We start from the raw sequence: 72089 nt of genomic DNA on the forward strand, positions 1-72089 counted from the left end.
GCGACTGACATCCCTGTTAGTTAAAGATGACCTTTTCTGGAGACAAAGAGCTAAAGCCCATTGGTACAAGGACGGAGATCTGAATACTCATTTTTTCATGTCTCGGCTACTGTTAGAAAAAAGATCAACACTATTAAATCTCTTGCCAATGAAAATGGGGAAATATCAAATTCTGCTGAAGGTATGTGTCAATTGGCTAATAATTACTTCACCGAGCTGTTCCAAAAGAAGACGAGCTCTCGGGATCGAGTCTTACACGCCATTGATAACATAATCTCGGAGGAAGACAATGGTATGCTTACTGTTGAGTTTTCCTTGATTGAATTTAAAGATGCTGTGTTCTCTATGCAAGCCGATAAAAGTCCTGGCCCCGACGGTTTCAACCCCGGTTTCTACCATCAATTCTGGGATACTTGTGGCATTGATATCTACAAAGCAGGCTGTGAGTGGCTCGAGACTGGTTTATTTCCGCAAAATCTTAACAAAACAAATATCACTCTCATTCCGAAAGGAACCTCTCAAACTTCTATGAAGGATTGGCGTCCGATTGCTCTTTGTAATGTGCTCTATAAAGTAATTGCGAAAGTTCTTGCTAATCGTCTAAAGAAGATTTTGGGCAAATGCATCTCAGATAATCAGTCAGCTTTTGTTCCTGGAAGATCTATTTTGGATAATGCTATGACGGCTATTGAAGTGGTTTATCATATGAAGACCAAAACTAGAGGGAAAGTAGGGGAGATAGCTCTTAAGCTAGATATCAGTAAAGCCTATGATAGAATAGATTGGGAGTACTTGGAGGACATTCTTACCACTATGGGGTTTTGTGAGAAATGGGTTAAGTGGATTATGCTTTGTGTTGGAACGGTGGAGTACTCTGTGAATGTTAACGGTAATATGGTAGGCCCGATTGCTCCCGGTCGTGGTTTGAGACAGGGGGACCCTTTATCCCCGTATCTTTTTATTCTTTGTGCAGAAGGGCTTACTGCGCTTATCCGAAAAGCTGAAATTAGAGGTGATATTCATGGTGTTAAAGTTTGCAGGAATGCTCCTATTATCTCCCATCTCCTATTCGCAGATGATTGCTTCCTGTTTTTCAGAGCTAATATTGCTGAGACTACTGTTATGAAGGATATTCTTGCCACTTATGAGGAAGCCTCTGGTCAAGCCATTAATTTCCTTAAATCTGAATTCTACTGTAGTAGGAATGTCGATTCTGATACGAGGATTGAATTGGCTACGCTTCTAGGAGTCCAACAGGTTCTAGGCACGGGTAATTATCTTGGTGTTCCTTCTATGATTGGTAGAAGCAGGAAATCAGCTCTTAACTTTATTAAAGACAAAGTTTGGAGGAAAATTAATTCTTGGAGTAGCAGAAGTCTATCTCAAGCAGGGAGAGAGACTATGATTAAGTCTGTTTTGCAATCCATTCCATCCTATATTATGAGTCTCTTCCTCCTTCCATCCTCATTAACTGATGAGATTGAGAAAATGATGAATCGATTCTGGTGGGGTCATAAAAGGGATAGAGCAAAAGGTATTCACTGGCTTTCTTGGGATAGACTATCTATGCCTAAAAGTGAAGGGGGTATGGGGTTCAAGAATATTGGTGCTTTCAACCTCGCGATGTTAAGCAAGCAAGCTTGGAAGCTCATATCTATGCCAGATTCTCTTGTGTCCCGCCTTTACAAAGCCAGGTATTTTCCGAAGTGTGACTTTCTCAATTCTAATATTGGCCATAATCCTAGCTATGTGTGGCGTAGTATCTGGAGTTCAAAATTTGTGATTAAAGGAGGATTAAAATGGAGTATAGGGTCAGGAGAGAATATTTCGGTTTGGGATCCGTTCTGGTTGGCCGACGGCTCCTCTCTGACTAATCCTTGGCCTAACAATCTGGTAGCGGTTAATCTCAAGGTATCTGATTTGATGTCTCCGATTGGTAAGTATTGGAATTAGGGTGTTATCCTTCCTCTAGTAGGGGCCGAAGCAGCTGAGAAGATTCAGAATACACCCCTCTTTACCGCGGTTCATACTGATAATTTATTTTGGAAACATGAGTCTAACGGTAAATTCTCAGTTCGGAGTGCTTATAGGTACTGTATCACTGATGCTATTGATACCTCTCACCTTAGAACCAGTGAGAGATGGAATCTGTTGTGGAACATTAGGACCCCCCCAAGAGTAAAGAATTTCCTATGGCGTTTGTGCAGAGATTGTGTGCCTACTAGAAGAAGACTCCTGGACAAAGGAATTGATTGCCCTTCAAACCGTGTCGCTTGTAGGGTCGGTGAAGAGAACAATTATCATCTCTTCCTTCAGTGTCCTAAAAGTATTGAGTGTTGGATACAAGTGGGTCTTTGGTCTATGTTGCAGCAGGTTCTTAGCAATGGGGAGACATTTGCATCTGTGATTTTTTCCTTTCTGCAGGTATCTAGTAAAGACCAACAAGCGATTTTCTCAGTTACTTTATGGAGTATCTGGAAAGGAAGGAACAACCTTGTGTGGAATCAGGTGGAAGATCCTCCGAACGTGATTTGTCAACGTGCCCTTCAGTTGTTGACAGGATGGAGGGAGGCTCAGCAGCTTAACCCAAATAATAGAAGTACCGAACCCCCGATCACTATCATCAGATGGGAAAAACCTTCGAGGGGCAGACTCAAGTGTAATATTGACGCATCCTTTTCACATAACAAAGTGGGTATCGGTGCTTGCGTTAGAGATGATGCAGGTCAGTTTATTGTAGCCCGAACTGATTGGTTTTCGCCTTGTACGGATGTTGCTATTGGGGAAGCTCTTGGTCTTTTTAAAACCTTAAAGTGGGTTCATGAGCTGGGTTTTGACAATATGGACTTCGAGTTGGACGCAAAGCGCGTTGTGGATAATGTGACTAATCCGAAACCAAATGATTCGGACTTTGGTGCTATTACTGGCGAGTGTAATCGGTTGATGGCTCTTTTATTTAGGAACTCTCATGTTAAGTTCGTTAGAAGACAAGCTAATGAAGTGGCTCATGCTCTGGCGCGGGTGGCTCCATCTTTTGCTAGTTTTCATAATTTCCTTGAAATTCCAACATGTATTCAGAATATTGTTATTAATGAAATGAATTAATTTTTCTGTCAAAAAAAAATTAAATGAATAAAAAAATACTCTTGTAATAAATTGGAAAAGTTAGAGCCAAAACAAGACATTAAGATTGGACCAATAGTTAGTTCAAATATGTAAATTGAGAAATCAATTTTAGTTTGAATTTTCACAATTGAGCCGCCGCAATCAATTGGTTGGTAGGTTGGGTTCCAATTCCATATGAAAAGTACAACTAGTAAGTGAAATGTAAAGAAGCATAAACCAACCATAGTATTAGTGGGGCGGAGGCTGCCATTATTATTATTAGTTTCTTATCAACCACGAGCAGCCACCTCTCATTGGCCCCACACACCTATTTTCCTCCACCACTTTAAAACGTGATTAATCAATCAAAATATTAGAAGTAATTAATCACTAATTAGTTACCACCTAGGTTAAAAAAGCCATGTATCATATGAGTCATTTGAAAGAGTAACGTGTAAACCGTAAACAATTACTACTTAGTAGTTGAGATATTTTTAGTTATGTGTAAGAGTGAAATTCCTCAAAAAAATCTAGAATAAAATAAATAGAGCATGCAATATCTATAACATGTGTCAATTCTTTGTTGGAACAATAATCTTAACCAAATCTTTTGGTTCATATAGAATCATAGAATCTTACTCGATGAATCATGAAATCTGGCATCTTCTTAACAAAAAGGCAAAATTTAATTTCAAAACAAATACTACAATAATAATAATATAATATAGTCATTTTTAATAATTTCCACCCATAATTTTCCTTGTACTAATATTAATGTAGCTATATATGTCCCCCTATTTTAGACAAAACGACAAAAATAATTACAAAATAGCTTATCACAAAAATATCCTCTTAAAGATAACGTTTACTCTAGTGCTCTACACTCTTACAAGCTGCATAAAAAAAATTAGTCACAAGGGTAGTTTAGGAATTTCATCAGGTAACAACGGATAGCGACAAAAATATTAGTATTAACGATTCTGGATTTTTCTTCGGAAATGACTAATAAGTCCTTGCGGTTTAACTGGGCCACGTCAGGAACTCGTCCAAGTCAAACTCACCGAACTCTTCTTTTTCTTTCCCAAACCCGATAAAGTTAACGTCCGTTAAACTTAACGGCGTATCAATATCGAATCCAAACGCATCCACAGTTCCGTAACGAAAACTGTCAAACGGCGTCGAGTCGCCGTCGTAGTAAGGCAGAACAGACGTCGGAGAAGCGAAACCGTCAACGGCGAAAATCTTTGACGGCTCGTTGACGTCTTTCTTAACGGCGTTGCTGTCTGGAAAGTTACCGGAAAAGTTGGTAACTGCCTTTGGACCCTTAAGCTTCATGGCGGCTTCGTCGTACACAGCTGCAGCTTCCTCCGCCGTGTCAAAAGTTCCTAACCAGACACGTTTCCGTTGGTTCGGGTCACGGATCTCAGCCGTCCACCTTCCCCACGGTCTCTGACGAACGCCGCGGAACATGTTTTGCTGCCGGGGATTTCTAACCACTTTTCCACGTCTTTTGAAACGGGTCGGGTCAGTGGAGCAAGCTGAAGAAGAAGGTGAGGTTTTCGGAGAATCAGAAACAAGAGGAAAGTGCATGTGCATGGTGATTTCGGTTATTTCTCTCTTCCCTTTTTGAAGCTTTTGTGGTGGTGACGGTTCATCTTCGCCGGAAGAGTCGGAATCGGTTGCGTCATGGTCAGTGAGAATGACCCGGAGTAGTTTCATTTTGTTTTCGGTTTTGGTGGATGTTTTGAATGATGGGTTGGTTTCAAAATTTGATCTTGAAGCTTTTAGCTTCGGATTCTGAAGCTTGAAGGTTGAGTGTACGGTCATGGAAAAAAAATGAGAGTGAACAAACCAGAGAGAAATTGGCGGGAAAATAAAGGAGAGAGAAGAATGGTGAATAGAAAGAAAGAGAGAGAGAGTGTGGGAAATAAAAAGGGAGAGAATTAAAGAGAATTTAAGGGTGTGTTGGAATTGGAGGAAAGAGATAAATATTTATCTCGTGATAGGGTGAGAAATTTGGTAAAGGAATTGAAGAAAGGGTGTGAGTGAGTGAGTAGAGAGAAAATGGAGTGTGAGTGAGTGAGTGAGTGGGAGGAGGGTCATGACTAATGACTCAATATTGTGGATGTGTCATGTGAGTGTGAATGTCGTTGTCGGTAGCGGGATTGTAATTAAAAAAAAATCTACGTTTTGCAAATGTTGTAACTGCCTTATTTGACACGTTGCTTCTGTTGTTTAAATTTTTGAAAGATATTTATTTCTCTTATGTTCTTCCCCAAGTTAGATATGTGTATTCAAAACTTGGGTTTTTATATGCGGTTGCTTCAATCCTAGCCTCTTGCTGGTACTAATTGCTGTGAAATTGAAAATTTTGATAAAGCTAATGAGGGATCGAGAAGAGATTAGAAGGGAGATTAGTAAGTAGTAACATTGAAATTGCGCGATTGACGTGAGTTTTTATGGTTTAGTTTATTTTTTGGTTGTGTTGTTTTATTTTCTAACTTTTTTATTTGGTACTGTAAAATATTACTAAAGCGGTCAAATAAGTAAGTGACTAGTGGCTATACCGTTGGGCATGTCCAGCCCATGATGAACTGTAATTTTATATCCCATACAATATTTTTGTGCAGAGTTTGTCTATTCGGGGTGTGCTAGATTAGTATTTACTGTTTAGTACCTATATTAACTAAATTAAATTTTAAATTTCAATTATATAGAGCGACTTTTGATGTAATATATATTATAATTTTGTTTGTTTTATGTAATATATATTAAAATCAATATAAAAAAATATATAAAAATGATTTATAACACAATTAATTTAACAAAATTAACTTTTATTTATAACTTTTATTCAAAACATCCTACTATTGCAAATTTGGTAACTTTAGTGTGATTAAAAGATGTATGAATGATTAAAATATTTCATCTATTTTAAAATAATTACCGTTTAAAGATTCTATATATAGATTAAAAATCAATAATATTGTCATAAAATTTTGTATTTTTACTAAATTAATTTTAGTAATTTGTCAAATTAATGTTAAATTCATAATTAAATGATACAATTAGAAAAATAATCCGTTTTAAAATGACTATCATTTTAACAAATAAAATTTGTTTCAAAATAATTGTTTATTCTCACTTTTAATGTGGAAATAATTGTTATTCTCACTTTTAATGTAAAAATAATTGTTACTTTTCCAATCATGCACTTTACCTATCACTTTTTACAATATTTCAATCGCATTAATATGGCTAATTTAGTAAAGGTGTATTTCTTATGACAATATAATTGTATTTTTTAATCTGTGTGCAAAAACCTTAAACGAAAGTCATTTTGAAACTGATGTAGTAATTTCTACATTGAAAGTGAGAATGACATTCATTTTGCAACAAATATTTTTTTCTTAAAAGGAGAGTCATTTTGAAACGGATGTAGTAATTTTTACATTAAAAAGTGAGAATGACATTCATTTTGAAATAAATATTTTTTTTCTAGAGCCAAAGTCACCAAATGCCAAAGTCACTCAAACCTTGTCCCTTTTGATGTTGGGTATAAATTAATCAAATATATCACGGTTGATATAAGAATTAAGAGAGAATATAATTTAGAAAATACATTGTACTTAAACTAAGAATCATACAAACAACATTTTGTGAAAACTTTTTTTTATAAAAATTTCATAAATCGGCTGCGATCTAAATAGATCACAAATAAAAATTACCGTGAGATATCAAAGAATTTTTGCAAATTAGCTAAAAGGGCAGAAAACGATCACAGACCTAAAATATCATTAGAAACTTTGAACATTTATATCAAGGATGGCGTCTCAAACATATAGGTCGAATTGTCATAGGTTAAATATATGACATTGTTGGTTTAAATTGATTTTATCTAACATTATTTTATTTTATTCTTTCTTTATATACTTTTATTTTTTGTTAGTACCATTTGATTTGAGGGTTGAATCAACTTTTTTGTTTCTCTCCCTCTTTGCACGCACCGAAAGAAACGAAAGAGAAAAACAAAAACAAAAATTGAAGCAAAAGAGAAACACACACCATTGTTTCTACTTCTGATTTGAAGTTATATTTTGATGTTATTGATTAAAACATGACTTTTTATGTTATTTATGATGGCATTGCATTATGACACGAAGTGATTACTGGCCCAAAGGTCATTATTGTAAACTAATACACATTCGTATATGACATTTAAAAGCAGTGATGTGATATCACAGTTCTGAAATATTTGGAGTATAGCCAAATTAGATATGTTCCACCACCTATTTCATAGTTTGTTATGCTAATAAGCTCATACTTATCCGTTAACAATCCTCGAGATCACCTCAATGAAAATACCAATTTCATATAATGTATTAGAGTCTACCTACTTTATAAATATAACCTTCACTCATGTATGATCATACAATCGATTTACTTATTTTCTACATGCTAGCATATTGTCTAACTTAGGACTTATAACATCTTTTGCATGTACAACCTTCACATCCAGGGGTGTAGTGGAACGAGAAGTGAGAGAGAACATTACAATATTACAACTCAATGACACAAAGATTACATCATTTGCTTAGATGATCCATCATGTAAGTTCATACACAACTTCATAATTCATACTCCCATAATGACGAGGCTAGACGAAGGGGTTCACTACTACATAGACATGTAATGGATAACATATTCATAACCCTTAATGTTCTTGATCAACAAGAAGAAACATGGCATAAGGATGCAGAATATTTGTTGCCCCACAACCCAAGCTCAACAATAATACACTGGACAACATCATCAATGTGATGGAAGTAAAACTTAAGTAACTTAAAAATAAAGTAGAACTAATTAATAATAACAAAAGGCCTCAGAGTCATACACCTCGAGAGGACGAACCTCGAGACAACAATGTTTGCTTGGTGTCAGGGAGTCAAACTTTGTACATGGGTGTATGAAGTAAAAAAATAGTAAATGACAACACCACCTAACTCCGTTTCACATACGAGAATAATTAAGAGCAAATATCAAAATAATTATGACATATATGAATGAAGGAATATGATCGAAAGATAGAATCAAAAGGGCACTTAACCTATTTCATAACCATAATAAAACCCTAAAAGGCGTCTAACACATTAAAGTACAATATCTTCATATTCATTCTAAATATACTCACACACTAGTGATCCATCAATTTGTTGAACCAACTACTTGAGATTTTGGTTTTAAGGTTCTCCATAAGTCAAGTAATACCAAAAATTTCAATGTACCTTGTAACACCCGTAATGCGATTTAATAGTTAATTTAGTTAATTTTAGTATTTATCGTGTTTTAGCGCGTTTCGAGTGGTCGAGTCGGGTATTTTAACGGAATGAAGCTGAGACGGGCAGAGGCGCAACCAACTGAAGACACTCCGTTGCAAATGCGTGAAGGGGAGACGGAGACCAGCCTCCTTAAAGACGAACTCATACATCGCGAAACGGGAGCCGGGAAACTGCGAGCAGATCCTCTGGTGAGATTTGGGCACAAAGGCGCCCCAAGAAGGCTCCTCGTCCTGATCAAGGTCCTCGATGACGTTAAAGGCTTCCTTGGGACGACTCGTGAAGCGCGAGGCAATCATCCTCGGAGCAACAGCCACCCACTCTTCAAGTGCCTTAGGGGTGGTCTCGACGACGGGAGCGTCTTCTTGCGAGCCAACAGCCTCGTCCCCATCTGAAATGTCGAAGACGACATCATCCTTGTTCTCGTCGGCCATTTATCTGAAAAGCAGAGGAAACCGTGAATTCGATTGGTCAAATCCACCCTTCCACCGCAAGTCAAGTGAAAGGGCGAGGAAAAGGGACGAGGAAAAACTCCCCCAATCGTCAAATGGCCGACGAGCTAAAGTGTCCTCAGAGCATATACGTCGCACGCAGCGGAGGTCGGCAAACTAATACCCTCACCAAGACGTGCAACCTCCGCTACTCGTGGCCTTCATACTACTCTCTAGTAATCCTAAAAGCTGGACGTCTCATTCAAACGTTCTAGCTCCGTTCACTCAAAACTCACTCGGCAAACGCATGGGAGAAACGATCATCTTCTAAGTTTCCTCGGCTAATTCATAAACCTTTCTCGTCACGCTCATCAATCATGCTCGCCTCACTCAAAACTAATACATAAAACTTAAATAAAAACATGAAGGAGACGAAGAACTTACTTGGAGAAAGCGAAGAAGATATGAACGAGACGAGGAGGAGAGCAGTGAGCGAATCTTGAAGGCTTGGGAAATGTTAAGTGCTAAATGAGTGACCTCCTCACTCCTTATATAGGGAAAGAAGGCCAAAGGGTGTCATGATGGCCTAGGCAGCCTAGGAGACGCCATCATTGCCTACACCCCAAAGACGGCTCCCTCCATGAAAAGCTGCCACGCGTCCCAAAGATCTTGAGAACTCCAAAAGACGCCGTCTACTTTCATCCCTAGAAACGGCGCAATAATGATTACAGTCTGTACAGCTGACACCTGTCAATCACGCTAACGAGTGACAACCAATAAGGTTAAAAACCAAAGACAACTGGCAACCGACCTAAGCCCTCGAGGAGCCCATGATTTGGAACCGTTGCCCGTGCTCGGCTAAACCTCCTCGTTAAAGTCATCACCCTTATTAGGCTAATGACTTGGGGGGCTCCTGTTCTGGTCTGGGCCGAGCAGGCCCAACCCTTGATTACCAGCCGAGTAGGCCCACTTCCCTTGGGCCCAATTACTGGACAACAGATAGGGGCTGCCCGTCGCGAAGACCCTGGCCGAGCAGGCCCAAACCTTTGGGCCTACTTACTAGATAACCGTCAAGGATTTATCCACGCACGAAGACCACGCGTCACGTCTCAGCGAAGGATTCGGTCAACCATCTCCGAACCCTACGCCATGTGCATCCAGAACGTGAGTCTCCTGCTGACTCAGCCCTAGCATGGGACGTTCTGGCAGTTCCCTAGCACGTGGGCCTCCAGTTGGATTTGGCCCAATTAGGGAACCTTGGCCCAGCGCTGGGGGCTATAAATACCCTCTTTCACTAGAGGGTCAGGTATTCTATTCTCAACTCTAAACCTCATTCTCTGATAGCTACTGACTCAAGCATCGGAGAACCTTGCAGGTACCCCCCCATCTTGCTCTTCAAGCCAGACATTGCACCTTGACGATTCTTCTGATCAGGTACGATCAGTGGCGCCGTCTGTGGGAACCTTGCTCCCCCTTCTTTAACAAAGATCAAAGCATAACCTTTCACCATCGTCATGGCCAACAACAACACACCTAGTCCTGATCCCTTTGTCCTGGAACAACTGATTGAAGATTCCAGCCGCGAACTGACGAACCGCCGTCGGCAGGAACGTGCTTTTGCCGGACAGAGGCAACAGATTCAGCACATTCAACACGTGCACGGCCTTCAACAAGTCCAGAACGTCGAACAAGCCCATCCTGAAGGACAAGTTCAGAACGGGGAAGACGTGCAGACCCGACCCCAGACTGAACCAGAGCAGCTCCAAGTGGTGAACGAAACTGATACCCGAGACGGGCAACCCGCTTCCTCGTTCACCCACACCTCTGGCAGACGAAGAAGCCGTAGCCCGGACGAGGAGGAACAGATCAACATTCCCGAGGGCGCTGATCCGACCGCCATTCTCATACTCAAAGAGCTGCAGAAGACCAACCGCCTCATCCGCCAACAGGGCGACCGCATCCACGACCTGGAAAGGAAGCGACGATATCGCTCCCCCCAACGGAGACGCCATCGGTCACGTTCCTATTCCTCTTCGCGGTCTCCCCCGAGGAGAAGTCGCAAGCGCAGTCCATCTAGGTCTCGCTCCCCCTCGAGAAGAAACCGGCGCCAGCGGTCTTATTCCCGCTCTCCACCTCGGAAGACTCGGAAGAATCAGAAACCTGAAACCACTGAAGCCAAGAGTCCCTCACCCGAGCAGGAGCACCGAGGCCCCTCCAAAGCCGTGCAGAAAGTCCGCGAGCATTCTCCAAAAGACAACCGCAAAGTCTCGGGCAAAGCACGCACTAAGTCCCAGCGGGGCAGACATTCAAACTCCCCTGAACCTAGCGACGAAGAGGATTTCCGCAGTCCCTTGTCCGAGCAAATCCGGCGTGTTCGTCTTCCCCGGGGGATGGAAAAACCACCAGCCTTGGACCACTATGATGGGACCACCGACCCCGATGACCACATAAGGAGCTTCGAAGCTGTCATGGACTACCATGTGGTACGAGGATCCATCAAATGCAGCATCTTTCCGACCACACTAAGGAAAGGCGCGATGAATTGGTACAGGAATCTGCCCCCTAACTCCATCCACTCCTGGACTGAACTGAAGGATCTTTTCCTAAGCCACTTCACCGCGTCTCGTCGGCAACCGAAATCAGAAGCAAATCTTGAGGCAGTAATCCAAGGCACCAACGAATCTTTGAGAGACTACCTCGACAGGTTCAACAAAGAAGCTGTCCAAGTGTAGACCGCAGACTACATGAAGAGGTACTTACTCGAACGAGGGCTCCTCCCCGGAAGCGACTTCAAAAAGGCCATCAAGATTGAGGAGGTCCACTCCATGAACGCCCTCCTTCGCAAGGCTCAGGCCTTCATCAGATATGAGGAAGCAGAGGCTACTACCACGAGAGCGTCACGGGACAACGACGCCGCTCGCAGTTCAAACCATGAGCCCTCAACTTCGAGGCGCGGGCACGAGAGAAGGAAAGACGACAGGTCTCTCGACATCAAAGAACGTCGAGGACCTTCTGGTCGTTTCAACGAATATACCCCGCTGAACGCCTCACGGGAAAGGATCCTAGCCGAATGCCAAAACACTGACTTCAAAAAGTCGAACATCAGACCCCCGAAGTCAAACCCCGCGAGGCCAGGAACCGACAAGTCCAAGTACTGCAAATACCACAGGAGCCATGGACATACGACCGAGGATTGCATTCATCTCAAGGACGCTATTGAAACACTGATCAAGGAAGGTCGCCTTTCAAAATACACACAGAAAGGGGAACCTTCCCGAAGGGACGACCACAGAAACTCCGACGAAGGGAATTCGCCGGACAACAGGCCCCTACAAGTAGCCCTATCAGTAACCCGACCTGAAGATTTCATACCATCGGTCGGGGCACCTGCCGCACTCAGCAAATGGGAAGGATTCCCATTCGCCATGGTCGTCTCCAACGGCGGAGATCCGGGCTCCCTCACCATCAGTTCAGTGAAGAGAAAGTTCGATGAGCTGCTCAGCGCCAACGCAGACCTCGACCCTACACTGAGAAAGTTCCGAGGGAAATCTGAACCAATCACCTTCTACCTGGAAGAACTACCCGGCGGAGCTCCAAACGCCACAATTCCTCTGCTCGTCCAAGCAAGAATGGCGAACTTCGATGTTCGACAGGTCCTAGTCGATGAAGGCAGCTCGGTCGACATCATGTACTCCCATCTCTTCCGGACACTCCAGCTGGACGACTCACACCTCACTCCCTACGTGGGTTCAGACCTTCAAGGCTTCAACGGAGCCACCACAAAACCATGGGGTTACGTCGAGCTGATTGTCACCTTCGGAGAAGGGGAGGCTTCCAGGCAAGTCAAAACTAGGTTCTTGGTGATCGACTGCAAAACCCTGTACAACTGCATCATCGGACGCCCCACTCTGGCCGAACTGACCGCCGTACCCTCCACTGTCCACCTGAAGATGAAGTTCTACACGAGAACCAGACGAGTGGCCACCATCAACGCCGATATTGAAGCAGCCAGAAGAATCTTCGACGCCTCCGTCAAAGGATTAGAACTGATCGCTCCGCCGACCAGCTCCAACAAAAAGCCAAGGGCCGAAGACAAGCATCCTCGAGGAGACCAGCATCAGACAACCAACGTCAGCTCAGTCGACCTGGACGCCCGGTTTGCAGAAGAAGAACAAAAGATTGGGGAAGAGTCGAGGTCGAAGTCGCCTCACCCCTTCCGACCAGTTCCGGACGGAGATTTCGAGCTGGTCCCCTTGGGCGAAAACCCTGACAAAGCAGTGAAAATCGGTAAAGGGATCTCAGACCTTCCGAGGAAGCAGCTCATAGCATGCCTTCGAGCCAATGCTGATTTGTTCGCCTGGAGCGCCGCGGAAATGCCCGGACTCGACCCTGAGGTCGCCTGCTACCACCTCTCCATCAATCCAGCCGCAAAGGTCGTAGTTCAACGTAGGCGTCGGCAGTCTCCCGAGAAAGCGGAGGCTGCCGAGAAAGCTGTAAAAGACCTCTTAGAGGCAAATTTTATTTCCGAGGCCAAGTATTCAATTGGCTCTCAAACGTTGTACTTGTTAAGAAATCTAATGGAAAATGGAGAATGTGTGTTGATTATACTGATGTTAACCGGGCATGTCCAAAAGACGCCTATCCGTTACCAAACATTGATAGACTGGTCGACAACTCGGACGACTATAAATTATTATCTTTTATGGATGCTTATTCAGGTTACAACCAGATCCTGATGGCGAGGAGCGACAAGCAATACACGGCGTTCATGACCGAGTCGGGCAATTACTACAACAACGTAATGCCCTTCGGCCTCAAAAACGCGGGCTCCACGTATCAACGGATGATGAACAAAGTGTTCCGAGGGGAGATCGGCGACACCCTCGAGGTATACATGGACGATATGATCGTCAAGTCTCGAGGGGACACCGACCACACCTCCCATCTCGAACGCGTATTCGAGCGGGCCAGATCCTGCAAGATGCGCTTCAATCCGGAGAAATGCACCTTCGGCGTCCGAGCAGGAAAATTCCTCGGTTTCTATCTGACCGAACGGGGAATAGAAGCCAACCCGGATAAATGCCGAGCGTTCTCCGAGTTCCCTACTCCCAACAATAAAAAATCCATCCAAGTATTAAACGGGATGCTCACTGCACTATCACGTTTTGTCGCGAAATCCGCCCAGCACGCCCTCCCTTTCTTTAAACTACTACGCAAAGAAGCAGCCTTTGAGTGGTCCGAGGAGTGCGAGCAAGCACTAGCACACCTCAAACAAGTACTTTCCTCGCCGCCCGTCCTTTCTCGACCCAACGACAACGAGCCTCTGTACCTTTACCTGGCCGTCTCAAACGAGGCGGTCAGCGCGGCTTTGATCCGAGAAACCGTAGACGGGTAAAAACCTGTGTATTTTACCAGCAAAGCCCTACAGGGACCCGAGGTACGATACCAGCAGATCGAGAAAGTCGCCATGGCCCTAGTGATAGCGGCCAGGAGGCTACAATACTACTTCCTCGCTCACACAATCTTCGTTCGGACGGATCAGCCCATCAAACAACTCCTCAGCCGACCAGACATGGCCGGCAGAATGTTGAGATGGTCCCTCGAGCTTTCGGAATTCGACGTACAGTATGAGAGCAGGAAGGCATTAAAAGCTCAGGCACTGGCGGACTTCGTAGCCGAAATGACCTCTATCGCCGACTCACCCAACGCAACTAAAGACAAGTGGACCATCTACGTAGATGGCGCCTCGAGCAGCTCGGGCAGCGGGGCAGGCATTATCTTGGAAAACGGCGAAGGTCTCATCATAGAAGTATCTTTAGTCCTCTCCTTCAACACGTCGAACAACCAGGCCGAGTATGAAGCCCTCCTCGCGGGACTAAGACTCGCCGAGGATATAGGGGCACGAGAGGTCAAGATTTACACTGATTCCCAACTCGTCGCATCTCATATCAGCGGCGAATACCAAGCCAAAAACGACGTACTCGCCGAATATCTCGCACTCGTCAGAGATAAGATGAAAAAATTCGCCAAAGCGGAAGTCGAGCATATCCCCCGAGAACACAACTCACGCGCCGACATACTGTCCAAACTTGCGAGCACGAGAAAGAAAGGGGGAAACAAATCGGTTATCCAAGAAATTCTGCCCAGGCCAAGTGTAGGCGAAAACGCGCGAGCTCTACAGATATTCGCCATCGGGGACGACCAATGCTGGATGACCCCAGTGTACAACTTCCTCACAAAAGACGAGCTCCCCGCCGACGCGAAAGAAGCCTCAACAATTAAGAGACGAGCGTGCTCATACACCATCCTTGAAAACAAGCTGTACGGACGAGGTTTCTCCATCCCCCTCCTTAAATGCATCGATGCCTCGCAAGCGCTAGAGGTACTCCAGGAACTCCATGGTGGAATCAACGGCCAGCACCTCGGTGGACGGTCACTAGCTAGGAAGGCCCTCAGAGCCGGCTATTATTGGCCGACCATGCAGCAGGACGCCAAAGAGTACGTCAAGAAATGCGACAAATGCCAGCGTCACGCTGACATGCACCTGGCACCACCAAACGAGCTCAAATCTCTCTCCTCACCTTGGCCTTTCTCCACGTGGAGAATGGACCTCCTCGGACCTTTCTCGGCCGGCTCCTACCAAAACAAATACCTGGTGGTCGCTGTAGATTACTTCACAAAATGGATAGAAGCTGAAGCGCTCGCCAAAATCACATCCCAAAACGTACTCCAATTTTACAAGAGGAACATACTCGCTCGATTCGGGGTACCACAGGCGATAATAACCGACAACGGCACCCAGTTCACGGACAGAAAATTCCAGGAATTCGTGGCCAAACTCGGGACAAAGCAGCACTTCACTTCGGTCGAGAACCCCCAAACCAACGGACAGGCTGAAGCCGCCAACCGGGTCATTCTCCGTGGATTGAAGAGAAGGCTAGGCGAAGCGAAAAAAGCTTGGGTCGAAGAGCTACACAGCGTCCTCTGGGCATACAGGACGACCCCACACTCGACCACGGGCGAAACTCCATTCAGGCTAACCTATGGCACCGAAGCCGTGATCCCCGTGGAGGTCCGAGAACCATCTCGTCAGACGGAGTCACCTCTCGAGGAGGAACTCAACGACGAAGCCATGAGAGAAGAGCTCGACATGGTCGAGGAGGTCCGAACAGGATCCTCCCTGCGAGAAGCGAAATTGAAACAACAAATAGCGTTAAGACATGACACCAAAGTTATCAAGCGCTCCTTCGAAGTCGGAGACTTAGTGCTCCGTAGGAACATGAAAGATTCACGCGAAGGCAAACTAGCCACAAACTGGGAAGGTCCGTACCGAGTGTACGATAAAACCGAAAACGGTGCGTATTACCTCGAGAACCTTCTCGGCGAAAAACTAGCTCGACCTTGGAATGCTGAAAAACTCAGACACTACTACAGTTAGAAACAACCTAACGCTACCCGGCCGCTCGTGACGAACACGGGGAAAGCTGGGTGAGGACTCACGCCATGGTACAAGCGCGTATACTCCATGACAGCTTCAGTCGGATAACCCTACCAGGAGGCAAAGCCGACCACGCGGCGGGCCTTACACACAGACCCTCCGCGGAAGTACCTGCACGGCAGAACCCCAGCTCGCGATGGGATCGTTCACGCCGCGAGCACCTGGCCCCGACCGCGGCCTCGAGCTCGCTTATAGCGCACACCTGCTCTGCGCACCCGGACCGTTCCCCACACGCCCGGGCCATAAAACCCCGGTCGAGCACAAACATAATTTGAGCATAAACATAAAGTATACATCAGATAAGCACAAATAAACATTGGAGCATAAAACGGAATATTAAAAACCGACCAAATTGGCCGGAGATATCCAAATATTACAAAAATTATCCGGGCATCGCCCAACTAGCTACCTTGGCACGCAGGCCACAAAATATTGGCACACAGGCCACAAAACATCGGCACGCAGGCCACAATAATAAAAGACTGGTCAAACATCGCCATCTTCGTCCTCAGCACCGTCGTCCTCGCCCTGGGGCTCCTGCTCGTCTTCCCAGTCCTCGAACTCCGGGTTTGGTTCAATTCGCCCGTCCACGACCTTATGATAGGGACCAATGCCCTTCGTCACCAGGCGCGGATTGAGGACCTTCAGCTGATCCACTGCAGCTTTGAAGCTGACCCCCAAAGTAGCGACACAGTCAACCTCCAACTCCCTCACCTTTCCGAGAAGCTGAGAACGCGTCACCAAGGCTTTCTCGTCCTCATCCTCCTCGGCAGCAGGGAGATGAGCCCTCTCCAACTCAGCAATTCTCTCGCGGAGCCTTTTTTCCTCGGCCACCAAGTCCGCAACCTTGTTACGCTCTTTAACGAGATCCTCCACTATGCCGCTCTGGACCTCATACTTGTCCTTGTATTGTTCGAACTCGTGCTCCAGCTCATCGTATTTGATCTGGAGAGCATCGTAATCCTTCTGAGGACAGACTTTCTGAGCATTAAGAGCCAAGGCCAAGGCGGCCGCCCTCATCATCCCTTCGAGGTCCTCGGACAAATCCTTATCTCGAGCCACCCGGTCCCGCTTGACAATGTGCCTCACTTCCTCGCGCTCGAGGAGAACATTTTTCTTCGAGAAGATTCCCCTATGCAGAGTACAAGAAGGCAGCACTATGTCCTCCTCGGAGGGGTTGTCAATGATTAGAGGACGAAGCTCCCCGGTCCCGTCACTCTTTTGTTTCTTTCCGGCTGGAGAACCACGCGAGGTCGTCCCGACTGACGAAGGAGAGCCACTGTCAGGGACACCCGCGGCAGCCGCCTTGACCTCCTCGACCCGGGATCGTTTCCCAGGCACCTTGGCGGCCCCCTTGTTCTTGGCCCGCATCTTCGTAACTTTGTCGTGCAAATCGGCCATTTTTCCTACAAAGTAAAGAGTTAGAACCAAAAAAGTGTTGTGTTAACAAATAATAGTTATCTCACCTAACAAAATCATAGCGTCCCCGTAACTTCCGCACTCGAGGACAGCTTTGGTGTTGATGTGCCGAGGCTCCAGCATAGGGCCACCATCTTCCTCGAATAGAGGATCCCCGTTGGGATATGTACATATCGCCGGTCTAAACCCGTCCACAAAAGAAGCGAGCCGCTGATACCCCCTGTATCGCGCTCGTTGAGATCCTCGTCCCGGAAGATGTAATAGTCGGTCCCACGCTCGAAATGGTCAGGTTGCCACTCTAACGGGAACCGGGCAGCTGGGCCCACTCTCCTCACCCCCTCCTCAATATACTCACGCTCCTCGAACAAATGATTCTCGGCATCAGGAGTGAGCGGCTTAATTACAAAATACCGACTCTTAAAATGCTTGACAGAGTCCTGGTAAATGGCGAACAGCTTCTTCGGATGCTTAAACGACACCCAACTCCACTTGCCGTCCGGATCACGCAACCTCTGCAAATGAAAAACTCTGAAGAAAAGGGGCAGAGTCGCTTCGACCTCCAAGTACCCGCATACGATCTCAAAGGCCCTTAAGAACGCTAAAGCGTTGGGATGAAGCTGAGACGGGCAGAGGCGCAACCAACTGAAGACACTCCGTTGCAAATGCGTGAAGGGGAGACGGAGACCAGCCTCCTTAAAGACGAACTCATACATCGCGAAACGGGAGCCGGGAAACTGCGAGCAGATCCTCTGGTGAGATTTGGGCACAAAGGCGCCCCAAGAAGGCTCCTCGTCCTGATCAAGGTCCTCGATGACGTTAAAGGCTTCCTTGGGACGACTCGTGAAGCGCGAGGCAATCATCCTCGGAGCAACAGCCACCCACTCTTCAAGTGCCTTAGGGGTGGTCTCGATGACGGGAGCGTCTTCTTGCGAGCCAACAGCCTCGTCCCCATCTGAAATGTCGAAGACGACATCATCCTTGTTCTCGTCGGCCATTTACCTGAAAAGCAGAGGAAACCGTGAATTCGACTGGTCAAATCCACCCTTCCACCGCAAGTCAAGTGAAAGGGCGAGGAAAAGGGACGAGGAAAAACTCCCCCAATCGTCAAATGGCCGACGAGCTAAAGTGTCCTCAGAGCATATACGTCGCACGCAGCGGAGGTCGGCAAACTCATACCCTCACCAAGACGTGCAACCTCCGCTACTCGTGGCCTTCATACTACTCTCTAGTAATCCTAAAAGCTGGACGTCTCATTCAAACGTTCTAGATCCGTTCACTCAAAACTCACTCGGCAAACGCATGGGAGAAACGATCATCTTCTAAGTTTCTCGGCTAATTCATAAACCTTTCTCGTCACGCTCATCAATCATGCTCGCCTCACTCAAAACTAATACATAAAACTTAAATAAAAACATGAAGGAGACGAAGAACTTACTTGGAGAAAGCGAAGAAGATATGAACGAGACGAGGAGGAGAGCAGTGAGCGGATCTTGAAGGCTTGGGAAATGTTAAGTGCTAAATGAGTGACCTCCTCACTCCTTATATAGGGAAAGAAGGCCAAAGGGTGTCATGATGGCCTAGGCAGCCTAGGAGACGCCATCATTGCCTACACCCCAAAGACGGCTCCCTCCATGAAAAGCTGCCACGCGTCCCAAAGATCTTGAGAACTCCAAAAGACGCCGTCTACTTTCATCCCTAGAAACGGCGCAATAATGATTACAGCCTGTACAGCTGACACCTGTCAATCACGCTAACGAGTGACAACCAATAAGGTTAAAAACCAAAGACAACTGGCAACCGACCTAAGCCCTCGAGGAGCCCATGATTTGGAATTGTTGCCCGTGCTCGGCTAAACCTCCTCGTTAAAGTCATCACCCTTATTAGGCTAATGACTTGGGGGGCTCCTGTTCTGGTCTGGGCCGAGCAGGCCCAACCCTTGATTACCAGCCGAGCAGGCCCACTTCCCTTGGGCCCAATTACTGGACAACAGATAGGGGCTGCCCGTCGCGAAGACCCTGGCCGAGCAGACCCAAACCTTTGGGCCTACTTACTAGATAACCGTCAAGGAGTTATCCACGCACGAAGACCACGCGTCACGTCTCAGCGAAGGATTCGGTCAACCATCTCCGAACCCTACGCCATGTGCATCCAGAACGTGAGTCTCGTGCTGACTCAGCCCTAGCATGGGACGTTCTGGCAGTTCCCTAGCACGTGGGCCTCCAGTTGGATTTGGCCCAATTAGGGAACCTTGGCCCAGCGCTGGGGGCTATAAATACCCTCTTTCACTAGAGAGTCATGTATTCTATTCTCAACTCTAAACCTCATTCTCTGATAGCTACTGACTCAAGCATCGGAGAACCTTGCAGGTACCCCCCCCCATCTTGCTCTTCAAGCCAGACATTGCGCCTTGACGATTCTTCTGATCAGGTACGATCATATATATATATATATATATATATATATATATATATATATATCGTAGAAAACACAAAAAGATAATATAGGAAGATGAACAATGGGGACGAGGGCCACCAATGGAAGGTGGGCACCCCTTGGATAGGGGACAGGCGCCTCCTTGGGCCCATAGAATAAGGGGCGGGCGCCTCTTCTTTAGGGAAGGGATGGGGCGGACGTTCCCTTAGGTACAGTGGGCACCACACTTTTCTTTGTGACCTGATATATTCCTTTGATACATTTCCTTGCTTTTGGGTTAATTATTTTGTATCACGCAACAATTAGATAGTAAACAAATATTGAAACATATATTGGTAGTTCCATTAATATGTATACGAATAAGAATAATAGGTGAATCAGTAATACCAGAAATATAGTGATCAAGGAGTTGTAATAGTAGCGGCGAAAATTGAAGTAGCAGTAGTATATATAAAAAACTTTGGCAAGGACTAGGAATAATAATAGTTGGTTGTAGTAGCAGAAAACTAAATCAATAACAGGGAATTAGCTAATAGTAACAGAGTAATTTAATAGTAGCAGAATTAGGCAGGGACAGCACCGAGTAGCCGAATTAAGCGGTAAAATTAGTTGTCCGGAATTAGCCGAAAATTGTTGGGGCCGGTCGTGTATGTTGGTTGGTATTTCTGGTTGTTTTGTTTTGTCGAAATTATGTTGAATATGTTGACTTGCATGCACAGTTGAATGAGTTGTTTTGTCCCGAATCATGGACATATCTACGTTGTAAGTCTGATGACCAGTGTTGATTAAGTTGTTGCAATGGATGCATGATTACATTGTTGTTCTTGTATGACATTCATAATGGTCTCATACATCGCATTTATTAAGTTGGAGCTATATTCACCACGTTGGCCTGGATTGGCAAAAGTTGAAAGTTGAAGGCTTATGCCTCGATGCCTTGATAAACTGGCAATTTTTAAGTTGGGAGTTCTGCTCCAATGGTACCAGATGCATATGCATAGTTGAGTCGCATTTTATTTGCATTTTGAAGTTGTCGCTATTATTATGTTGTTTGTTGATTGTCGTTTTGTTGTTGTGATAAAGTAGCAAAATTGTATGATTCTTATCTAATATATTAATTATCATGCACTTGTTTATATTATTCGATATCTCACTCTTCTGTTTAAATGTTGTCATCTTTTAGTAACGTGCAGGTAATCAGGAAGAATAGTTGATGCTTAGTAACTTAGTTGGTGTCGTCGCTCTGATACGCAGCACTCGGGGGGATGAATGTATGTTTTGATTTTGTTGCATTTAAAGTTGAATATTGTTGTGTTCTTTTGAGAAGTTTATTTATTTTTTTGAAGTTGTTTTATAATTGAGCAACGATGCTATGGTACCTTGAAGTTTATTTTTGAATCCGCTGTGTTGGTTTTTATAATAAAGTTGAATTGTTTTAAAGACTAAACTATTGGTTATAAGTTCATCTTGATTTGAATGAGTGTTATGTACCTATTATAATGAGTTTTACGTTGTTTCACGTTGAAAATGTAATAACTCATGTTGGTTGGATTTTTAGCACTCTGATTTGATTATAAACGGGTAGATATGGGGTGTTACATACCTCATAGGAGTCAAGCAGAAGAACGAGGAGTTTCCTAAATCCTTCATGGGCCATTTCACCAAACAACGAGACATCCTAGATCAAGAACCTCAACTCAATTATTTCCCTAAACACACTAGTAACAGGTCTCAAGATGAAGAACAAAGGCAACCTTGGTTTTAGAGGAAATTAAGTCAATCCTAAAAATAGAGAACTTACAAATTGTTTGGCCTAAAGATGAACATATCAATTATTAAGCATTTTGGTATTGTATTTGTTGAAGGATCATCTATGCATATGTCATAAAGACTTCATTTTACTATATGCTAGTACATGGCTTCAAAGGATATCATTTGGATATGAGCAACACAAGTAATCATCCTTTTCTTATGGTAAACTCAAGACTACTACTCAACAATTTGATCAAGTAGTCAACTTCTGCTGAGTTTTATCATTTTGAATATTTTAGAAGTTTATACTTTAGAGAATAACTTAGATGACTTTCCTATCAAAGTTTACAATTCAAATTTAAGAGATAGCTAGTCAATCATAAACAAGGAACACAAAGTACAAGTTATGTGTGAATCTGGAGTACAAAGTAGTGATTAACAATTTTTGTTGTGAGTATAAGGTCATGAAAAGTCCTACTCAAATAGTACAAAGATTGGAACGACTCATTTACCATCATCATTCAATGAAAGCAATTATCAATCAAAAGTAAGATACATATATTCTTAACTTTTACTATTTTATTCACAATCATATTGCACAACATTGAACAACACTGTTGAATAAGTGTTTGAGAAACAACAAAGAGAAAATAAAAGAGCTTTTAAAGAAAGAACATATAGAGAATAAACTTTACTCAAATAAATAAATAAGCAACGAGAGAAATATTAAACATTTTTAAAATGTTTGGATCTCACTCTAAAATCTAACTCAAAGGGCGAGGTTATCCAAACATATTTAACATGGTGTCAGAGTCAGGTTAAGGACAACATTGCAGACATTTTATCATGGCTCACGCTAGGCGTGAGGATGGGTGTTGAATATGTATTTGAGTTTTTGGAATGTGTTTGAAGTCTCATATTGTTTAGGTTCCTGTGATGTTGAATATATATATATATATATATATATATATATATATATATATATATATATATATATATATATATATATATATATATATATATATATATATAAAAGGGCAACCTCAATCTTTGAGCTAGCTTTTCGGGATGAGATCCAAGAAAATTTAACAAAACACTTGTATGTATGCTTAGATTTGTTTACATCCTATGTTGAATAATATTCAAAAAACCCTATCAATTATTTATATATTTGATTGTATTTTCTCAAAAAGATAAGTTGTAGTCAAATTCTTTCAAAAAATAAAGGGATTAAGTTGTGATCATTTATTTATGTTTGATAAATCTAAGATATGGATTTGTTGGATTAGGAGATATCTTTGTAATATTGTAATCAATTGGATTATATTGAAACTTCGTCTTTGTTTGTTCCATTTTCCTTAGAGATACATTGTCATCATCAATATCAAAAAGGGAGATAATATAGGTCCACGTGCTTTCGGGAAAAAATGTCTCTAGAAAACAGATGTTCAGAACGGTTTTGATGATGATAACACCATGATCCGAAGTCTTTCTATGATAATAATCAAAAAGTTATATTAAGATCAATATATTATGTTTGTAAGATCAAGATGCCAACCCCAATATCAATAAAGACAACATCTAATGTCAAGCGGCGTTCAGCGAAATCCTTAAGATCTCTAGTCAAGAAACTAATAATGGTTTTTATCAAGAAGATCTATGAAGCATCACCAGTTAGAAGAATTCAGTCACATATGAAGTGTTGAATCATTGATGAATCTAGCAATGAATCTTGAAGCTTCAAGGTTGTGAAAGAGAGGAAGTGTGAAAGCTTGCCTAGCCCGTGACTGAGTGATAAGAGTATTGTAAACATATTAAAATAAATTTAAAACTACTAAGGCAACACACTCACCTGAAAATGTTTTAAACCTCTCTAAAATTGCTAAAAACTTCTTAAAACCTACAGAGGAACCATCAAGGGGCTTACGGGATTGATCAAGAGTGGTCGTGATTATTTAGGAAGCTTGTTTACAATGCCTAACCGATTAGGGACCTTAACCAATCGATTAGGGCAATACATAAAGCTTCTAATTAATCTATTAATAACACTCCTAAATGATTATTACATGGATTCCTTTCTAGAAATTAGGATTTTCGTATTTTGAAGCTCATAATTATTAACCCTATGGCTTTATCGATTATATTAGTTAAAGGCCCATGGATCTTTTCCCTTTTGAGCCAAAATTTTCTCATATAAATAAATAATTTCTCCTTACTTTCAAAATACACTTGAAAACACATTCCTATACGCTTTCTCACGCTCTACTCTCCCTGTTTTAGTTCTTTATTTTTCACTGAATTGCATTAATGCTTGTAGAGTGAAAAAAATATCATTGAGGTTTTTTGTTTGTTCTGGTGTTAGGGGTATTCTTGTAACTTACTCTAGAGGACTTTGTCTCTTATGTAATATTTGTTGTGAGAAGTTGTTGTTTGGTTTGTGAGCTAAACCAGTCAAAGCTCCTGTTTGGTTTGTGAGATTAGGCATTCATAATTTTCATTTGGTTAGTGAGATTAACTTTGTATAAAAGCTCTCGTTTGGTTTGTGAAATTTTTCGTGAAAGTCTTCGTTTGGGTCCTACGCTTGGCTTGGTGTAAAAACTTTGTTTGATTTTGAGATTGCCCTGTTGTAAAATCTAGTGTTTTGTTTGGAGGATATCCACTTAAAAACTCTTGTTTGATTGTAAGAAGGTTTGTGGGTATAACCTGTAAAAAAACTCACATATGATATATTAGAAACTCTTAAGATGAAATTTTTTAGGACATGAGTAGGCCAAATAATTAGGTTGAACCTCTATAAATCCTGATGCATTTCTCTCAACTTTTATCTCTTTATATTTTCTTTAATTTTCGTTTTTTAGTTATTCAACTGCTTATTCTTTGTTTGCTTTGTAAAATTATTTTAAAACACTTCCATTTATCAAATAATTTTTAATTGAACGTCTTTCAAACCTACACAATTCACTCCCCTTCTTGTGTTTGGAACCAATTGTCCAACACACTTTCTAGATCATTTGTAAGTTTTTGGGGCTTGTGTAAGTTATTCACGGGTCAAGTACGACAAAACAATTAAAGGTCATATTTAACCACATTATACTACTGATAAATATTTACGAGACCATATTCAATTAGAATTTAATCATGAGAAATTTTAAGTCACGTGTTGCAGGCTGTCTTACACACCCTTAAAGATAGTTATGCCTTATATATATATATATATATATATATATATATATATATATATATATATATATATATATATATATATATATATATATATATATATATATATATATATATATATATAGTGCACTGTCAGTGTAAATCAGTTTTACACATACAACCAATGAAAATGCTTTAATTTGCCATGTAATTACAGTTTTTTAAAATTAAAAATGGGTTTTATTCTGATGCATGTCTCTCATTGGTTGACAGTGTAAAAATACTTTACACTGTCAGTGCATTTTCTTTTTTCCCTATTATATATATATATATATATATATATATATATATATATATATATATATATATATATATATATATATATATATATATATATATATATATATATATATATATATATATGAAAGGAGAAATAAAAGATGAAATTACAATAATTCAACCTAGCAACGTAAAAATCACATTATCCGCTCAAATGATCAATCTCGTAAGTTTATACGGAAAAAAATTACATATTTTTAAATTAGTTTTATTAATTTTAGTTTTATAATTTAATAAAAATATTTATAAAATTAAAAATTAAAGAATAATAATTTTATATTATTTTAAAAAATGATTGAAAATACTAAGATAATTTGAATAGTTAAAAAAAATCATAAGTAGACAAATAATTATATAATATATTAGATAAGATAAATAAAAATATTATTGATATTGAAAGTATTACATTGATACAAATACTTAATTTGATAAAATATTAAATTAATATTCTTATTATTTGTAATTTTTATCAGTTTTATTTATCAGTATAATAGTTTCATTAAATTAAAAAAAATATGTTTAATTATTATTGTTACCATATTTCAAATTTTTACTTATATTTTATAGGAATATATATATATATATATATATATATATATATATATATATATATATATATATATATATATATATATATATATATATATATGTGTGTGTGTGTGTGTAGGGGTGGAAATAGGTCAGGCCGATAACAGGGGCCTACAGGCTAGCCAATATAGGCTCAAGCCAGGCCACACATTATTTTTAAATAGAAAAGACCTAAGCTTTTTTATAAGCCTATTTAGTTAAAAAAGTTAGGCCTCAGGCCCTAAAAAAAGTCTTATAAGCTTATCAAGCTGGCCTATTTAAATAAATATAAATATGATATGTTTCATAAGTTCTCTTAAATAAATAGTCTCCTAAAACTTATGCTAAGATTTAAGTTAAAATAAGTCAATGCAAATAAATTTTTAATCTCTTGGTCTTTTAGTTAGTTAGTCTATTTAAACATTATTTTAATTGTTTGTATACATATATTTAAAACAAATAGACTTTTATATAGGCTAACAGGCTAACCAGACCTTCGAAAAGACCAGACTCAGGCCTAAAAAATAAGCCTACGCAGGCCACATGTCAGGTTTAGGCTTCATTTTTTTTGACAGACCAAACTTAGGCTTGACAAAGCCTAGTTTGACCCAGCCTATTTCCACCCCTATGTGTGTGATAAAAATGAATAATACATCAGTATTTGAATAAATAAAAAATGGTATAAGTCAATCCATCAAACTAGTTATCTTAAGACCGAGAAAGCAATTTAATTGATTAGTGTTGTTTCCTGATATTTCTTAATGACAATCATATATAAATGACTAAGTCAAACAAAATATCATAGTACTATATATGATATATGGAACGATGCAAAAAGCATTATGGCTAAGGATGAATAAAACAAGATAAAGAAAACGTTAACACCGTCTTGTATGGGGAAATTGCTTAAAAAGTTTTAGTTGAGTTAGGTTTTGGCTTCAAGACGAAGCAAAGTTGGCAAGTCAAACACGTATATTGAGAGAGCCAAATAATTATTTTGAAAAACAAAAACAAAAAACAAAAGTTTCAGAAACTAGTGACCCTATTTCTGTTTCCTTGCTTATTCTCGTGAGGGTATTGATGATTGATTTTAATTATGTATCTACTTGTTACGAGACTTAAATTGTTTTTACTATCTTTTTTCTTGTCCCCTTAATTTGTTTAAGTTTGATGGTAAGATTTCACCAATAATTGTACAATAACTCGTCCTCTCAAATTAATTATTTCATCAGTCTCTTAATAACCTTTTTGTCTCTATTATAAAATTATACTATTGTCAATGAAATTATATTATTGTTTAAATGACATGGTACAAGACAAATGAATTATTTACATTTTAATGGAATTATTAATTGTTTAAATAAAATAAGTTTTAAAAGAAATTAAATGAAGAAAAGAGAAGAAATCTCTCAAAATATAAACCCCTTGCAAAATCATTTCCACTTCACTATATTTATATTTTCTTCTCATGTTCTCGATTTTAGATATTCAATATGGTGTTTGAAGCAAGCAAGAAAAAGACTACCTAGAAGAAGGATGTCGTCGCCGCTAAGAAAGGAGGCAAGGTAGCATTGGGGATATTCAGAGCACATTCCTAAAGCTCATAACCGATGATTTAGTTCCTTTAGATGGCATGGTTCATCGCCATCGCATTGCACAATTTCACCAGCACTGGACTGGAAAACTATACCCTGATCTGTTTGCTCTCCAAATTATGATTAAAAGAAATGTCCGGATTTCAAACTCCGAATTCAACTTACGGATTTCAAAATTTGAACGCTTTCATTTAGGTACGCGTGTTGTAATGCCTCCAGACTACTTTAACAATTACCGACTTACCCCATAAACAAACACGAATCTTTTTAGCATGTTTTGTCCTCACTCACACGCTTTTCGAAAAAACTTCCCAAAAGGTTACATATCTAAATCTTACTCCAATTCAAGTCTCCTTAACTAGGAGTTCTTATTTGTTAGTTTACTGAAAGAAAGATACATCTTGTTAGTATATGTTGTACTAATTAATCCTTATAAGTCTTCTTTTAACCATGGAGTCCCATCCCTGCACAGCCTTAGGATCCTTTTCATTCCGATGTGAATTCGGCAACCACTCCTTGCCCTCTTCGATCTCGGGTGTTACATATCCACCAACTTCTACTTGGTTCGTCCTTGAATCACATCGTATTGGGAGAAGCCCGACTCTAATATCATTTGTAACATCCTAGACCGCTTTCAGGATGACCGACTTACCCCACAAACCAACACGAGTCTTTTCAGCGTGCTTTGTCCTCACTCACACACTTTTTGGGAAACTTCCCATAAAGTCACACATCCAAATACTACTCTAAGTCAAACCTCCTTAAATATGGAGTTCTTATTTGTTAGGCTACCAAGAGAAAGATGCATCTTGTTAGTATAGGTAGTAACAATCAATTTTCCTTATAAGCCTTCCTTCAACCATGTAGTCTCATCCCTGCACAACCTCAGGATCTCTCTCTTTCTGATGTGAATTCGCCAACCACTCACTGCCCCCCTTCGGCCTCAGGTGTTACACGCGCCTTGTTTTTCCCTCTTCTTTCCTTCCAATTGAAACAAAACAAAATCAACAGCGTTATATCTCCCACCTTTGACATTGTTCCAAACTTTTTATCAAGTTTTATCGTGTACGTTCAAACCTAGGCTCTTCATCAACTTATACTCCTCGTCCTCAACAATCAAAATAGGCATAAACAACTCTCACATTTTGGAAGTTTCTCATATCCTTGTTTTTTAATTTATAATGTATGCAATTCATTAATATATTAAAGTTATGCTACATTATAATATATTCAATAGAAATGTACTTTTTGTTTTTTCTTAATAAGATTTGGTGTGAATTTGAGTCATTTGAGGTTAGGGATGTTCAAAAGCGCATTTTGCTCTAGTTCGTTTTTGTTTGGATTTTGAAATTCGGGCCCTTGGTACGAATAACAAAATCTGAATTTTCTATTATTCATTATATTTTTTAATTATGTTTGTTGATACATTTCTTTTTAATTTTATAGAAAATATGGCAGACAAACAACACGGCTACAAACATGATTGAGTGGCTTAACATGCTTCATTGCACGGGAAGAAAATTAGACTCTCGGGACCCGCAATTGAAGAGTCGTCGTGTACTACTGACGAATCGTCTTCATGGGATCATGTATCTATGATTTATGACGAATCACATAATGTTCTTATTCATGCTATTATATATGCACATGATCCACATCAACCAGACTTGATCTTACCTCAAGGGGTGAAGACATTTCACTACTTCCTCTGTATGCACACAATGTTGCAGTTCATGTGTAAAAGGAAAAGGTAGCGTAAATGTTTTATTACTCTTTTAAACAATTGTTTTAATATAATTGAGTTGTTTGATGTTGATGTATTTATTTTTGCAGTACTGTGACATGGTCTATTATTTACATCTGTTGAGATATGACACATAAAGACGTCATCATTTCATCTTATGATCGGTGATATGATTATCAAGCTTGATAATGCATCATGCATCCTACATATTATGATCACCTGAAGATTAGTTGATCGTTCTAGATACTAGAATTACTTAACCTGAGTTCCTCAACTAGATGGTGACAGAATTAGGGGATGATGTGGGTAAAGCCCGATGGAAGATAGAAGACATCATGGGATGTATTTCTAGATTTTCATTCCTATAAAAAACTATATTTACCTCCTGAATACGGTTGTGGATGCTTCAGATGATGAGGCACAGGTTGCCTAGCATAGAGTATGTGCATTAAGGACATACTTTTTGAACTTGGTTGTCACTGGCATTTTTATGGATAAAAGAGTGATCTATGTTGATGTTGCCTACATTAAATGCTTCACGAACTTGGACAGGAGTTACGATTACAATTGGGAGACTTCTTATTTGGTTTATCTCTATTCCAAGTTAGGTGAAGGTAGTTTATAGAAGACGAGACAGATGACAGGAAATACCTGTGTATTTCAGGTGATTTATTTACACCCTTATCGATACTAATTTCACAATACATGTGCTACACACTTACTAATATTTCATCTGAACCATTTTCACGCATAGATCCTCCAACATTTTCTAGGTATAACCGACTGGGAGTGTATTGACGATTATAATAAGTATTTTCCACGAGCGTGTCTGGTCATCTCACTTAAGAATAATCTGACAACTGAATCGTATGCATCTTCACAGATGATATCTTTCACACTATACGGTGAGTATCATCATTGTGTTGTTGCTATCAGGATAAAAGCCAAAGTTTCGGGAAGGTTCTCTTGTGAGCACTACAAGCAATCTTAGCACAGGCACGACGTGCACTATATTATAGGATACAGAGGAGTAACAGCGGTGTTAGATATACATAGCAGTTGTATTTTTATTTTTATTTTGTAAGGAATTTGAAAATTTATATGGTTCGCTGTGTTTCATGAATAACATATGTATAATTTTTGAATTAGTTTATGAAACTTTGATAATAGTTATGTTTGACTTATGTGTGTGATTTATTGGGTGAATAATGAATGCACTTTCTTTCTAAATACTGTCAAAAGGGTTCATAACATTGTCCAAAGGTGTGTCAGAATATTGAAATCTTAATCTACCTAATTGATCTGAAATATTAACCCAGGCAATGCGTAAAAAAATTTCTAAGGGTGTGTCCGCATTTTAAAATTCAAATTCACTCATATGCCTAACACACACAAGTAAAACATACCGACAATATTGTTTATGGAATGAGTCCAAAGTTTAAAATTCAGACTAATTTTTTACTTTAATGGGATATTTTTCTAATGAAAAGAGTTGTTGTTGTTGTATAATTTTTTACCCGGTCAAGTTAAGACCAATTATAACCTAATTGGACCTATATGAAATAGTGAAGACTCGTGGTATAGTTATTCAATGATTCAAGGGAATTTCTTTTTAAACCTGTGGTGTCGTTTTCTTTACCTCCCCGTTTCACTTGGGAGGACGGCATGCTAGACCCTTCACGCGAAATTTGGAAGGAGGAAGCGCCCGTGGCGGGATGAATTTTGTTTCAGTTCTTCCTACGATATCACACGAACTTTTTAATTATCCTACGAGTAGGAAAGGGGAAAAAGATCTCAAATAAACCCTAAGAGTTTGCTAAGTGTGGGGATTCACCTAGACTAGAAATTCTGGAGTCCGGGGGGTCGGTTATACATAGGGAAGAGTTTAAGCACCCTACATATCCGTAGTACTCTACGGGAACCTTCTCTGTGTCTATCTGTTTGTGATTGTTGCTTATTATTGGGAACGTTTCTCCTTTGTGTTAGGAGAAGGAATTGAATTGAATTAAAAGAAAGACAGACATACTGACTATTTTTGGTATTTTATTAGCTCGCTGAGATTCCTCGTGAACCTCATGCCTACATATCCCTAATGGAAGTCAGAGCTTTTTGTAGTTCGGAGAACTAATTAGGGAAAATAATAATATTTTTGGTGCCTTGCTTGAAGCTCAAGGTTGAAGCTTGAATTAAATCTCTGTGTACAGTAAAGAGACATGAAGTCATCTTTATAGAGAGGTATTTCTACTATTCCACCACAAACATTTTAAAGTGACAGAAAAGTTGAATTCATTTCATTAAGAGAGGGAGCCTACTTGGTTGATCAAGTATGACAGCCAACATGCCTCTTGAATGAAAGAAGGATTCTCATCCAAGTTAGGGAAAGTGTACAAGTCTGGGTTTGCTTCCCTCAGAGCATGCCTTTCAAAGTCCTAAATGGGAGAATGTTTAAAATTGAAATTGAAATTGAAATTGAAATGTTTGTTTGTTTGAATGTGGTGAGATAGGAGAAAGATCTCTCTATAGAGATAAGCTATGTCTATCTACTGTATAAAAGATTTGATTTTTAGCTGGCTTGTATGAGGCCCAAGCTTGAGGCTTTTGATTGATTTATTATTTTATTGACTCTGGGAGATAACCCTACTGGGGATGGACTTAAACTAAGGAGTTTTTGTGTTCTGCACAAAGCCCAGAATTGAGGCTGACTCTAGCTGGACAGCATTTATTTGATGGATTTTATTTGGTGTTATGTACAAAGCCCGGAATTGTGGCTGACTCTACTTAGGGAGATTCTATTTTGTGCCTTGTATGAAGCCCAAGGTTGTGGCTGACTCTTAACTAGGGAAGTCATTATTTCATGCCTTGTATGAGGCCCAAGGTTGAGGCTGACTCTTTGAGGAGTTTTACTCCGCTCGAGGATTTTTCTATTAAAAGACTGATTTTTTGGAGGCTAACCCTTTCCAGGGATTTTGGATTTAAAGGAGTGATTTTGGAGGCTGACCCTTTCCAGGGGTTTTGACTCAGCTGGTGAAATTATCTATTAAAAGACTGATTTTTGGAAGCTAACCCTTTCCAGGGATTTTGAATGATAGCAGAAATATTATCTAATTGAGACTTCTTGTTTAAAGCCCAAGATTAAGGCTGACACTGACTGGGGATAGATAACTATGGATCCTAGACTCTGCTAAGGAAAAAATAATGAAGATAAGGGTGACAGAGACTGTCCATGTCTCTCATTCCAAAAGGTGGACTCAATATGAGATTGAGACATTCTTAGCTTGTTTAAAGTCTGGTTTAAAGAAAAGAAGAGACTCACCAGGATAGGCTAAAAGGTGACTAAAGACCTGTTCCTATGTTTATAAGAAACCTGATGGGTCCTTGTATACAAGCTCAAGAGGAAGCTGGAAATGCTTTTAAGAAGCCTGTGGGTCCTTGTACAAAGCCCAAGAGGAGGCTAATCGAGGGTCCTTGTTATAGCACAAGAGGAAGCTATGTGGTTTTGAACTTATTTTGGCTTTAAGCAAATGGGTAAGAGGTTTCACCGGGAATAATCCCTCTTGGGTGGATGTGTCCTAGTTTTTTATTCTAAGGCTTTTTCAAGATGTTTCACCGGGAATAATTCATCTTGAGGGTTTGAACTAAAGATCTCTAATTAGGAAAGAGCCTTCACCGGGAAGACATTCTCAATCCTAGGCCATAGTCCTATAATATATATATATATATATATAGTTTAATTGTCCTAAGGTTTATACTCAGACGTAGTTCTAAACAATATATAAACAGTTCTATATTTGACAGTAATTTAAATAAAGACTGTAAATTGAAAGCTTGTAAAGCCTAACCTGGATGGAGTGGAGGCCTTTGAAGATGTATGTACAAAGCCTTACCAGCAGTTTTGTTGTTTTATTGATAACAGTTGAATATTTATGATAAACAGTTAAAGGTTTTTGAAAACAGAAGAAGTGAAGATGGACATAGGTCACATAGGTATCTGAAGAGTTTCACCGGGAATAATGCCCTTCAAATACCAGAAGAATGTTTTGAAAACAGATGAGAGGATTTTGTAAATACAGTTTTGAAAACAAACTAAGAAAAGAAAAAGGTGCTGGGACTTACACTCTATTAGAGGCCCAGAGAAATGATTTTCTGTTTATGAAAAACAGTTGAAGGATGATTGAAATGATACAAGGTTTTGCCGTCGGAAAACCTGGATCGTCTGTCGGATCGGAGATTGAAAACAGTTTTGAAAATTGACAAATGTCAACTTAATTAGGGTAAAGACAAAGTCTATACCTAATTAAGACCTAAGTGATTAGGTTTTTATCACAAAAATATTTACAAGAGATTATGTTTTGAAAACCAAGTGAAATTTATATTTTCTAAGTATTAAAACATACTTAAAGTATATGATTTTAAACCTAATTAAAACATACTAAAATAATATATTTTTTTGTGATTTTTTGGTATATCCTCAAAATAGATATATTAAATGAGAAGTGTGTGAAAGATGAAGTAAAAATGATTTAATTTGATAGGTGAATTAATTATGTGAAGTTATGAAGAAAATAAAGGAAATTAGTGGTAAAAAATAGGTTTGTCTCCTCCATGGCTTGAACCCACGCCCTTATGGTCACATGTTCAAAATAATACCACTGGGCCAAGCCCCAGTTGGTGACTATAACACGCGCGTAGTTGGTTTTGTTTCATAATGAGTTAGAAATGCTTAAAAAATAAAAGAATCAAAAAGTCTGGGGCGAGGGGGATTCGAACCCCAGACTATGGGCATGAGGAGACTAAGAGCGCATGTGAGGCCACTAGGGCAAACGATGAATTCGTTTGTAAAACGCATACCATTCAAAATAAAATAAACCTGACCCAGAGATTTGAATTTTGCGCACCACAGCCATGGTCGTCTTCTTCCTCAAGCTCTCAAATTTTGAATTTGTGAACTTGCTCATTTCTCAACCAAACAGGGTGATGTAAACATGGATTTCACTCTAAATTTCCTCACGAACTCAAATATGTAACTAACACAGATTTATATTAACTACATCTATCAAATTTACTAAAAAACGTGAAGAACCCTAAAATTTGAAAATCAAATTAAATGGCTATACTGAAAGATAAATGAATGATGATAGAGGGTTTTTAATCCTCTTATGATGCTGAACAAACTGGTATCGAGATATATGAGAAAGAGTACTTGAATAAGTGAGTTAGAGTTCGAAAAAATACCTCTGAAAATGGAGGTCGTGAGGATGATGAGGAACACCTGGGCTTGTGTGAGTGATCCTAAAAGCTTCTTGGGGACACAATGATGCTAATTGAATACTTATTATGACTTGAATCCCTCTGAATCGTCCAACTCGACTCCTTCAAATTGAGCTTCAAGTGAACATGGAGGTTGATGAATTTGTAGTTACAGATGTGTTGCAGGCATTTGAATAGCTTCACTACACCTCTAGGAACATGTTGATGTGCTTAGCTTGGCTTGACACCTTCTGAATTCTTCTACAGACCTCCACTTGCTTAAGCTCCAAATTGAGAGTGACTATGGTGTTACTCCACTTACAGAAGTGATCCAGGTGCTTGGATCACCTCCAATGAACCTCCTTGAGATGTTAGAATGCTTACTTCCCAAAGAAGAGCTCTGGTTTGAAGAAATCGATTCTTCTTGCCAAAGAACTTTGAAAAACCATAAGCATGAGGGAGAGAAAGAGAAAGCAAGAATTGGAGTTGCTTTGGTGTGTTTGATACTAAGGTATGCACTTGTATTTATAGGCAAAATGTTCAAAGCAATTGGAGAAAGTAAGCTTGCTTAGTGAAGTGAGTTTGGTTTCTTGGCCATGAAGGAATTCAAGGAATCTCCAAGATGTAATGATGGTGTTTTCGAGCTAGCTCCCCATCCATTGATCTTTTCTGATCTTAGGGGACAGACATGAAGTGTAGAGCTCTCTAATTGGCTTAGAAAAGATTCCAATTGATGAATCACCATTTGCCATAAATTCCTAAATGTAATGATTACTTAATCACATGGCTTTGATTTTTGGATGTTTTGGAATCTTGATGCAAATGATTCAAATGATTCTCTCAAATCTATTCTGATATATTTGAAGTGTATATGCACCATTTAGTATAGGTTCTTGCACGAAAATGACCAAAACCAAAATTGGTTATGCCTTAAAACTTCACTCCATGGGCCTAACTTTGAACAAGCATAACTCCTAGCTCAAAATGAATTTGGAGAAGGTTGAACACAATTTGGAAAGCTCTTAACATGTACTTAAATTCATTAGTTTGGTGTTTGCCCAAAATCTTTAGGGAAATTAGTGAAAAAGTCCCATAAAGTTTGAAGAAAACTAGGGTTTCTTTGCTAGTTTTGTGAAGGCAGCAACTTTGAAGCTCCATATCTCTTCAATGGTTGATTTTTAGCCAAAAAATTATATGTGACAAAGTTGTTCATTGGATCAAAATCTAAAACTTTTATGTTGGAAGTTTTTTTCAGTTTGTACTTGAAATTTTGAGATATTGCCTTCCAAAGTTTTGAAAAAAAGACCTTTAAACACTTACAAAAATTTCTAAGTATGAAAAGTCAATCTTTGACTTTTTGATTCTTTAGTGATTTTCTTTGGTCAAATGACTTCAATAATCATATATTGATGATATTGATCTTTAAAAGTCATGTCTTGACCCAAAACTCTAAAAGTCAAAGGTAGTCCTATACAGTTGACTTTTTCCAGATGAAGTGAATTCTTGGGCTTTGGCAATGAATCAAGTTCTTCTCCTTAAATGAATGATGTGAATGGATTATATTGAAGTAATAGAAGCTCTTGAGTCATGCATTGAGTTTTGGATCCATGTCCTGATTAAAAGTCAACTGTCCAGGTGAATTAGGTCAAAAACCCTAATTGTCGACCAGATGAAATTGATGACTGTAGATCTTGAATTGAGGTACAATGCCCAGTGGATATTGTTATATGGATCATTTGAAGATGATTGAATCCTTTGAGTGATGTCCTGGAGCTTTCTAGGGTTTCCCTAATGTGATCCTTGATTTTAGTCCTTGAGGGGCTCAAAACCCTAGACTGGTGAAGTAAGCAAACTTGGGTCCAGGTGATGGGTGTCTAACCAATCATAGGTGAATAGAATGAAGTTTTTTTTGAGTCCTATGTTTGTGTTTGAGACCATCCCTTTTATTGATTGATCCTTTGCCTGAGCTCTTTTGTTTCTGAACACCCTTGATTAAGCACCAGATGAACAAGTGACTGTTCTGAGTACCTGTTTTGATTCTGATGAAAAGCCTGAAAGTATGACATCTCAGGGGGGTCAAAATTAGGGTATGACAAAACCCCTTAACCTTCTTAGGTGCCTCTGGTGAAATTCTATATTTACCCCCTAAATTCGGAGATGCATATCTGAATGCACTTTTTTAAGGATGTTTTCGGAGATGCATATCCGAAACACCTTTTTGTTAAGTTTTGGGCTTTTCATATATGCTTCTCCGAATTAGGGTTTATACATTAAACCCACGACTACAATCCCTCATTCTCTTTTGTTTTCAAACTCAAACACTCAAACACCCAAAACCCCCCAAAATCTCTACTTTCAAAACTCATATCAACTGATTTCTACTCATCTGAACAAACTACAACTTATTTCAACTCCTAATATTAACACATTTCAACAACTTTCAAAGCTCCAAACTTAAGTTTCTTAAAATTCTATTTTCTACTTTGCATGTGAATAATAAGTTGTTTAGAATCATTTAAAGTTAATAGGTTGAAGTATAACTTGTAAAATGTGGTTGTTTGGGGTAAAAATTATGTAAAAGTTACATTTTTGGGTGATTGAGGTTGCATTCTAGGGATGGTTTTGGGGGTTTTTGCTCCCAATTCCATCACCAACATTCTTTGGTAGAGAGAGGCTAGAAAACAACAATGAAGCGATGCATGCGGCAGTTTGGCTATGTTCAGACCATACTCAGATCTCCATTGCAGGTTATGTCCGCCGAAATCTAGATGGCATCTTTGAGGATTTAGAGCATCATATGGTGCCACAAGAGTATCGGTTGGTGCAGGCATCCAACAGTTGGCATTGTGTATAGGGATATGTGACATGGTTCTACACAGTGTCGCACCCTATCATGATAGCGGATGCTTTTGGACGTCCACCTAGGTTAACTGATGAGGAGATTTTGGAAAATCAACAGGCTCAGGATGACCATGTCACTAATGTCTTGGAGATTTGTCATCGAATACAATTGATCTTGGCGATCTGTCAGCGAATACAGTTGATTGGGCATGAGGCTTTGAACTTAGGAATCATTGAGAGGGACGGTCTTGAGGCAGTGACCATCATAGAGAGGGTGGTTAGGGAGGCAATAAGTGCAGTGGGATACAGAAGGTGGAGGAGGGGCCAGGGGTCAGGATTAGGATAAGCAGTAGGTTATGCTTTTTTTTTAATTCCAGAATAATATGTTGTGTTTATTGTTTTCTACTTTTTTTATCATTTTCCGTTTGCGTTTCTATTATCGTTTTAATCTAATTATATATCAAAACTTTGATGATAAAAAAAAATATCATTGTCCAAGATTTCAGAGATGCATATCCAAAACACTTTTCTCACGCATTGAGGGTGGTTTCGGAGATACATCTCTGAAACAACGTCTTTTATAGTGCGTTTGAGGTGCATCTCCAAGAATTTTTTTCACTCTTACAATGTGTATAAAAATATTCTCATGATTCAAACATGTCTATGGTTCGCGCCAAACTTATTGACGCACAGATGTTTTTTTTTCTTAGTAGGTTGGCATAATTAATTAATGTGTGTGAAACTAATTAGTGTTCGTTTGTAAACATTAAATATCATAAAACATGAATTGTGTTGCTTATATTCAACTCCAAAGTAACATTTTTTAATTAGAGGATTTGTTTCATTACAATGAGAATTTTTTTTATTGCAATGGAGAGAAAGTAGCTAGCTACTGTTAGCCGGTGGGGTTCTAGTATTTTCTTTATAGAATATAGAACACCATACACAATTTTCATTTTAATAATCTATTTTGCTTCGTAAATCTCAAAATATCTCACTTTTCTCACGCATACTAAAATTCCACTTTCAATTTCTTTAAGCAAATAAACTCCTCATTCCAATTGGTACCTCTTTATAAAGTAAAACAACTATCACACCCAATCCCTTTGGGAAGAAAAAAAAATCACATTGACTTGTCAGTTGCTTTCATCATCCGTTAAATAAGGGCAGTATCATCATTCGTATTTTTTCAGTTGTGTTTGTGAAGTACTACGCCCAGTGTCAAAATCAAGACTGCAAAGAACGAGCTTTCATTTTCATGAAAGGAACATTTTACCATGAGCCTCTGCACATTCATTGTTTTCAGAATTACCAACCTATGCAATACTAATAGATCTCCTTATAAGTAAACCGTCTGTTTACCAACCTATGCAATAATAGATCTCCTTATAATTAACACCGATTTATAAGCAATTTTTACTTTTTGAATACACTTAACTATTAATGTATATAATTCATATATAGACTAATAATAGTCAAATGTACTTAAAAAAGTAATTTTTACTTTTTGAATTAGTCAAATGTACCAAAAAAATAATTTTTATTAATGTATATAGTTCAGACTAATCTCATACAGAGATTAATTGGAATACACTGTCAGTGTAAAACAACTTTACACCATCATCCAATTAGAATGAAGCATTTTGACACACGGGAAGAGAAAATTATGGAAAAAGTAGTTATTAATATAATTTATTTATAATTTATTTATTTATATTTTTAATTCCATACTTATGTGTCAAAATGCTTCATTCTAATTGGATGATGGTGTAAAGTTGTTTTACACTGACAGTGTATTCCAATTAATCTCATACATTAATAATCAAATGTATCAAAAAAGCAAAAGCTAAGTACTTATAAAAGTGACCAGAGGGCGTACTTGGTATACTGGTCAACCCCAAAAACAAGTCTAAAACAGAGGAACCTAAGCTGTATATATTAGAGTGCCAGAGTTGAGGATGGTCCAAGTCAAAGCTAATGCCTGTTGCAGCTTGGACTCGCAAAAAAAAAAAAAAAAGCAGGTCAAGATGGATTTTTTAGGTTGGAAAGGCAGCAAAATTTAGCCAGATAATATATACTCCTCTGTCTTAAAATAAGTGTCTTTTTAGTTTTAAAAAATTGCCTCAAAATACTAGTCTCTTTGTTTTTCCAATGCAACATTGATTAATTGTTACCAACATTATCTTTATCTACTATTCTTTCAAGATATGACAATGTATATTAACCAATAGTAACTAAGGATAATTTTGTAAGAATGTTACTTTTATTGACTCAATCATTACTTTTCTTAACCTTAAACGATTTTATTTTGAGACGGAGAAAGTATTAAACATAAATCAACCTCAGGAATGACAACATCATCATAACTAACTAGGAATCTAACACAGACTTGAATATGATCATAGGTCAAAAAAATGAACATGCTATCAGTGTATTATATAACCTTTAAAACTGAGACCAAACAAAAAAAATTATTAAGGACTGTCAAAGTTAAAAATGAACATGCAGCAATTACCTTGTTGGTAATTAAAATTTTCATTTATCATCCTCGGTTGAGAATAGCATGTAAACAACCAAAAAGTTTGCACCAAATGTCTCGTGAATATTCACAAATGACAATTAATTTCCCTTGCAATGGTTGAGTTCCATTGACAACAATAACAAAAACAATCATTCAAAATATCTTTGGTTTTACATAAATTCATGGTGCATGGTTGCATTAAACGGCTGAGAGGATGATTTGGTCATCCCATGGCATACTTCTGTGTCCAGCTGCGTGCGGTGGCTTCATACTTGGTCCTGTCGGTCTTGTACATATGTGCGATCTCAGGCACCAAAGGGTCGTCGGGATTTGGATCCGTCAACAACGAGCAAATTGACAAAAGGACCTAAAATAATGAAAGTTAGGTTTATTTCGTTGAGAGATATAGAGCAACAGCATCACATATATGACAACATCATCATTCCAAACGAAGCTCATTAAACAAGGAGAAAAATAACACATTCAATTTCTAGCAGTAAATTTCTACGAATCGAATAATCAGCTAATATGAAGATGACATACTATATCTCTAGTCAACAGAGAATACATATTTCCAAACAATTAGCAAAGTTTGTGATTCTGAATTTCAGTAGGCAAACACATTTCAGAGCGAGAATTCGTATTTGTCTAATATTTGACAAATGCAAGTAAATTAGCTCAAAACATGACAACACGTCCGTCCAATATTTTTTACAAGGAGTTTGCAAATCATTCTAAAAGGATTTGAAACATAATCCAGATATCACATTTAGCTAAAACTTCATACATAATCATTAATTATCAAGAACAACAAGTAAAATCAAACCTTGGAAATGGTCAATGCGGGGCTCCATTGTTCCTTGAGAATGTCGAGACAGATACTTCCATTACTGTTGATGTTTGGGTGGAACACCTTGGTCCTAAATGCAACCTGCAGTATTAAAATAACTTTATCATTTCTAGACTATTTAACTAGATACACGGTACAAGATTTTACAAAATTGACTAACAAGCAATAAAACAACATTTGCAACTTAAGAATAAATTAAAACGGATAACTATACTTTTAACTGTTGAGGAAGAAGAAAATGAAAGAGACCAATAATATTGACGAGGAAATAAGAAAATGAAAGGCAAATATAATTGAAATAAAAGCTAGTCTAACAACTTAATAGTTTTTTCAACACCATTAGAGGTCGTGATGAATTAATGACAAGTGATCAGATTTATAACCAACCAGAACCAATAACCATCCAAATGCTACAGCAAAAGATAAATATAAAAGCATGTTCATGGACAAGAGGCACAAGCAGCACATGCCCAAAATATGAAGGTGCAAACTTATTTTGAAGTGCGGAGTCTGAAAGATATTTTAAGGGAAGCAAATATGCAATATATATATTCATGTTTAATGTGCAATATAAGCTTGACATCTCGGCGTAGTGGTATTATCGTGCTTCCTTTAACCTCGCATACGCTTTTCAAACTTTTTATGTTGCATTTATTCAAAAATAATAAACTCATTAGAAACAACAACACGCTCGGATTAACAAACATTTGTCTCGCAAATATATATACAAATAAGCAATCAAGCTACAAAATATATATAGACAAGATACAAGATCCGCCTTGAAGCAGCAATTTGAATAACAAACAAACAAATCCAAATGAATTATTAACATCATAAAAACAGACAATACTAACAAGCAACTAACGTCGTAACAAGTAAGCGTTCGGTTACCTTTGGTGGCTTGAATGGATAATCCGGAGGGAAATGAATCGAAACCAAAAACACACCGCCAGAATAGGGGCTATCAGCCGGCCCCATGATGGTTGCTTGCCAGTGAAACATATCCTCAGCAACAGGACCTAAAAATCACATCAACACACAAACTTATTAAAATTAAATCATCAAATCACCTAACTTCTTAAACCATAACATTTCTAAACAACAATTTTGAAACCCTCAAAAATCCTGTATATTCCTAAATCCTAATCATCCCAAAAACTCATAACATAACAGATCCTTAAGATTTAACAATTACCAACCAAAAACACAACAACAAAAAGGGGTAAAACAAAACTAGGGTTTCACCTGCGCTGCATGAGGTAGGAGGATCCTTCTGCAAATCCTTGAGTTCCTTGAGGATGCGCTTGGATGCCATGCTCAAAACCAAGGATTCGGAAGGTGAGAATTTAGGGAGAAGAGAAAGTTGAAATTGAAAAGGGTTTGATGGAAGAAGAATTGGATTTGATTTGAGTCTGAGGGGAAAGGGATAATAAGGTGAGAAAGAGAGAGAAAAAGGGACAGGCAAGGTTGCGTTGTTTTTCTACTTCTAGAATGTTCTGTGTCCACTTTCCTATTTGCGTCTGTTTGGGGACGCGTTTTTTGACTCAAAAAACGCGCTTTTGGAATCGCCCAAACGCGAATATGTTCTTGTTTAGCCAAACACGCTCTTGGATGCTTTTGCGTTAGATCACCGTCCTACGTTCATACACGGCATCTCAAATTTATTATAAAATTAATTGTTTGCATAACCTTTTTTTTCTTCTCTAACGTGTTTCTGAGATTAAATATAGATATTTCTTTTTTGAAAAAAATTGCATTTTGATTTGTGCAAGATATTAGCTAATTTAAAATAGTTAGTACTTCTTCTTTTCCAAAATAAATATCACATTTTTAATAATAAAATTTTAATTTTTATCTTCCAATTATATCTTCTAATGAATGCTTATAATTTATGTTTCTCTCACTTTGCATTAATGATGATTAGAATACACCAATAAGCAATAAGGATAATTTGTTAAAATTATCGTTTTCTCTTTCATTTATTACATTTTTTTAATCTGTGTGAAAGTGTCAACTATGACACTTATTTTGAGACGGAGGGAGTATTTGGTTATTTATCTAATAATAATTAGTTAGATTGAGTTAGAATATAATTAGACGCATAGTTATAATTTTATAGCCTTTATTTTCTCACTATAATTTGACTTCTCTATTGAATTTTCTCTCATCTTCTTTGGTATCTCTGCATTCCAAATTCCGAAAGCTAGAGTTCCAACAATTTCTTTAAAGCATTATATTTCTACATGTCTCATGTATGAGGGATTGTGTGCTTTTCGAATATTTAATTCAAGTTAGATCCTGCACCTTTTTAAGTATTAGGCTCGACATGGAGCAGCCCGCCCAAAGGGGGTAAAATGGACTAGACTTATAAGTGGGTCGGGCAAGACATATCGAACCAGCCTTGGTATGGGTCAATCCCCGGTTCAAATATGATTTAAATATGCATGTATGACTAATCATGGATGTCAAATACGAGGATCCCTTCCATCAGAGTTTGATTTTTGATCATCATTAAGAGGTGATGATTAGTAGAATCAATCGCATTAAAGGTCATCAATCGGGCCTTCCTTTGAGATGGGCCTAAATCTTTATATAATGGAAGAAGCACAAGAGGATGATTCACTCAAAACTTCTTTCAGAAATACGTGTATGACTCTTACTGACCTTGCATTAGTAGAGTTATCAATTAATGTACATAACATGTACATTTGGCGCCTATCGTGGGGTCTGATAAAATTGACTTGAACCACACATTCCCATTCCAACAATAGTTTGACCTTATTTCATGATGACAAAGGGTTTATGAATGTTATGGAGGAATTATGTTGTCATAATGAGACATTATAGGATAACATGCTGGATTTGCAACAGTAGAAACAGATGCAACATACAATTGACGATCAAGAGGATCCAGTGGATCCCAATCCCTTGTCGATGGAGATATGGGATGTACGGGTACAAGACAACTTCAAACCTCCCTCTTTGGCAATATTCAACGACAATAGTGATCCCAATAACACATTATCACTATTAACATACTCATGGATTTCATTGGAGCTACTAATTCCCTCGAGGGCAAATTGATGGTGGAAATGTTGAAATAGGAAGCCCTCGATTGGTACATGAGCCTCATTATGTTCTCTATCATTAAATAATAGGATCTGACGAGGAAATGATACACTAGTTGTAATACGGTGGGAGAACTGACTTTTTGTTTTGTTATTTCGCAAAACATATTGCGATTATCAAAAGTCGCCACTGACTTTTATTTTATCCAATTAGGAAAGGCAAAAAGAACAGGAAAGACCTTTTTAAAGATTTTGAGTTCGGGAGGTAGGTTATTCAAAGGGAAGGTGTTAGCGCCATTTGTATCCATGGTTATCCATGGGCTCTTAATTGCTTAGCTCACTTTTTTGTTTGACTCGTTTGAAAGTGTAGTGTGTGTTTAGAAAAACAGTTGGTAAAAGAGTTTAACTTTGTAATGATCCTTGTACAGATGTATACAAAGTGTTATCTTTGAAGATGTTTTAAAAAAGGAAGTGTGAGAAGTATTTGAAGCTTTAATTTGTGAGCTTAAAAGTTACCTACCCCTAATGTTTTGGTCTTTATTATTCTTTTCCTTTCGTTTTAAGGGAAAGAAACTATCCATACAATTGATTAGTAGGAAGTCCTTTCATTGGATGTGAAGGGACATCGAAGTGTCATCAAATGGTCATAGAAGGCAACTTGTAAGGATGTCTTAGCATTGGAAGAGACTATCATCATTTTATTGTAGGCAACTTGAGGGACTAGATCATATTTTGTAGGCAACATCGAAGGGTCATCGAGGGACTATGATCTTTTTATCAAAAGGACTATGATGATATTTATCGTAGGCAACATTTTCTAAAGGTATCTCTACACTCGAGGGACATGACCATTATATCAAGAAGGCAACCAAGAGGAGGGTATCCTAGAGATGAGTGAGTACGAAGTGTGTTATATTTAGTTATTTTATTTATCTTTTAATTAAAGGTGATCTAACGATTGTTTTTATCTTCCCATTCAATCCTAAGACATACATGTAACAAGTATATAGCGCAAAAAGTAAAAGCAGAAAATAAATCATAACTATTACAAGGCTTCGGGGTGGGGGTTATAATAAAAATTGGGGAATGCGGAAAGTAAAAAACCTAGTTAAAGTTACTACGAATCTTAGCAGTTACATAATTTATAAAGGTGCAGAAAAATAAACCTAATTAAAATTATTACAACTCCTGAACAATTACATGATAAGAATAAATAAACGCGCGAATAGAATCGAATAATCGAGAAGAAGATGAAAAGGAGAGGAGAAAGAATTTAGAGTTTTTTTTTTTTAAAAATAGAGGTTAAGTGAAAACAAATTAATTTAATTATTTACTAAGTTAACCTAATTCTAAATTAATTAACCTAATTAATTAAAACCTAATGTCTAATTTTAATTAATAAACCCTAAAATCAAAAGTTAATCCTAATTAAAGTTGATTGGAAATTATGTCAAAAATTAATTTAATTAAGACATGGAAAACTAATTATTTTTAGTGATTTTTTAAGTTTTAATTGATTAACTAAAGTGATTAAATGAAAACCTAATTAAAATAAAAATTAGCCAAATAAAATTAAGTGAGAAGAAAAAAGCTATTCCTAATTATCTAGGTTAATAGGTTGGTTTAATCAAAATGTTTAATTGAAAGATAAAAGATTAGTTAAAAAAAATAAATTAGAAAAGAAATATATAAAAAACTAAGAAAAAAGGCTACTCTGTGAGGCAGTAGGGTACACCTGGCAGGAGTAGTGGGCCACGTGCTAGCGGTTTGGTGAGGAAGTTGAAAAATTACTATTCACTTTCTAAGGAATAGGTAGTTATGATGACAATAACTTAACGCACGTCTCGATAGGACGTTTTTGGGAAGTCAAGTCGTGATTGACTGACAGTTATTAGACCTTTGAGCAGGAAAGTTTGAAATTCAAACGGAACGTTTTGCATGGCGAACGCGTGGAAGCATCTGAAGCGAAGCAACGTTTGAAATATTGGACGTGGCAATAATCCACGTAGAGACTGTTAGGGTCGAACTAGTATAAATAGAAGTCTTAATGTTTAACTTAGTGTGTTCGAATTAATATACAGAAATTCACAAAGTTACTCGAAGTACCAGCGTTAGAGAAAAGAGAATTTGCTGATATAATGTATGTATGAAGAACACCACGTTTACTCTTTATTTTACTTATTCAATATAAGTTAAATTTACGTCAAAAGTCATTATTTTTCTTTCTTTACATTTACAAGTTTATTCATTTAAGTCATTTACTTACTGCAATTTAAGTTAAAGTCTTTTAAATGTAGTTTACTTACATTTTCGTTAATTATTTCTTTAATCTTTAAGTTGCACTTAGATTTATTGTTAATAGATTCTTGAAAGTTGAAATTAGTCAAAAGATTTTGATAATATTCATAATCCAGAAATATCATCAATCATGAATCAAATCACAAAGATACGAACTCTCGAGACACATGTCCTAGGATCAATCTAGTCGATCCTGTAAGTTACCAAAGTATATACCTTTGGAGGACTAGCGTTTGTTTGTCAGAAATTACTGGTAAACAAAGGCGCACCGTGATCATGCGTGGGAGTGCAGCGCTGAATCTGTAGGGAAATAACAAATGCAATTGTTAAAAATAATAGTGTTAATGGTAGGGTTCGAACCCAGGCCCTTACACCCAACACCAAAACACCTTTGCCAACCGTGCTGTGTGCTTTAACTGATATTAAATTGACTGTGAGATGATAAGAGATCATGCGTTTCTCCATGATTTCAAACACAAGTCAATGGTGGGTCCCAGCGCAGATGGAACGGACGAATCAGAATGTTGCTTCACGCCACGCAGATGGTCAAAAAGTCCAAGTTATTGTTCATCATCCTCTTTGTTTTCAGCCCAGCTTTTTTGCTATGAAACTGCTAGGGTTTTGCTCCAAATTTGCTACGACTTTTCGTAGCTAAATCTAGGGATTTTAAAAACCTGCAAAAACGAAACAAACACAAACAAGGGGAACCCATATCTACTAAATCAAAGGCTGCGAGTTCAATGAGACAGTCGTTTTGGTCTAAAATTGCTTGTAGATACGAAAACGAAAGGGTTTCTTTTGTGATCCCTAGCCATGGTGTCTTCCCATCCTTACGTGTAAGCTTTGATCTAATGGCTTAGATCTTCTCAGAATCATGTCACAAACTCAAACAACACATCAAACCCAATTGAAACATGATTATAAGTATAATACGAAAATTAATAATGTGTATGAATATGAAAAGTTTAGTATTAGTGTTTCACGTGCTATATGAATCAAATATGGATGTGTACTTACTCTTTATCACCTTGGGAATAGTATGGGGCAATTGGTTTGGACTGAAAGTGGCTACTTTTCCAAACTCGTCAGCCCTAGTTCTTGATCTTTTTTGAGATTTTTGTGAGAGTTTTGAGGCATCTTTCTTTCGTGTCTTTGGCATCTGAATAGGTTATATACTTATAAGGGATGAAATTAGGGTAACAAGTTTGAAAGGAATCAATTTTTTATTGAAAAAATATTTGATTTGATTCTTTGATCCAAATCTTTCTATTTTGAGTCAAATTCTATTTCCTACATGTTTCTCATGATTTCTTGACTTTAGGATGTGAGTTTGATCTGATTAAATGAGTGAGAATATTCTATGGTATCTTTTGTAATTTAAATCATGATTTAAATTTAAATGAATACATTCAAGGATAAATGAAATAATATCATTAAAATAAATAATATTTGGTTCATGGGCCTCCTATAAGTCTGGTATCAAGTGGGAATGTCAAAATTATAGGCCCATTACTCAAAAGTTTGAATTTGCTCATTTACGTTTCCATGCATTTTTCAAATTTTTCCCAACTTGCACCAACCATAACTCATTCAATTTTTATCACATGAAGATGATCTTGTACTTTTTGGAAATCTCTACTACGCACTTTGGAACTTTTTTACATTTTAATATTTTATTTTGATGATATGGGCTTTGACAAAAGATAGCTTTTTGTTGACTTCTAGAAGGACCAGTAATGTTTTGGCTCCTATCTTTTAAATGAAGCTTATCTTGAACTTGAGCCTAACATCAAAGTTTTAGAGGATGAAATTTCCTTGAGAATAGGCTTTAGTTGGGGAAAACTGATGAAGTGTGTGAAAGTTAAGGCCAGTCAAAGTTCAATTGACTTTTACTTTAAAAAACATAATTTAGAAACCTTGAGTTTTGTTGATTTTTGAACTTTTCTTGATGAATCATGATCAACCCTTGATCAAATGATTGATGTTGACAAAAAAACGTTGCAGTTTGACTGTTTGACCATAGTTGACTTTTAGGTCAACATAGTCGACTGTTGACCATCTGAGCAGTTGACTGAGTAATCTTGTGATTCAAGGCTTGAAACTTGGTATGAGGATACTCTGAAACATATGAGATACCATGAAGTTCACTTGAGCCCTTGAAAGTTCAATTTCCCTTGACTAAACCAAAACCCTAATTAAGGATCTCTCAATTAGGAGAGACTTTGCCTGATGAGACCTTGAGTCCTCTTGAACAGTTGAGAGACCTATAAGATGAGGAGATCATTTTGAAATAAATTGTCTTGAATATGGGAATGCAAATTTGAGGGTGCAACACTAGTTTTCAGTCAGCAAGCACAAAAACGTTTCCACCACGAGCCTCTTTAATGTCCACCAAGGCTATTTTGAGTCATTATGTGAATATTTGGTCTGCTTTAACAAAGAAACAATAAAGTCGTACATCCTAACCAATAGATATTTGAAGGGGCTTTCCAGAATGATCTTAAGGCGGGGGACACTTCATTGAGTATTTGGCACTGAATTTGGCATCCTCAATGGAAGTTTATGTGCTGGCAGGTAAACAGTCAGCATTTGAAGTTTTAATGACAACAACATATGAAGGAATATATGCACCTACAAAGAGTAATTAAAATCAACTGAATCAAATCTAGCAGGAGTCCTAAGCATCTTCAAAGAAAAATGTGGAAGCACGACAAATCTTGTCAGTCTGTCCGAGTGAACTGATCGGAAAAATAGCAAGTGTACTATTTTCACCGATGTAGTAATAATGGGTTTTACCCCAAGTATCGATCACGAGGATTGCGTAGGAAACATAAATTCTTGTAAATAGTCAATTAAACAAAAGAGCATATGGGGTTTTTATATTGGAATAATACAATTCAATTAAATAAACTGAAAGTAAAATAGCTTTTGTGTATAAATTTAGAGTAATGCCAAGGTAGGTGTATGATCAGCCTTCTAATGACTCTGTAATAAGATCTCTTTAACAAGTTCATATGATGCAACTATTTGTTCTTAAGGGTGTTTTCCTAAGTCCTTAGTGAAAACCTTTTGGTTTGCAATCCTAATGCCTAAGTCCTTAGAAACAAAGGTTTGTGAACCAAAGATGTAAATAATCAAGAATTTTTCAAATAACCTTACGGTATCCCTAGGCCTAGGTGATAACAATAAGATTTAATTGTTTAAAAACCTTAACAACCGTAGTCCTACAGATTGTTAACCGTGGATCAATCTTGTTTTGCCGACAAAGAAAGCAATAAAAACATTAAACAATTAAATTGCAAAATATGAAAGCTTGATTAAAGAACAACGATATTCAGAGTCATTACAATGCAAATCAGGGACACCCCCCTGGCATTGGGGGGTTTAGCCTCTCATAATATTCAAGAAAACAGAATCAAAGAGTTTAGACATTACAACAATTAAGAGAACTCGGATCTTCAATGGTGTCCACCGTTGAATCTCTTCGTCTTCCCAATCCTTGATGAAGCTATCTCTCCTTTCTTGTGAATTCTATCGTATGATCCAAAAGTACCTTCTCCTTGTCTCTCAATCCTCTTTTAATCCCTCTAGGTTTTCAGATCTCAGCCGGAATACCCAAATTGCCCCCAGAACTTTAAAATTGTAAAAACATAGAAAATCAGAAATTCTGTCCGCACAGGCTGACACGGCCGTGTCACTTGACACGGGTTGACCGTGTCAGCTTCTGCCACTTTTGGGGAAAATTCTTCGGCAGGTCGGACACGGCCGTGTCACTTGACACGGTCTGACCGTGTCCGACCCTGCCTCTTTTGGCTTTGACTTCAACATCAAAGTTGTAGCTTTTTCGTTAGCGAAATTTTGCCACCGGAACCGCATCATTCCGAGTTACGAAGCTCCAGTTATGATCAAAATACTACACGCCTGTCACGATTTTCAGCTTCTGTTACACCAACACTTGTGCAATTTCCATCTGATCCAGAATTAACCTACAACCACCAAGTAGAGAGATCAAAAGCATCTAAAAAGACATGATAAAGGGCACAAAAACATAATGCAAGCAATTAACTAATATTAAAGGAATCAACGAAAAACTCATGAAAACAACCACAAAGTGTTACCAAGTATGACGATCTTATGCCAAATTTATGACGAAATTAAGTAGAAATGGTGACCGATCACAACCCCAAACTTATCTCATTGCTTGTCCTCAAGTGATGCAAGAGATCAAACCGAGGTCACCTTAAACTTTTCTTTTCCACAACATAGTTGATGTCTTTCGCAACTTACTTCCCTTTCTTGATTAAGCTTTTGGACTTATCGAACCTTGTTGTCCATCACACTTCACAACAGAGTGTATTTCACCTGCAAACTTTTCACACTTCTCACATTGTCTCTCGGGGTTAGAGTGTTTTTCGCTCAACATCACGATATGCAATATCAATCCTTGACTTTGCATACATCCTACTTTCACTACACAAAAAGAGTTCACACACTTTTGAGGACTTTTTAGGTTGTAACGGGGCTGAGGTGGAAGAAAGGGTAAACAAGAGATTGATATGCAAATGATTTATGAACTAGCACTTATGTTATTTTTCTTGTCTTTGTGTTCGGTTTTGTGTGAGGGGGTTTCTTCTTAGACTCTCCTTTTTACCTAATTACCGGGTAATCAACATCGTTCGAGTCTTTCAAATCTTTTTAGGCAAGTGTTCCAAACTATTTTTTTTCTTTTTCTTGTGCTTTACACATTTTTCTTATCTTTTTTTTTTTCTTTTTCATATCACACTTGCCCTTTTATTTTCTTAAGCACCACCCCAAACTTACGATTTCACACATGTTCAAAAGAAACAATAATTACACAAGTGCCGAACAAAAATGATAGAATTATGGTTAAGGATGACATGTGTGGATTTAAACAAACAAGGGGGAATGGCTCAACGGGTTTAACGAGGGATAAAACAAAAATAAATGAAGGACGGAAAGGCTCTGGGGAGAACAAACAAGTGCCTCAGTGTGTGATTTCATATTTGTACTGTGTCGGCAGGACAAACACAAAATTAGGGAGATAAAGTCATACCTGATTTCACTCTCATGATGATCTTTACATATGTTTGGCTTTTTATGTTCCTCACCATGTAAGCTAAGTTTGCAGTTTCAACACACCCTTTATGTCATGTGACTTCCTTTCCGGCTCGATTTCACCACTTACCTTCTCAGTCCAGTTCTTCAAGTTGCGTCCGACACTTTCGACTATGTCCACTTCCAAAGTACCTCGAGAGATTAAGTTCGGGTTGCACCTTTCATCCACTAACTACCAATCATCATTCATTCGGCATCCATCACTCAATCTATAACACAATGTCAACACAACACACAAACAAGCACAAAAATGGAAATCAACTAAAAGCAACTGAAAAGAACCCCTCCCACACTTGAACTAAACATTGTCCTCAATGTTTTAGAACCAGCCTCAGAGAGGTGGCTTACAGAGGTATTGCATTCCAATGATCACTTCCTAGCTTCCACTAGAGATGCTCTCTTTTATTTCCTGAAAATAAGACAAACAAACAGAAAAAAATAGTTATTAAAACCGTGGGTTGCCTCCCACAAAGCGCTTCGTTTAACGTCGCATGGCTCGACGATCCATTACCCTTTATTATGGAGGGTATTTCCTTCTCCAAACCTTTTTGCTTGTTACTTTCTCCACCAAGAACTCATGAAGATGAAAGGCATGGACCACTTTTCTCTTTAACTCACTTTCAACCTTCATCTTCTCACCTTGGTTTTCTTCTTTCTTTTTCTTCTTAACTTCTATAGCGACCTTAGGACTTTTGATAGAAGCATGAGCTAGTTCCACCTGAGAAGCTATGCTTGAAACTTTTTCTTGGAGATGTTTAGCACTTTTGTCTTCTCCCTCACTTTCGATCATACCAACAGAAGCTTGATCATGTACCCCTTCACTTTGTTTCTTGACTTCTAACATCTTCAAGGTTACTTCTTCATCAAATGATTTCACCGTTAAAGTCCCTTTCTCAATGTCAAAGTTGCAACGACTTGTCAACAAAAATGGTCTCCCAAGAAGGATAGGAGTTTCTTCATCTTCAGGAATGTCCATGATGTGGAAGTCAACAGGGAATACAAACTTGTCAATCTCCACTAATACGTCTTCAGCTATCCCATATGATTTCTTGATGGTGTGATCAGCGAACTTCAACTTTGTCTCACTTTCACTTATCTTTCCCAATTCGAGCTTTTTAAAGATAGATAGTGGCATTAAACTCACACTAGAACCCGAATCAATGAGTACCTTTTTAAACATTCTGTTCTTGATAGTGCATGGTATCGCCGCCGCTCCAGTGTCTTTCTTCTTGATGGGGATCTTCCTTGCTGGAGAGACTATACTACACTTTTCTGTTGCAATTTCTGGTTCTCCCCCCATTGGCCTCTTTTTACCGATAACCTCCTTCATAAACTTCTTGTACAAAGGCATTTGCTCAAGTGCTTCAAAGAAAGGTAGATTAACCTCTAATTTTTTAAACAAGGCTGCAAACTTCTCAAAATCCTTCTCTGTTGAATTCTTCTTTGTCACTCTAGAGGGAAAAGGAAGCTTGATTGCCGGTTTAGCATCTTTCTTATTTTTCTCTTCAAGTTGCTTAACCGGTGGTATCACAATTTCGGGCTCTTTCACATTCTCTCTTATCTCCAAATCTACCTCAATCACCAAGGGATCATCTATTTCCTCCTTTTCTTTTTCCGGTTCTGCCACTTTCTTACTCCTTGTAGTAACAACATTAATCTTCTCTTCGTTTTTAGGATTTTTCACAGTTGAACTCGGAAAGGTACCTTGTGCCTGTAGAGTGAGATGTTGTGCTATCTGACTCATTTGAATTTCCAGATTCTTGATTGAAGCGTTGGTGTTCCTTAGATTGCTCCTAGTTTCTTCCTGGAATTGAGAGTTTTGAGCTGCCACTTTTTCAATAGCGATCTCCCAATCTTCTTTCTTCGGTACATGTTGTTGAAATTGTTGTTGACCTTGAGTTTGGAACTGTTGTGGATGGTGTTGGAATTGTTGTTGGTATTGTGGTTGTTGTGGAGGTATGTATTGATGTGGCTGAGCTTGAGATTGATATTGGTTGGGTCCTTGCTTTTGAATATTTCCTTGTTGGTCTTTCCATGCGAAATTAGGATGATTTTTCCATCCTGGATTATATGTGTTGGCGTATGGATTATTCTGCCTCAACATATGAATCTGTTCAACCTGTTCCTGCGTTGCCACACAATGCCTAGCAAAATGCGGTCCACCACATATTTCACACATAACTGATGTGATTGGCTCAACCTGTGCTACTTTCTGTTCTCCGATATTCATCTTCTTTAGTCTTCTTTCTACCTCAGCCGCAATCTGATCTTCCATTTTAACAACCTGATCTGGAAGCTTTAAATCAATTTTTCCTTCCGGTTGGCTCATTGCACGGTCATATAACTCAATGTGCTCATTAGCGGCAATAGCTTCTATGATTCTCTTGATACCAGTGGCTGTTGAAAAATTTGTTGAGCCACCGGCGGCAGTATCGATAAGCTGTTTAGTCTTAAGTCGGAGACCATTAACAAAAGTCTGCATTTGTTCGGTTGGGTCCATGTTATGAGTAGGACAAGCAACCAAACACCTCTTGAACCTTTTATATGCATCTCCCAGCGATTCCCCTTCTTTTTGCTTAAAATTCACGATATCATATCTTTTTCGAATGAAGACTGAAGCAGGGAAATACTCATTCAAGAAGGCGGTTTCCATCTGTTGCCATGTTGTGATGCTTCCAGCTGGAAGTGAGTAAAACCATTCTTCTGCATCTTCGGATAAAGTAAATGGGAACATCACAAGTCTCTTGGCTTCTTCAGAATGGCCTTCTATTTTTAATGATGTTGTTGTGGTGAGGAATCTCTGTAAATGCTTATTTGCATCTTCATTGATTCTTCCAGCAAAGGGCTTGCTTTCTAACTGACGGATAGTGGAAGGATGTAGTTGGAAGTGTGCCACGTTAACCGGTTGATTTACTATGGTCATTCTTCCAAGCGGTGCATTAGCCCTTCCATAATCACCTAAAAGTCTCTCTGGAGGAGGTGGATCAGCTGCCATAGTTTCAGGCTCAAAATCTGACTTCTCGGACTGAATAAATACTACTTCTTCGTCTTCTGATTTTGAAACTACAGGTGATTCTTCTTTCGATGCCAGTCTTTTCCGCTTAATTTCTCGGAGTCGTGCTCGCAATAATCTTTTGGGTTCTGCGTCAAAAAGAAGTTTAGCTGAGGACTTACCTCGCATACAAGGTTAGACAGTTATTAGTTGATAAGTAAAAAAAAATAAAATAAAATAAAATAAAATTAAAATAAGCAAATAAAAATTTCAGCAAAAAGAATTTTAATTGCAGAGCAATAAAATTTTAATTGACTAAAATAAAACTTATATTTTGGCAATCCCCGGCAACGGCGCCAAAAACTTGATCGGAAAAATAGCAAGTGTACTATTTTCACCGATGTAGTAATAATGGGTTTTACCCCAAGTATCGATCACGAGGATTGCGTAGGAAACATAAATTCTTGTAAATAGTCAATTAAACAAAAGAGCATATGGGGTTTTTATATTGGAATAATACAATTCAATTAAATAAACTGAAAGTAAAATAGCTTTTGTGTATAAATTTAGAGTAATGCCAAGGTAGGTGTATGATCAGCCTTCTAATGACTCTGTAATAAGATCTCTTTAACAAGTTCATATGATGCAACTATTTGTTCTTAAGGGTGTTTTCCTAAGTCCTTAGTGAAAACCTTTTGGTTTGCAATCCTAATGCCTAAGTCCTTAGAAACAAAGGTTTGTGAACCAAAGATGTAAATAATCAAGAATTTTTCAAATAACCTTACGGTATCCCTAGGCCTAGGTGATAACAATAAGATTTAATTGTTTAAAAACCTTAACAACCGTAGTCCTACAGATTGTTAACCGTGGATCAATCTTGTTTTGCCGACAAAGAAAGCAATAAAAACATTAAACAATTAAATTGCAAAATATGAAAGCTTGATTAAAGAACAACGATATTCAGAGTCATTACAATGCAAATCAGGGACACCCCCCCTGGCATTGGGGGGTTTAGCCTCTCATAACATTCAAGAAAACAGAATCAAAGAGTTTAGACATTACAACAATTAAGAGAACTCGGATCTTCAATGGTGTCCACCGTTGAATCTCTTCGTCTTCCCAATCCTTGATGAAGCTATCTCTCCTTTCTTGTGAATTCTATCGTATGATCCAAAAGTACCTTCTCCTTGTCTCTCAATCCTCTTTTAATCCCTCTAGGTTTTCAGATCTCAGCCGGAATACCCAAATTGCCCCCAGAACTTTAAAATTGTAAAAACATAGAAAATCAGAAATTCTGTCCGCACAGGCTGACACGGCCGTGTCACTTGACACGGGCTAACCGTGTCAGCTTCTGCCACTTTTGGGGAAAATTCTTCGGCAGGTCGGACACGGCCGTGTCACTTGACACGGTCTGACCGTGTCCGACCCTGCCTCTTTTGGCTTTGACTTCAACATCAAAGTTGTAGCTCTTTTCGTTAGCGAAATTTTGCCACCGGAACCGCATCATTCCGAGTTACGAAGCTCCAGTTATGATCAAAATACTACACGCCTGTCACGATTTTCAGCTTCTGTTACACCAACACTTGTGCAATTTCCATCTGATCCAGAATTAACCTACAACCACCAAGTAGAGAGATCAAAAGCATCTAAAAAGACATGATAAAGGGCACAAAAACATAATGCAAGCAATTAACTAATATTAAAGGAATCAACGAAAAACTCATGAAAACAACCACAAAGTGTTACCAAGTATGACGATCTTATGCCAAATTTATGACGAAATTAAGTAGAAATGGTGACCGATCATGAACCAAGTATTCTAAAAATAAAATAGTAGCTTAAAAGTACTAAGGCAACTCATACTTACACTAAACATCCCTCAAAATAGTTTTATCAAAATAAAACATTTTCAAAATGACTTAGAATTTGTGACAGATAACTTATAGTTAGGAAATGGCTAGAGGGAAAATTTTGTTTTATCTAATCGATTAAAACCTTGGTCTAATCCATTAGAACATTTCAAAATTACACCCTAAGTCATTTAGACAGCACCTGAAAGATTTCCAACAGTCCTATATCATAACCTTTCATTTTTTGGATCCTAACAGCTATATTTAGATTATCCAATTGATTTGACCAATCGATTAAATAGTCAATGAGGCCCATAAATATTTTCCTTTTTAAGAGATCTCAACTACTATATAAAGGAGTGACTTCCTTCTTTGAAATCATGCCACTTTCCAATGTTTTCATGTTTTTTTGGAAGTTATCTCTCTACTCTTTCTCCTTCTCTCACTACAAAACTTATTTCTTCACTTGTGGTTGTCTTAGTGATTTGGAGTGAAATTTTATTTGTGAGGAGAATATCTTTGTAAGTGGTCGTGCTAGTCGTTTATAGTCTTAAAGGTGTTATACCTTTAAGATATTGAATTTTGGTTTTTTAGATAAACCATAAATCTCTGTTATTTGTTTAATAAGCTTCATCGGAAAAAGATTTATTTTGATTAAAGAGATCAACCATAAATCTCTAATAGTCTCGATAGAATAAGTTGGGGTAAAGGCCATCTATAAGTTGGGATAAGCTTTTTTGAATTCCAAGATCAGATTGTATTAAGGTTCGTGGGCATAACCGATAAAAGCTCACAAGTCTATAGTGAAAAATCTCAAGAAGACCTCTTGGGGACAGGACTAGGCTAGCGTTCGGCCAAAACAGGATAACTCTTTGGTGCAATCTTTCTACCCTTATTCTCTTTACTTTTCTGTAATTCATTTTACTTACTTCACTTCTGCTACGCTTAAAAACTTCACTAACACGATCTTAATCGAGAAAGGGAAATTAATCCCACTTTTCAAACACCATAATTCACCCCCTCTTGTACTTGAGGTCACTTGTTCAACAAGTGACATCAGAGTCTAACTCCTGTTAAGGACTAATCGTCTCAGGAGATATAGGATGACTTCAAGCTATTCACCAAATAAACCTTCATCCTTTGATGGAGAAGGGAATGGGTTATGGAAAGAGAAAATGAAATTCTTCATAAAAGGAATGGATAGTGGTATTTGGAATATTGTGAAAGAAGGACCATTTGTTCCTACACATATTGTTGATGATGTTGTAGTAAACAAACCTGAAAGGATTTGTCCAAAGAGGATAAAGAGAATGTGCAAAGTGGTTTGAAAGCTAAGAACATCATCACTACCTCATTTGATCTTTATGAGTTCTTGTGAATTTCTCACTGCGAAACTGCTAAAAAATGTGGGACATCCTCCAAATCGCCCATAAAGGTACTACCTAGGTGAAGAGGGCAATGTTGAACACATTAACCCATGAGTATGAACTTTTCACAATGAAACATGAAGAGAACATAAATCATATGCAAACACAATTTACTATTATCATAAGTCATACGAGGACTCTCGGGAAAACATTCTCAAATGAAGAATTAGTCATAAAAATTATGAGATGCCTAAATATTAATTGGTAACCAAAAGGCATTGCGACATGTGAATCAAATAATTTAGAGACTACGGACACATAAACTTTGTTTGGGAACTTGCAGGAACACGAGATGAAGCTCAAAAGAATGTCAATAGATGAAGAAGAAAGTGAGAAAACTAAAAGTCTAACACTTAAAATAGGATAGGCCGTCTCAAATGATGGTGTGGCTTTTGTAATAAAGATTTTTAAAAGATTTTCGAAGAAAGAGAAAAAAGGAAGCAGCAAAAGAAGAAGAAGAAGAAAAAGAAGAAGAAGAAGAAGAAGAAGACAAAATGGAGAAAAGTCATTTATTCCAACCTGTTATAACCGCGGAAAGAACAGACATATCAAACCAAACTTCTATATACTCAAAAGGGAAAGTAAAAAATAAACAATGGAAGAAAAAGGAATATGTCGCATGGGACGACAATGATATAGAACCATCAGATGATGAAGAAGAAAAAGCTAACATATGATTGATGTAAAAACATCAAGGTAACGAGGTAACCTCCAAAATTTCTTACAATGATTTATTTAAAATATATAAGGAATTATCTAAACAAACAACCAAACTGTAAAAAAACATTTAAACATCAAAATGATAAAATATCCCTTCTTGAAACTAAAAATAAAACCCTAGAAAAAAAACTAAATCATTTTAGAGAAAAAAAAAAAGTCTTTCCACTTCAAAAACCGACACATGTAATGATTGCAACATCTTAAAAGATGAAGTATGCAACCTTCAGAAAACTCTATTTAAATTTACCAGTGGAAGAGATAATTTGAAAGTACTATTAGGAAATCAAAGAGCCTCCTACAATAAAGTGAGATTAGGGTATGACCCAACAAATAATAGCAAGAAGTTAGAGAATATGTGTAGGAATGAAATAACATCTCATTGCACTAAATTTAAATAAAACTATTGTAAGAAGGAATGTCATCTAGAAAGATTTTATTTTATTTTTGAAGAAAAGTCATGAGAGCAAAGAAGGACATTCCCCTTTATATTTTTACAGGAAATATCTTGAACATAAAACTAAAATATCATCTTATTTTTAAACTACATATGTATCTCAACAAAAAAAAGGAAGAAATGTTTATGATACTAACAAAAAAGGACCCAGGATGACATGAGTACCTAAAGTTAAGTATTAATCTCTCTTTTACAAGAATGCTTTAGAGTCTCATACATTAAATGGTATCTTGATAACGGTTGTTCAAAGCATATGATAGGTGACAAAATCTTATTTTTCACCTTCTTCCCAAAAGAAGTAGGATATGTCGAAGATCCTCTCCATTGCACATTCCTTCTTTATTTAGCACACACATCAAAAGACAAATACCTTAGTAGCACTGCACTAGTTGATAAAACTAAATAAGAACATAATTTTGGAAATTAAACTAAAGTAAAAAGAAGGAAAACTATTTACGAAAATTCAAAAACTAAAAATAACTAAATACAAAATTTACGAACATCGCACTCTATTTACTTGTCGAAAATATCAATAATCCCTAGTAATAACACGAAAAACTTAATGGTGAATTTACTAGCAACTATACTAGTGTTGTTATTGAAGTAATAAAATTAAATTCGTCTCGACAGGAATTGCGAACTTAGAACAGGCTACCTTGTGAGATCTAATTAAAAACATGGCTTAAATAATTAGTTCGTCCCTGTAAGTTAGCGTGTTTTTGGTTTTAGTCCCTATATCTTCTTTTTTTTTCGGTCCAAGTCTCCATATGTTCATTTCGTGTTCACTTTGGTCCCTGACGTCTAACTTCCGTTAAAAAAATGATGATGTGACTAACGTTGCTGACGTGGCAGACATGTTTTTCTTTTTTTAATAATTATTTATTCCACCTAAGCTTCGCAATTTGTTTTTTCTATTTTGGTCCCTAAAACCTTAAAATACAAATATTTCCAAAATGGTTTCAAGGGGGATTGAACCCAAGACATTTGGAATATTACACAAATGCCTTGCCACCAAGCCAATTCTATTTCTTGTCATACATTTACAACTCATTTGTATATATTACATATCTTAAATAATTATTATTAAAATACTTGTTAAATAATGTATATAATAGTTATTATTACTACACATTTCAATACTGTAGGTAAATAGTGTATACTATTACTACACATTTTAATTCTTTACGTTTCATATTGTAGGTAACTAATTATTTAATAATCTATATAATAGTTAAAACATTTAATAAATTAATTATTTAATAAAAAAATATGTAAAATATTAATAATTGAGGTATTAATATTTAAAAAAAAAAAACGCACACATTTTTTTCCAACTTAAAATATTTTAATTATTATTGGAAAAAATTATTTATTACTGTATATTATTATTTATTAGAACAAAACAATAATTATTATCAAAATTCAAAACAAAACAGTAATTATTACCAAAATTCAAAACAAAATTTATTTCAAAAAAAGTATCTCGTTATTATTTATCAAATATTTTAACGTTAATTATTACATCTTTAATTTACCAATTATCAATTTAATTTATTAAATATTTTTCCAATAATAATTAAATTTTTTTCCAATATACAGTAAAATATTAATAGTGATAGTGTTGAATAAAAAATATAATTAATTATTTAGCAGTGATAGTGATAGTGTTAATAATAACAGTAATAGTGATAGTGTTATTTAACTGTAAAATATGAATAGCAAAATTTAACACTTTTCATTTAAAAAAAATTCATTTAAACAAAATTAACACAAGTATGTAATATATACTTATGCATTGCAATAATAAAACAAGAAATACAAGTGGCCTAGTGGATATACAAGGTTGTGGTATCTAGGAGGTACAAGGTTCAAACCTTGATGGGGACAAAAAATTTAAACAGGGACCAAAGTCAACACGAAAGTGAGATATAGAGACTCAAACCAAAAAAAAAAGAGTAAAAACATTAAATGAGGGGTTTTTCAAATTATTTTGGTTGAAAACAAAAGGTAGAAGTTTTTAGAACAATTTTGATTAAGGCGGTCATGTCTTATTATGAGAATCCCCTATTTATACTTGATTGATGAAACACACATTAAGAAACAAGCAATGACTACAGAGTTACACGGCAGATTAACCTTACCACTACACCCAATCCCTTGGGTGTAGCTCACTAGCCTAAACATTAATTACCTGATCCCTCGGGTCAATTATACCATTAAACCAAACAACACAATGCATTAATCCATAAGTCATAATTCCTAATCATACTATCCTTAGTCAATTAGCAAATTCAATAGTTAAAGTTTGTAAGATTAATATCCCTAGGGTCAGTAGTCACTACTTATCAACATCAATTCAAATGTCGTAACAAATAAAAGGCAATGAGCACAATCAGTAACTGAATAATAACAACGAGTCAGAACAATTACATTAACATAATCTGGTCATATGTCCCAATCAAGTAAAAATAGGTTCATCAACAAATAAGACACAACATAAGAGGAATCTAGCTACTCATGTTGAAATAACTCATTACGATAAGTGTAAATTCGAAGAACATGAAGAATCCCGAAGAATTAGCTCTTCAATAGCTTCAATGGCCTAAAAGCTCCAAAATCGCTCCAATACATCACTTTTCTCTCTCCAGAATCGAACCCCTTTTTCTTTTCCTATTTCCACTTATAAAGTTGTCAAAAGTGTGTAAGTAAAAAGTTATAACGCGGGTGCGACATATGTCAACTCAGGCGCGTAGAGTAATGACGAGCTCAATGTGGGCGCATTATAGGGCAACGTGGGTGCGTTTTTTCCTATAGCTAGTAGTGCATTTTTGTTCATTTTTCACTAGATTTCTCAACAGGCGCGCTTTTCTTCACCCAAAACGTGATTTTTCAAGCTCTTTTTACTTTTTTGCTTCTAACTTTCTCATTTTATGTCAGATATCATTGTTGAAATTTATAGGAATCCGAATTTCATTCTTACATAGGGTGCCACTGTTCGGTTTAAAACTAGAAATGATCAAGGAAATGATGAGGTAATGCCTTGTTGCGATGGATTTATGCTTTTGGTGTGGCAGAGAGGTGATGACCTATAAGGTTAATATGGGTATATGTGCTTACAAGTATAAAGCTGAAGATCCTGAGGCTAACCTATTCCCAATGATTTGATGACGACAGGACCAATGATTGCTGAAGTCGGTGGAATTTAACATTCCAACTTTTTTATGATAGTGATTAACTTGAAGACATCTCAGGCCTTATCAAGTAGGAAACTCAAGGTTATATTAAAGTGATTATATGATCGGTGTATCTGGCAAAGAAATTTGAAACCTGATAGTTGTGAAAGTGAGAAAGTGTGAAAGCTCGCATGGTCGTGTCCGTGTGAGTCATGTAAAAGCAGGAGAGTAACTCCTAAGAAATTAAGGCAACTCATACACGTACTTAAAACATTTTTAAAAAATCTCATTTTAACTAACAAAACACCTAAATTGTTTTTAAGACTTAACTAGTTAATTAGAAAATTGTCACCTTCATTAAAAGAAATTTTTTAAACTACCTAATTGATTAGATCCTAAAGCTATTCGATTATATGAAGCAAAATCAATTATATAATAGATTATGATAGTGTCTTAATGATTGATAACGACTCTCTATCCAAACTTTCTAAGTTGGACATAAATATCGACTATTTATGGTACCTAATCAATTAGACTTATGACCTAATCGATTAGGTGAGTTAACTGACCCATGGATTATTTTCATTTTGAGCCAAATCTTTTCCTATATAAAATATGCACCTCTTCACTTCATTTCATAACATAATTCAGGATTTCTCCAATTCTCCCCATTTTATCTCTTATCTCTCTCTCTAAATATTTTTTTCACCAAATTTTTCGTAATACATTGTGAGTGAAAATTACTTGTGAGGAAAGAGTTGTATTGGTGTGTATCATTGATATTACTTTCAAGAGTGTGATACTATTGAAGAATTGAGTTTGGTTCTTGATATAAACCATTTTAAAATCTATGTTTGGTTATAGTACTTAGTCTTGAAAAGTTATGTTTGGTTATTGAGATCGACCTATAAAATCTCTATTCGATTTGGGAGTTCAGCCCGTGAAAAACTCACTTTTGGTTGGGGATAAAGGTTCGTGGACATAACCTGTACAAACTCAACATTATAATCAAATTTCAAGATCTCTTAGAAATAGGAGTAGGCCAACATTTGGTTGAATATAAATAATCGTCGGTGTCATCTTTCTAACTCTTATCTTTTAATTTCTGCTTTTACTATTTTTTGCATTTTCTCTTATTTTTTATTATGATCTTAAAAATACTAACACAATTTGCTCCTTAAGTAATCATACAATCATACAATATAATAATGTAAGATGAGTACTTTGGCAAGTTTGCCACTTGACACTCTCTCATGCATTCTTATATTTCTACTTATGCTATAAAAGGAAACTTTCATTTAATATAATTGTATTTATTTTTTTAATTCTAAATAATTGCATTTCATTTAATTAGTAGATTTTATTTAATTATTTAAAAAAAATATTTAATTTTCATTGGTCCATTGATTTTCTCCATACATTGGCTTTCACGCTTTTTTTCTCATTACATCACTCATTATCCATTTTAAATCATTATTGCTTCCAACTAATTACATTCTATTTAATTTTTTATTTTATTTAATTATATATGGACCATTGGTTTTTCCAAACATTGGCTTGAATATTTTTATGTTTTCTATAACCATCATTATTAGTTTTTACACCTTATCTCTATGTTTTAGAATGATAGAACTCTTTGCATTCCAAATAAATAAGCAACAAGAAACTCATAAAATATGAAAAAGACCTTTCTCTCTTACTTTTATGTTCTCTTCCTCTATTCCATTCCTTTTAACTTTTTATATCCAAACATATAAACATCAATCCATATTTACAACCAACAAAATTCACATAAATCAAAACTCTAAAGAAAGTTTGCAAACCGAATCATGAATAAATAGTGAGTACATGTTTAGCAACGTCGGTGGTGGTTGGTGTTATTCCGACGTGGTACGAATTTGATGACTCTTGCAATGGTGAAAATGACATTCATGTGGTAGAGGGACATGTTCAGCATGATGTGTTAGCGGCATCGTGGAAGGCATCGCACTCGGAGGTGTTGCTTGCGAGTTCAACGGTGGTGCAGCGAGTTCGTTCAACGGTGACGATAAATGCTTCAAAGCTGCTTGAATCCACCTCATTCCACCTGTTATTTGTCTTGCTCATTTAATATATATATATATATATATATATATATATATATATATATATATATATATATATATATATATATATATATTTGTTTTTGGATTATGTCGTTGTTTTTCATTATCTTCAATTTTTTCTTGCTATTTAATAAAGTTTAATAAATTATTTTTGTAGCTATTCATCTTTCAAAATTGGAAGTAAAGTGAGAACAAGATCTACTCTTTATTTGAGGTTTTTCCTTTTTATCACGTTCTTTATTTTGTTGTTGATTGATGACATAAAATTCATTGTTGTCGATATTGTTTAAACAAGGTTACTTGAGTAGCAGACATTAAATTTGATTTTTGCATGACTGGTGCTCCTCTTCAAAAGGGCATTTATCTATATTAATTGGGCCGAGTATGTTTTTGATACATTGATTGAGAAGGAAACGGACAACATCATACAATATAATAATGCAAGATGAGTACTTTGGCAAGTTTGCCACTTGGCACTCTCTCATGCATTCTTATATTTCTACTTATGCTATAAAAGGAAACTTTCATTTAATATAATTGTATTTATTTTTTTAATTCTAAATAATTGCATTTCATTTAATTAGTAGATTTTATTTTATTATTTAAAAAAATTATTTAATTTTCATTGGTCCATTGATTTTCTCCATACACTGGCTTTCACGCTTTTTTTTCTCATTACATCACTCATTATCCATTTTAAATCATTATTGCTTCCAACTAATTACATTCTATTTAATTTTTTATTTTATTTAATTATATATGGACCATTGGTTTTTCCAAACATTGGCTTGAATATTTTTATGCTTTCTATAACCATCATTATTAGTTTTTACACCTTATCTCTATGTTTTAGAATGATAGAACTCTTTGCATTCCAAATAAATAAGCAACAAGAAACTCATAAAATATGAAAAAGACCTTTCTCTCTTACTTTTATGTTCTCTTCCTCTATTCCATTCCTTTTAACTTTTTATACCCAAACATATAAACATCAATCCATATTTACAACCAACAAAATTCACATAAATCAAAACTCTAAAGAAAGTTTGCAAACCGAATCATGAATAAATAGTGAGTACATGTTTAGCAACGTCGGTGGTGGTTGGTGTTATTCCGACGTGGTACGAATTTGATGACTCTTGCAATGGTGAAAATGACATTCATGCGGTAGAGGGACATGTTCAGCATGATGTGTTAGCGGCATCGTGGAAGGCATCGCACTCGGAGGTGTTGCTTGCGAGTTCAACGGTGGTGCAGCGAGTTCGTTCAACGGTGACGATAAATGCTTCAAAGCTGCTTGAATCCACCTCATTCCACCTGTTATTTGTTTTTGGATTATGTCGTTGTTTTTCATTATCTTCAATTTTTTCTTGCTATTTAATAAAGTTTAATAAATTATTTTTGTAGCTATTCATCTTTCAAAATTGGAAGTAAAGTGAGAACAAGATCTACTCTTTATTTGAGGTTTTTCCTTTTTATCACGTTCTTTATTTTGTTGTTGATTGATGACATAAAATTCATTGTTGTCGATATCGTTTAAACAAGGTTACTTGAGTAGCAGACATTAAATTTGATTTTTGCATGACTGGTGCTCCTCTTCAAAAGGGCATTTATCTATATTAATTGGGCCGAGTATGTTTTTGATACATTGATTGAGAAGGAAACGGACAACATCATACAATATAATAATGCAAGATGAGTACTTTGGCAAGTTTGCCACTTGGCACTCTCTCATGCATTCTTATATTTCTACTTATGCTATAAAAGGAAACTTTCATTTAATATAATTGTATTTATTTTTTTAATTCTAAATAATTGCATTTCATTTAATTAGTAGATTTTATTTTATTATTTAAAAAAATTATTTAATTTTCATTGGTCCATTGATTTTCTCCATACACTGGCTTTCACGCTTTTTTTTCTCATTACATCACTCATTATCCATTTTAAATCATTATTGCTTCCAACTAATTACATTCTATTTAATTTTTTATTTTATTTAATTATATATGGACCATTGGTTTTTCCAAACATTGGCTTGAATATTTTTATGTTTTCTATAACCATCATTATTAGTTTTTACACCTTATCTCTATGTTTTAGAATGATAGAACTCTTTGCATTCCAAATAAATAAGCAACAAGAAACTCATAAAATATGAAAAAGACCTTTCTCTCTTACTTTTATGTTCTCTTCCTCTATTCCATTCCTTTTAACTTTTTATACCCAAACATATAAACATCAATCCATATTTACAACCAACAAAATTCACATAAATCAAAACTCTAAAGAAAGTTTGCAAACCGAATCATGAATAAATAGTGAGTACATGTTTAGCAACGTCGGTGGTGGTTGGTGTTATTCCGACGTGGTACGAATTTGATGACTCTTGCAATGGTGAAAATGACATTCATGCGGTAGAGGGACATGTTCAGCATGATGTGTTAGCGGCATCGTGGAAGGCATCGCACTCGGAGGTGTTGCTTGCGAGTTCAACGGTGGTGCAGCGAGTTCGTTCAACGGTGACGATAAATGCTTCAAAGCTGCTTGAATCCACCTCATTCCACCTGTTATTTGTCTTGCTCATTTAATATATATATATATATATATATATATATATATATATATATATATATATATATATATATATATATATATATATATATATATATTTGTTTTTGGATTATGTCGTTGTTTTTCATTATCTTCAATTTTTTCTTGCTATTTAATAAAGTTTAATAAATTATTTTTGTAGCTATTCATCTTTCAAAATTGGAAGTAAAGTGAGAACAAGATCTACTCTTTATTTGAGGTTTTTCCTTTTTATCACGTTCTTTATTTTGTTGTTGATTGATGACATAAAATTCATTGTTGTCGATATCGTTTAAACAAGGTTACTTGAGTAGCAGACATTAAATTTGATTTTTGCATGACTGGTGCTCCTCTTCAAAAGGGTATTTATCTATATTAGTTGGGCCGAGTATGTTTTTGATACATTGATTGAGAAGGAAACGGACAACAAAGGAGATAATGAAGTTTATTTTCTCTTTTGAATTATAAATTGTACTGTATTGTATAAACAATTTCATGTGAGATTGAATGAACTTGCAATGACTCTACTCTGAGCTATGAATTTCTCTTACAAGACAAGGAGCATTTTGCGAAGTTAATTGTAGATATTGTAAAGTTAGTACTCCCTCCGTCTCACAATAGGTGTCCTATTTCCTATTTTTATTTGTCTTAAATTATTTGTCCATTTAGAATAACAATGTGATATTTATTATTCCTTTCCACTAACTTACCCTTATTTATTGTATTTTAATATATTTAAGTACTCTACTACCTATTATTAATAAGGTTATTTCAGTAAATGATATTCATTTTATCATTGAAATCAACATAATTAATCATTTTCTTAAAAAGTGTGAAAATCTCAAAGAAGACACCTATTGTGAGACTGTTACCCTAGGATTTCGACTTATTAAATAATGGTAAATAATCTCTAAAACAGGTGAGATTATTAAAGAATCTAAAGAGAAAAGTCTGACTAAAAGGTCTTGTTTAGTCAAAGCTGACGTTCGACTATCTATAAATCATCATTGCCAAGGTTCGACTAGAATTAGTCAATATGCATATTCGACTAGAACAAACAGAAAAAACTTAGACGTTTTGTTTAAGTATAACCCTGAAGTCGGAAGGCATCAGAAGTTAAGAGGCAGTTTCAAGCAGTTTTCTGGCAGTTTTCACAGGACGCGTGGAGGCCTCACAGTTGAAGATCTTGCATGTCGAAGACACGTGTTGACTGATAATCAGTCGACCGTTAGTAGTAGTTATTTTATTTTTTACTATTTAAGCAAGTTCCATAGGAACAGTTTAGGGTCCGCATTTTCTAAAAAACACAAGTAAACTCAAATCTCTGTGCAATAATGAGTGACGAGTGCAACTTTGGAATGTACGTATGCGTACCAGTGTAATTTATGCAATCATTTTACGTTATATTTCATTTTCAGTGCACATTTACTGCTTTTTAATTGCTTTTATTTACTTTAAAGCCTTCAATTTCAGTGTTTACTTTTACTTTCAAAGTCACTGTTGCATTTAATACAAACCAGATACACGTAATAAACAAATTAAAGCAATTAGTCCTGGAATATTCTAGTTGATTCCGCAAAAGTAACCTTTAAAAAGGAAACTAGCGCTTGTTTACCATTTTTCTGTGTAAACAAATTGGCACGCTCAGTGGGACTCGTCAATTGCTGTTTGTTTTATATTTGTTAGTGCATTAGTTATGTATGATTCTAAGAAGTGGTCGAAAATTAACTAACATGTCTGAAGTTAATGCAAATGATTCTAACCTTTCTGGAAACCAAAGAGTTGTTCTAACCGGAACAACATCACAAAATGCCGCAAATTCATCCCCAGTTAGAACAACAAATATTGGTGGATCGACGGCAGCAACATTGGTATCATCACCAATGAACGTACGGTCACCGTTTAACCCATTACGACCGCCGTTTCATGGAATGATACCTCCACCAGGTTTTAACCCTCAGTTTGGAATGCCTACGTCTATGATGCAAGGTTTACACACTAATCCTTCATTGTACTCCGACAGCATGATGGCAACAAGCACATCAAATCCAGGGGGTCGACCTATGGGCATAGGTTACAATAACCAGGTTTTGCCATCTTTAAGTACTACGTCAATGTTGTCAATTCAACAACAAATAGACGAAAGTAATCATGAGATGGTGAATGCCCTTACTCAACAAATGGGAACTGTTTTTACTCCCATGATAAACAATACGAACCAAAGTTATGAAATATTGGCTAGACAAATGTCCAGAATAGCAGATTTCTTTGGAGCGCCCCCACAACCAAACCTTTCGACTCCACAAGGGTCGAATGTTAGAGTAGTTGAAACTCCTAGAAATGGGGAACAAATTGAACAAGAAATCCCTAGAGTAGTACAAAGGCATCAAGATGCTGATCAGGTTCTTAGAAATATCCAGCAAGATGTCAATGTTGGACACAATAATATCTCGAATGTAGTCGGACAAATCTTAGTTCAGAATGGAATAAATGTAGGTTTGCATAGACCAAATTTTGTTCCCCCATTGTCAGAGTACGTAAGGCAGACAGAATTGCCTAGGGGTTGGAAAATTCCAAAATTTACCAAATTCGCTGGTGAGACTGGCGAATCGACAGTCGAACATATTGCTAGGTTCCAGACAGAGGCTGGAGAATTAGCAAACAACGAGAATTTAAAAGTGAAATATTTCCCAAGTTCTTTAACAAAAAATGCCTTTACTTGGTTCACGACCTTACCTCCACAATCTGTATTTTCATGGAGTCAGTTAGAACGATTGTTCCATGAACAATTTTATATGGGACATCCGAAGATTAGTTTGAGAGAATTAGCTGGAGTAAGGCGAAAGGGTACAGAAACGGTCGATGACTACCTCAACCGTTTCAGGTTATTGAAAGCTAGATGTTTTACACAAATTCCTGAACATGAGTTAGTCGAAATGGCTGCAGGTGGGTTAGATTATTCCATAAGGAAGAAATTAGATACCCAACATTTAAGGGATATGGCACAACTGGCAGACAGAGTACGCCAGGTCGAAAGGTTAAAAGCTGAAAAAGCCAGAGTTAGTAAATATCATAAGTAAGAAAAGATAGCTTATGTTACTACAAATGAGTTCGACTCTGATAGTGATAGTGAATACGAAGAGGGAGAGGTCAATGTGGCTGAATTGAAGCCGGGACCACCATATATTTGTAAATTACTCAAGCCCTCAAAAGATAAAAATCTGATCGAAAGTAAAAATGATAAATTTTCTAGTAAAACGTATTCATTTGATATAACAAAATGTGATGAGATATTCGATTTATTAGTAACTGATGGGCAAATCATAGTACCCCCAGGACTTAAGAATCCTCCTCTTGAACAAAAGAAAAAAAGAGGATTTTGTAAATTTCATAATTTTCTGGGTCATAAGACTTCTCAATGTGTTCTTTTCAGGGATTTGGTGCAAAAAGCTTTGAAAGAAGGAAGGTTACAGTTTGGAGAAAAGCCAAAGTCATCAATGCAAGTGGATACTGATCCCTTGCAAGACGAAGAGGCTCACTATACTGAGCTTGCTGATGTGATGATGGTCGAAACTACTGATGGTTTCAGCGGAAAGCAAGATGGTGCTACTGATGGCAAAGTCTTGAACATGGTCTATCCTGAACCAAACGAGAGCCTTCTGAAATTCCTTGAGAGGTGTCACAACAACAACTCTCAAGTTGGATTATGTCCAAGGTGTGATGCTGTTTTCAATGTTGATGCTGCAAACAAAGTGAGGTTCGACCCTCGTCGAGGCAAGAATCGTCAGTTCATGTATACAGGAGAAAACAGTGGTCGAAGGGCTGGAGAGTACAGGAAGAGGTTTGAAAAGCCAAAGACTTTTCGACCCAAGACGGATGTCCCTGAGGACAAGTGGGTGAAACCCATTAACTTCAGAGGAGGTAAACGTCCAGAATGGCAGATCCAAGGTACTGGAGCAAATGCTGAAGGCTCTTGGACTGATAGTGGATCTAAGAGGAAAGACTATATATCTCCAAATTACAAAGGAAAGAATCCTATGACTCGAACGCAGTGGAGGCGTTACCATAGAAGCCATAAGAATGGCCAAGAAAACTCAAAGATGATGCAGGCAGGTTTCTCTCACTACCAGCCGAAACCTTTTCAGAGGAGATTGACTGAAGAGCAGGCCAAAGTGGCAAATGAGAGGTTGGCTGCAGGAATGATCCTGGGAAAGAAACTCATCAAAGAATTAGTTGATGATGATGCTCCGATTCTCAATACAGAAAAAGAGCCTGAGTATTCTCCACTGTCGGATGAAAAGGTCGACGACAACTTTGATATAGAGTCAGATGAGTTGTTAATTGACTGTGGAATTGTATCTGTACTTCCAGCAGAGTTCGACAGAGTATCTGAGGTGTCTGAGAATGAAGATGATTTTCTCCCTGACGAGAATGTAGAAGAGACGCCTGTTTGTTATTATGTAATGGGAAAAGGAGTAGTGGAAGAACAAAAGGCTGTGTTTGAGAAGCCAGATCGAGGAATGATGTATCATTTGAAGCCTTTATTCATAAGGGCAAAAGTGGATGGGGTTCCAATAAACAAAGTGTTCGTCGATGGTGGGGCTGCTGTGAACTTAATGCCCTATTCCTCACTTCAGAAAGTGGGAAAATCTGACAAAGATTTAAGACCCCATAATATGGTGCTGTCTAATTATGAGGGTAAGACAAGTGGAATACTTGGAGTAATTCAGGTGAAATTAGCTGTTGGTTCGACTGTCAGGTCAACCATCTTTATGGTGATTGCATCTCAAGCCAATTTCAATTTACTTCTAGGTCGAGAATGGATCCATGGTATAGGGGCAGTTCCCTCTACTTTGCATCAGCGTGTGGCCATTTGGAGGCCAGATGGTATAGTGGAAAATGTTGAAGCTGACCAAAGCTATTACAAAACTGAGAGTGGTCGCAAGCATTTCGATCAGCATCTGGCAAATGTAGCCCCTTGCTACAAAGCAGAAGAGGTGTATTCTTCTGATGAAAGTGTGTCTAAGTATCTGAACTTGGACCCAAATTATGGTTTCATTTGGAATAAAGAAGATCCTAATGAACCATTGAATCATGAAAGTCCTCCAGAGGAGAGGACAACAGTCAAAGATGATGACCACTGAGTCAGAATATCTGGCTCGAATAACGACTTATTTGGCCGAGAACAGGGAAAAACGGCTTTAGAAGCCGAACTAGAGAAAAATATGGCCATTGAGGCCATGATGGTAAAAAATGCAAACAATCAGGAAATCGATCTCCAGGTCGAAAGGTTTGATGGGATATACGATGACGAATGTAACACCCCATAAAATTCTTTATTTAATTTAATTAATTTTTGGATTAAATATTAGAATTATTTGAGTTAACTGAGAAAAATGGAAATAATGAGGCTAATGGGCCAGTGTCGCTTGTAGTA

The 72089-nt window shown here is 37.2% G+C and overlaps 2 protein-coding genes across 2 annotated transcripts; both read right to left on the reverse strand.

Moving 5' to 3' along the window:
• Positions 1-3938: 3938 nt before the first annotated feature.
• On the reverse strand, positions 3939-5530 carry LOC131623409 (ethylene-responsive transcription factor ERF069-like). The gene has a single exon (XM_058894419.1). It carries the CDS (start codon positions 4930-4932, stop codon positions 4126-4128), a length of 807 nt encoding a protein of 268 aa, XP_058750402.1. The 5' UTR covers positions 4933-5530; the 3' UTR covers positions 3939-4125.
• A 34426-nt stretch (positions 5531-39956) lies between these two features.
• LOC131623410 (ubiquitin-conjugating enzyme E2 28-like) lies at positions 39957-42354 on the reverse strand. Its single transcript, XM_058894420.1, has 4 exons — positions 42083-42354; positions 41729-41856; positions 40814-40918; positions 39957-40354 (listed from the first exon to the last, which is right to left on the reverse strand). The coding sequence occupies exons 1-4, from the start codon at positions 42150-42152 to the stop codon at positions 40211-40213; spliced, it is 447 nt and encodes a 148-aa protein (XP_058750403.1). The 5' UTR covers positions 42153-42354; the 3' UTR covers positions 39957-40210.
• Between the last annotated feature and the right edge of the window lie 29735 nt (positions 42355-72089).

Source organism: Vicia villosa, unplaced genomic scaffold, assembly GCF_029867415.1.
Source record: "Vicia villosa cultivar HV-30 ecotype Madison, WI unplaced genomic scaffold, Vvil1.0 ctg.000063F_1_1_1, whole genome shotgun sequence".
NCBI classification, from domain to species: Eukaryota; Viridiplantae; Streptophyta; class Magnoliopsida; order Fabales; family Fabaceae; genus Vicia; species Vicia villosa.

What these genes read in the sequence shown, in the direction of transcription:
- LOC131623409 (XM_058894419.1), bottom strand. Translation starts at nt 4,932, where the DNA reads ATGACCGTACACTCAACCTTCAAGCTTCAGAATCCGAAGCTAAAAGCT.
- LOC131623410 (XM_058894420.1), bottom strand. Translation starts at nt 42,152, where the DNA reads ATGGCATCCAAGCGCATCCTCAAGGAACTCAAGGATTTGCAGAAGGAT. An exon ending in TCCTACCTCATGCAGCGCAG is followed by an intron (nt 41,857 to 42,082) that starts GTGAAACCCTAG and finishes TGTGATTTTTAG; the next exon opens with GTCCTGTTGCTGAGGATATG. An exon ending in ATCCATTCAAGCCACCAAAG is followed by an intron (nt 40,919 to 41,728) that starts GTAACCGAACGC and finishes TTAATACTGCAG; the next exon opens with GTTGCATTTAGGACCAAGGT.